General features: G+C 36.7%; 1 long non-coding RNA gene across 2 annotated transcripts; it reads right to left on the bottom strand.

The window, feature by feature from the left end:
• Positions 1-12977: 12977 nt before the first annotated feature.
• Positions 12978-59476, bottom strand: LOC149127413 (uncharacterized). Of its 2 annotated transcripts, none has more exons than XR_016231194.1 (4): positions 59375-59476; positions 23547-23662; positions 15487-15598; positions 12978-14242 (listed from the first exon to the last, which is right to left on the bottom strand). It is a non-coding gene; the product is annotated as an uncharacterized LOC149127413 (long non-coding RNA). The 2 variants fall into 2 exon arrangements; XR_016231193.1 differs by having other exon boundaries at positions 12980-14242; positions 15500-15598.
• Positions 59477-72089: the final 12613 nt, after the last annotated feature.

The following is a 72089-nucleotide window of genomic DNA, read 5'->3' as shown; positions in this document are numbered from 1 at the left end:
AGCAAGTGCGTCTAGAACTTTGAATCTGCTGGATTATAGCCTTCAACATATTTTCCTAGGCAAATTGTCAGGGAAGTACAGAATTCTTGTGTGTTTTATTTTAGGATGGAGTGTGCCAATGCAGGGTGCACACAACCTTCTTTCTGCACGGTGATGTTGACACACATCTGCTCAAATACATTAACGTTTCCATCCCAACTGACTGAGCTGGCAAGAACAAACTCATTCCTCATTATGCATATAGAACTATGGAGGGGCACTGAAAAGAGGACAGGCATTTTACAATTTGTCAAGATATGTATTCCAGCACTTGTTTAAAAAAATAAGTACTGTGTCCAACTCGAGCTAATAAGCTAATGACTGCTTATCTTTTACTATTAAGCTAGAAAGGAGCTCCTGACTAAATGAGCCAATTATTTTATCGCCATGTATTTTTTATTCCTTCCTGTTAAATCATGCATTTGGTGTTATAACGAAGTTTTATGCTTATTAAAAAATAACCAGTATGTATGAGCTTATGAAAGGAAACCTCACTCAGAGTTTAAAAAGCAAATGAAAACCTTCAAATCTAACTGGTGCCATATGGTACACTCAGAAACACTTGTAAAAAGAAAGTTAAACCTTGAATATATTAATGATTTTTTTACCAAAAGAAAAAAATTCCTCTTTCCATCTCTGCATCTGAAAAGACTTCTGAATAGGGTATTATGGAATAATTTTCTACACAAAAACTAAATTCAGTAACATAAATTTGTATTAGTTTTATTATTATAGTTATTATGCTTATCAGTAGTGCTTGGTTTTCCACAAAACAAAACATTAACATTGTATTTTAGTACTGCTTTAGAGACTTAAAAATATCAGTAGCTGATTTTCCACTTATATCTTTTTGTTGTCGATCTGTATTAAAGAGAGAAATTCTTTGAACTTGCCTTCTTGTAAAGACCCATGCATGACCAGTCTGCAGTGGGATGTGCTATTCTGCTTCTAGGGGAAGAGGTCTCTATTCTCCATCACGTCTGGTCTGCACAATAAATTTCTTACTCTTAATTTATATTAATATGGAAAACGTTGACTGAAAAGCCTGGTTTGATTTTTTTCTTCTCTCAAAATTCAGTTTTGAATTACAAAAAAGGCAATGGAAAGCAAAGAATTGTTAGGCTCATGGAGAACACTGATATCTCCACATTCTTTTCTCCCCATCAGATTGTCAATGATTACTCATCTAATTTAAGAAAATCAAGAGATTGCTTTCATCTCTGTTGTATTGAGGAATGAACTTTCTGAATATCTTACCTAAATAACACAATCATTAAACACATAGTTTCTTATTTTTCATATATTGATCAACATCTCATTTGTTGAGTTGGGACTGTATTTTTCTATTTAAGTTAGGGAAGATGTTGGGGCAGGGTTGTTTTCTTGTCTTGCTGTGTAGAGTGTGAGGGCTGTGCTGCTGTGTGAGAGCTTGCACACTGGGATCAGATGAAACACTCTGGCAAAGGATCTCCACGTAAACAACAGCTCACCACTCCATTTCACCTTGAGTTGTGTGCACTAAAATTATACTTTCTTCAGTTTTCCTTAGGAAATTCTTTCTCACTCCTGACTCATGTAATGTGAGTTTTTCAAGACTCCTGGGAATTTTCCCAAGTCCTTTAGGTAGGAATCATAATTCACAAGGAAGAGGTGATCAACAGGTTGAGGATACATGGTTTACCTCTGAACGTCTCAGTGGGTTTCCACTTATCCTTACATTAGTAGTCAAATACCATTGCCAAGCATTTTTTTTTGTTTTATTTAACAATAGGATTGGATATTCAATGAGTTTTTTTGGTTTAAAATAAAACCAAAACTTATTTTCAGGATACCAAGATCTGCATTTTTTTTTTTTTTTTGACAGGCAGAGTGGACAGTGAGAGAGACAGAGAGAGAAAGGTCTTCCTTTGCCGTTGGTTCACCCTCCAATGGCCGCCGCTGCAGCTGGCGCACTGCGCTGATCCGATGGCAGGAGCCAGGATCCAGGTGCTTTTCCTGGTCTCCCATGGGGTGCAGGGCCCAAGCACCTGGGCCATCCTCCACTGCACTCCCTGGCCATAGCAGAGAGCTGGCCTGGAAGAGGGGCAACCGGGACAGAATCCGGCGCCCCGACCGGGACTAGAACCCGGTGTGCCGGCGCCGCAAGGTGGAGGATTAGCCTATTGAGCCACGGCGCCGACCTCAAGATCTGCATTTTACAAATGATAAGGAGCTGGCACTGTGGCATAGTGGGTAAAGCCATTGCCAGCAGTGCTGGCATCCCATGAGCTGTGTTCATCCCATATGGACACCAGTTTTAGTCCCGGCTGCTCTACTTCAGATCCAGCTCTCTGCTGAGGCCTGGGAAAGTAGTAGAAGATGACCAAGTCCTTGTGTCCCTGCACCCGCATGGGACACCCAGAATGAGCTCCTGGCTCCTGGCTTTAGATGGGCACAGCTCTGGCCTTTGCAGCCATTTGGGGGGTAAACTGGCAGATGGAAGATCTCCCTCTTCCCCCTCCTTTCTCGCTCCCTCTTCTTCTCTGTAACTCTGCTTTTCCAATAAAATAAATAAGTCTTTAAAAAATTAGTGATAATGAGGATTGCATTGAAGAATATGTTTAATTTTTATATTTAAATACTTATTATTTATCAAGCAGTAGAAGTTAAGTATTTTAGTTAATTTATTTTATCGTCTATGTACCTACCAGAGCTGAGCTTTATTATTTTAATGTATATATGGTTTAATGCACTTTAAGATACAATAAAAATTAACAATCAAGAAAAGAAAATTGAGAAACAATGCAGAAGTGCAACAGCTGGTGCCAGAGCGGACAGCAGCTTAGAAATGGAGACAGGACTACAGCATCCTGTTGTGATATAGCAGGAGGGAGAGCATGGCATGAGTCAAGACTGGAGCCCTGGTGCAGTAGAGGGGGCATGTTTATCTCACCCCAACTTCCCCACAACAGTGCCTGCTGCCTGGCTGAGAAAGGATGGGTGTCATTTTGCATTTGGGCAGGAGCTGCGGGAGACCATGTGTGCACACACAGCAACTGGCTGAGACAGGATGCCATCCTTCTAGCAGTACTGGTGACAGTGGTGAGAATAGAGCAACATTCAGCCAGTGGCTCTTGATTATAACTGTGATCCAGAGATTCTAGTGGAGGGAACAATCCACAGTCCCCACTGACTTTGAGCCAGGCTGGAAGGTAGCTGGGCAATCACATAGGATGGTAAAGCGCCCACAGCATCCCAGGATCAAGACAAGTAGGTGAAGCTGTCCCAGGGAATATCTGCCTCTCTGCAGCCTGGACAGCCTGGCAAGGCAGAGAGAAATTTCTGTACGCAGTGACTGTGGGAGCCTTGTGTGCTGAGGCCATGGGGACTAGGTAATTTACATGATAAGCTACAAAGTGGAGATGGGTCTCTGGTCAATCACTGGGTATGGCTTCACATGCTCTAAGCTCCCAGGTTACCTAGAGCAGATATTGCAGGGGAAACTGCTCACAGTGAACACTGTGCAGATCATTTGTGCAGTTCATAAGGTGGTAAGGAACACACTGGAGGCTAACATATGGACATTGAGATCTACTACGCCCAACCTGGGTATTACCCTGGATATTCACCCCACCCTGGAGCACTGACTAGAGCTCTTTGGTCACAACTACCACATACTTTTTGGTATTCATTAAAATGCAGAAATTCCACTAAGCCACAGAGGTCTGGGTCAAAAAGAAAAGCCATCAGATGAAAAAACAAAAATCAACTCCAACAAATCCCTAAAAATAAATGAAGAAATTCAAGAAACAAGAAATAAGGAAGACACCATTACCCTTCAAAAGAAGCAGAGCAACATTTTAATATTAGAATGTGAGGATGAAGAGATTGAGGAAATGCCAGAAATGGAATTCAAAAAATTAAAAATTCATCAGGATTACTCAAAAGCAATCAGAACCAAATTCATGAACTAAAGAAAATCATATATGACATTAATGAAAATTGTTCCTATGAAATTGAGATTTTAAAGAGAAATGAACACAAAATAATAGGAATGAAAAATATAATAGAGCAAATAAAAATGCAGTGAAAAACTGTAACAGCAGACTTGGTAAGACAAAAGAAAAATATTCTAAAAAGAAGATAAATCTTTTGAAATCTTGCAGTCAGACCAAAAAACAAAAAAAAAAAAACACTTAAAAACCATGTTGGAGATTTATGGGTTACTATCAACTGACCAACCATACAGGTCTTAAGAGTTCCTGAAGGCATGGAAAAAGAGAATGGACTAGACAGCCTATTTAGTGAAATAATTATAAAAAACTTCCCCAATTTGCAGAGAAAGGGGTGTTCAAGTAGAGGAAGCACATAGAACACCTAACAGACATGACCAGAAAAGCTCTTCACCATGAGACGTTGTAAGTTAAACATTCCAAAGCAAAACATAAGATTCTAAAATGTTCACAAGAGAAACGCCAGATTACTTTCAGAGGATCTCCAATTAGAGCCATAGCTGATTTCTCATTGGAAACCCTACAGGCTTGAAGGGAATAGAGAGATATAGTCCAGGTCTTAAAAGAAAAAAAAAAAAAAACCTGTCAAGCAAGAATATAGTACCCTGCAAAGCTCTCATTTATGAATAAAAGTGAAATAAAGACCTTCCATAGCAAACCAAAATTGAAAAAATTGTGGCCACTCATCCAGTCTTATAAAACATTCTTAAGGATGTACTACACAAAGAAACACATGAAGTTAGCCATCTTTATAAAAGAATGTGAAGCCAGAAAATGCCCCCAGTAAAAGTGCAATAGAAATCCAAAGTAAACAATGGGGATATTTATGAAAACCAGCAGGGCCAAGTCGTTACTTATCAGTAGCTACCTTGAATGTAAATGGCTTCAACTCTCCAGTTAAAATATGCAGACTGGTTGGAGGAGTTAATAAACATGATCCATCTATTTGCTGCTTATAAGAAACATATTTCCCCCCAAAAGGTACATGCAGACTTAAAGTGAAAGAATGGAAAAAGAGATTCCATGCTAACAGAAACCAAAAAATATATAATTCTAATTATAATATCAGCCAAATAGATATTAACATAAAAACTGTAAAAAGAAGCAAAGAAGGGCACCATGTAATGATTAAGGGATCAATTCAACAGGAAGATGTTACTAAAATAAGTGCATATGCACCAAATTACAAAGTACCTGGCTATTTAAATGTTAATTGATCTAAAGGGAGACATAGACTCCAATACAATGGTAACAGGGGCCTCCAATATCACACTTTCATCAATGGACAGATCAACTAGACAGCAAATCAACAAAGAGACAACAGAGCTAATCGACATTATGGAAACAATAGACCTAACTGACATCTACAGAACTTTTCACACCACAATTCCAGAATACATATTCTACTCATCAGTGCCTGGAGCTTTTGCTAGGATAGACCATATGCTAGGCCATAACGCAAGTCTCAGAAAATTCAAAACAAAACAAAACAAAAATCTTACTGTGAATCTTCTCTGACCACAATGGAAGGAAGCTAGATATCAACAAGTCAAGAATTGCTAGATCACATGCAAACACATGGAGACTGAACAACATGCTCCTGAATGAACAGTGGGTCACAGAGTAAATCAGAAGAAAAATCAAAAAATTCTGTAAACAAATGAAGATGACAATACATGATATCAAAATTTGTGGGATACCGCAATAGCAGTGCTAAGAGGGAAGTTTATAGCAATGGTTGCCTACATGAAGAAACTAAAAGGTACCAAATAAATGAACTATCAATACATCTCAAGGACTTATAAAAACAACAACAAACCAAGCCCCAAATCAATAGGAGGAAAGAAATAATTATAATTCAGAGAAGAAATAAACAAAATTGAGGCCAAAAAATACAAAAGATCAGTTAAATGAAGAGCTGGCTTTTTGAAAAATTAAACAAAATTTATACACCAATGGCCCAACTAAAGGAAAAAAGCAAAGGGAAACCAAATCATTAAAATTGGAGATCAAAAAGCAAATGTAACAACAGATAGCACAGAAATAAATAGAATTATCAGGAATTACTAGAAAAACTGTATGCCAACAAATTGGGAAACTTAGAAGAAATGGATAGATTCCTAGACATAATCAATCAACCAAAATTGAATCACAAAGATGTAGAAAACCTACATGGACCAATAACCAAGACAGAAATTAAATCAGTAATGAAGACCCTGCAAGCAAAGAAAAGCCCAGTACCAGATGGCTTCACTGCAAAATTCTACCATTTAAAGAAGGATTAACTCCAATTCTTCTCAAGCCATTCAAAATAATCAAAAGGGAAGGAATATTCCCCAGCTCCTTCTATGAAGCCAGCATCACCTTAATTTCTAAACCTGAAAAAGATACAAAAGAGAAAGAGAATTACAGACTAATTTCTCTGATGAACATAATTGCAAAAATCCTCACTGAAATACTAGCCAATTGATTCCAGCAACCCATCAGAAATATTATTCACCTGGACTAAGTAGTATTTATCCCTGGTATGCACGGATGTTCCAATATTCACAAATCAATCAACCTGATACATCACATTAACAAATTGAAGAACAAAGCCTATATGATTATTAGGATTATTGCTATAGATTCAGAGGAAGCATTTGATAAAATACAACACCCTTTCATGATGAAAACATTTAACAAATTGGGGATAGAGGGAATATCCCTCAACACAATCAAGGTAACTTATTACAAACCCACAGCCAGTATCCTATTGATTGGGGAAAACTTGGAAGCATTCCCACTGAGATCTGGAACCAGATAAGGATACCCACTCTCACCATTGCTATTCAATGTATTCCTGGAAGTTTTAGCCAGAGACATTAGGCAAGAAAAAGAAATCAAACTGATACAAATTGGAAAACAGGAAGTTAAATGACTTAAATAGATAACATAAATATATATATAGGGGATTCAAAAAACTCCACTAGGAAACTATTGGAACTCACAGAAGAGTTTGGTAAAGTGGCAGAATATAAAATCAACATGGGAAAATCAACAGCCTTTGCATACACAGATAATGCCATGGCTGAGAAACAACTTCTAAGATCAATTTCATTCATAGTAGCTACAAAGAAAAATCAAATACCTTGGAATAAATTCAGACAAGGATGTCAAAGACCTCTACAATGAGAATTATAAAAAAATAAGTAAAGAATAGAGTAAGACATTAAAAAATGGAAAAATCCTTCATGTTCATGTATTGGAAGAATCAACATCCTCAAAATGTCCATACTACCAAAAGCAATTTACAGATTCAAATGTACTGTCAATCAAACTACCAAAGTCATTCCTCACATTTCTAGAAAAAATGATGCTAAATTTTATATAGAAACACAAGAGACCATAATAGCTAGAGCAATCATATACAATGAAAACAAAGCTGAAGGCATCACAATACCTGATTTCAAGTCATAGTACAAGTCCTTATAATCAAAACTGCCTGGTATTGGCACAAAACAGACTTATAAACAATGGAACAGAACAGAAATGCCATAAATTAATCCACATATGTACAACTAACTTCTCTTTGACAAAGGAGCTGGGGTCATTCTCTGGAGGAAGGACAGTCTCCTCATGGATGGTACTGAGGAAACTGGATCTCCATGTGCAGAAGTATGAAATTAGGCCCCTACCTTACACCTCACACAAGCATCCACTGAAAATGGATCAAAGACCTGCATCTGTGAACTGTTACCATCAAATAACCAGAGAACATTGGAGAAACTCTGGAAGACATTGGCATAGGCAAAGGCTTCTGGGAAAAGACCCCAGAAGCATAGGCAATCAAATCCAAAGTTGAAAAATGGATTTACATCAAGCTGTGAAGCTTCTGCACTGCAAAAGAAGCACTCAGCAAAGTGAAGAGGCAGCTGACAAAATGGGAGAGAATATTTGAAAACTATGCAATTGATAAAGGGTTAAGATCCCTTATCTATAAAGAGCTCAAGAAATTCAATTTCAACAAAATAAACAATTCAGTTGACAAATTAGCAAAGTACTTGAACAGATATTTTTCAAGATAAGAAATTCCAATGGCCAACAGACACTTGAAAAAATATTCAGGATCACTAGCCACCAGGGAAATGCAAATCAAAACCACAACAAGGTTTTACCTCACGGCAGTTAGAACGGCCTTTGTACAGAAGTCAACAAATGACAGACGCTGCTGAGGATGTGGAGTAAAAGATACCCTGGAGCACTGCTGGTGGGAATGTGAACTGGTGTGCCACTGTGAGAGACAGTGTGGAGACACCTCAGAAATCTGAATATAGACCTACCATAGGATCCAGCCATCCCACTCCTGGGAATTCACACAAACCAGAAAAGTTCAGTATATTAAAGAGTTATCTGTACCCCCAGGTTCATTGCAGCACAATTCACAATAGGTAAGTTATGGAATCAACCCAGATGTGCATCAACTTAGACTGGATAAAGGAATTATGGTATATACACACTATGGAGTACTACAACTATAAAAACAAAGGTGTAATTCTGTCTTTTGCAATAAGATGGACACAACTGGAAACCATTATACTTAGTGAAATACACCAATTGCAATAATATGGATAGCATATGTTTTCTGCAATCAGAGCTTACTAATCAATTATCTGAGATGTAATGTGTTGGAGTGTAATAGATGCTTTGAGATTCAATGATTTTTATAGCCCTTGTCTCTTCCATTGAGGAAAAATGTTCCTTTTTTATCTTCATAGTACTTGGTGAACTCTTTGACTCTGTGTAGGGTTAACTATGCAATCATTAAGTAAACTAAAAATAAATATTTGTAAAAATTAACAGTGGGAATGTGAGAGAGAGGAGGAAAAACGGTCAGAGCATAGGTGTGTGGGAGGTTATAAGGGGAATTATCACTATGTTCCTAAATCTGTATATATGAAATACATAACAATTGTACAACTAAAGAAAAGTTAAAATTTTTTTAAAAAGCTAAACTTAAGAAATTTTAAAAAGGACTTTAAAATTTTAAAAAATCTACTCCAATGAAAAGCTTTTTATAAATTTTTTTAAAAATTTGTTTTATTTATTTTAAGGCACTGTCAGAAATAGGGAGAGCCACAGAGACAAAAAGATATTCCATTCTCTGTTTCACTTCCCAAATATCTACAACGGCTAGGGCTGGGTCAGGCTAAAGCCAGGGGTTAGGTGCTTCATCTGGGTCTCCTATGAATGTGACAGAAGCCCAAGTACTTGCACTATCTTCTGCCTCCTTCCCAGCTACATTAGCTGGGTGCTGGATCAGAGGTGGAGCAGTAGGAACTCTAATTGGTGTTCTGATATGGGATGCTGGCATTGCAGGTGATGGCTTAAGCTTCAGCACCACAGTGCCAGAAACTACAATGATAAACTTCTACACAATATATAAGTTTACATTTGCCAATTATATTAATAATATAATCTACTATAAGTACATTTCATCATTCTTCATTTATTTTTGAATATTCATGACTTACTAGATGGTTCTAGACTCTGGGAATATAACAGCAAACCAAATAGATAGGATTTTGGAAGGAAGTGAGTGAATAAATAGGATGCCTTCAAAAAGAAGTAAATTCCATAACAAAAATGAAAGAGATCTGTAGACTACAGAATGGTTGAAGAGGTGAGAAGATTAGAGTAGTCTTACCTGTGGAGATGACATTTGAACAAAACCTTGTACCACAGAATGATACATTTGATATAGAATCACCAGAAAGTACAAGATGTATGAGGCAAAATTAAGTTTTTATTTTCAATAAAGCCAACTGAGAGCACAGCAGAGGGAAAATATTTTAGCAACCAGATTATGGAGAACTCAGTAAGCATTGTAAGCAAAGGAAGCCATTGCATTTCAGGAAGAGGATCATTAGTGTCTGCTTTAAATTTTTAGAAGATATCACTGGATGCTATTTGGAGAAAACTAGAAGATGATACAGATGGAACCAAAGCGATCATTTAGTAGGGAACTGCAATAGTTCAGGTCCTAAACCATAGCATCATAGACTGGGATATAGCTATAAAAATGCTGAAAAAAGGATCAGATTATTGGAAACACAATGTATAGCATTATTGTTGGATTGTGTATGACAGAAGAGGGAAACACCATCTAAGCAACTCAATAGTCAGTAAGATTATTAATTAAGATGTATCAGTTTTGTGCAGACCAGAGGATTTCAGGTAAAGGAGATAAAATTAACTTTGTGATTTTGATGCAATTTCTCTTTCATTCTGAATAATCTTTTGTAATTCATTTTTTGAAATTTGTCTTGTCAATTTTTAAACTTCTACTTGGAGATAATCTCATAAATACCATTTTTTAAAGATTTTATTTAATTATTTGGCAGGCAGAATTACAGACAGTGTGAGAGAGAGAGACAGAGAGAAAGGTCTTCCTTCCATTGGTTCACTCTCCAAATGGCTGCAACATCTGAAGCTGTGTGGATCAGAAGCCAGGAACCAGGTGCTTCTTCCTGGGACTAGAACCAGCACCCATATGGGATCCCGGCACCAAAGACAGAGGATTAACCTAGTGCACCGTGGCGCCAGCCCCTCATAAATACTTTTTTTTAAGTGAAGTTTAACTACAACATATTTTTGGTATATACATGATTTTAAAATTTTTATAGTTTGCTTCTGTTCTTTTCAAAATAGTTTTAGTTGTTTTCCTTCATGGTGTCTTATTTCCTTGTGCCTAAGCTATTAATAATATATTGATAACCGTAATTTGAGACTTAAAATGAATATAATTGTATCCAGAATTTATGATTTATTTTCTCAGGCCTCTAAAGGTAATACCAACTGGGGATCAACTTCACCTACATCTTAAACCATAATTTCCCTGCAGACAATCTAGTCAATTCAAAACCATGCTGGGATCCCATGTAAGAGTTGTCTATGTTTTAACCTCTCCCGAAGAAGGAATGTTTTTGGCATCTCATTGTTGAGGGAGTCCCTCACTAGGCTTCCAAACTTTTACGAATATTTGAGTTTTTATTTCTGCTCTTTTTATATTTCTTTCTTTATTTATTTGACAGGTAGAATTATAGACAGTGAGAGAGAGACAGAGAGAAAGGTCCTCCCTCCATTGGTTCACTCCTCAAATGGCTGCCATGGCCAGTGCTGGGCCGATCCGAAGCCAGGAGCCAGGTGCTTCCTCCTGGTCTCCCATGCGGGTGCAGGGGCTCAAGAACCTGGGCCATCCTCCACTGCCCTTCCGGGCCACAGCAGAGAGCTGGACTGGAAGAGGAGCAACTGGGACTAGAACCGGCACCCATATGGGATGCCGGTGCCACAGGCGGAGGATTAACCAAGTGAGCCATGGCGCTGGCCCCTGCTCTTTTTATTTTTTAAGATTTTATTTATTTATTTGAGAGGTAGAGTTACAGACAGTGAGAGGGATAGAAAGAAAGGTCTTCCTTCCATTAGTTCACTCCCCAGGTGGCCACAACAGCCAGAGCTGCGCCAATCTGAAGCCAGGAGTCATGTGTTTCTTCCCGGTCTCCCATGCGGGTGCAGGGGCCCAAGCACTTGGGCCATCTTCTACTGCTATCCCAGGCCACAGCAGAGAGCTGGACTGGAAGAGGGGCAGCTGGAACTAGAACCGGAGCCTATATGGGATGCCAGCACTGCAGGCGGAGTATTAACCCACTGTGCCACAGAGCCGGCCCCTGATTTCTGCTCTTTTTATACAACAGTTATGAAGTTTATTTGCCACTCTCAATTTCAATTTTGTATCTATTTTTGATAATCTCTTATAGTTTGTCATACTTTTGTTACTTTTCAGAGGACTTAAAATGTGTTTTCTCTCTTTCTTTTACATAGCTGGGGTTGAACAAATGAAGATATTGGATCAATTATTTTACCAATCAATAAAGTCCAAGTTTCATTTTGGGCATATAAAGGATTGCATGCCTGTTATAAAATAAGTGGAAATATTGACTTGAAAAGTAGTTATGTGAGTCTAAATCTCTCAGAGGAGTTCAGTATGGAAGATATAACTTAGGGAGATATTGACATACAGGTATCACTTGAAGTCATGGGATCACTTATGATCACTTAGGATGTGAATATAGATAAAGAAGAAGGTCAAAGGCCAAGAACCAGGAACTTCAGAATATACAGAATGGAATGAGGACGGGAAGCTGGCAAAAAACACTAGGAAGAAATAGCCAGTGATGTTTGAGGTAAATCAGGACGTCATGGTTTAACTGAAGTCGGGAAGAGAAAGTGTTTCAAGAATGGAAAATAGCAGCTCTGTCCAATGTTCCCGAGAGACTAAGTAAATGAGACACAGAACAAGAAGAAATAATTGATTGTCCCAGTGTGGTGATGTGGAAGTCAATGACAAAATCCCTTTTAGGAAGCAATGTGATTAAAAAAAAAAAACTTAATAGATGGGGCCAGCATTATGGTGCAGTGGTTAAGCTACAGCTTGAAATGCTGGCATTCCATAAAAGAGTGATGGTTCAAGTCCCCTGACAAATTGGATGTTGTCTGACAATTTCTCTCTCTCTCTCTCTCTCTCTCTCTCTCTCCCCCCCTCTTTCTCTCTACCTCAACCCTCCGTCCCTCCATTTCAAATAAATACACAAATAAATAGATCTTTTAAGATACCTAAATGGGACAGTATGGGGACTAACAGAACAAGAAGTGGAGGCATTGAGTGATGAAAATGTTACAGTAACTTTCCATGAAAAAATAGAAAATGAGGGCAGTAGAGAAAAATTTATGATCCAAGGCAGAAATCAAATTTTTTTGTTAAACTAATCTTACAATTTGGAAGAACTTGGTAAGAAGAAATGAGTGCATGTGTGAAGTTGTCGGAAAGGCAAGATGGGAGAGAATCAGGAGTCCACAGGTTCAAGGATACTTCTTTCACTGGTTAGGAAGTAAAGCAGCAGAAATAAGTTGAGATTCATGTAGGTTGGTACAACTGGTGGTGATGAGAAGTTTTGTGTTGGTTAGATTTATTGGTCTTCATGGAGGGAAGACTTACTTCCCAAGTATTTCTTATCTCTGACAAGAAATTGTGCCTGTAGAAGAGCAATGAGAAACATAGACAGGAGAAACTCACTGGGATTATAAAAGGATTTCAATAATTTAATACTCATAGAAAGAGCATATTGCAAGTAACAGAAGTTTACTCATACAACAGATAGTCATGCTTGTGAATGTGTGTGTGTGTGTGTGTGTGTATCCAGAACCAGTAGACAGACAATTCATAATAAAGATGAACTTTGTAATGATCACAACATTGCATTTGTGAGGTTGCAAAGTTCCCTTCAAAGAAAATATTCAGAGAGCTGGCTGAACTCCATGAGGACTTTATGGAGATAACTCTTTCACTGAAACGGGAAATTATGTTAGACATTTCAATCTGTACCAAAAGTGAGCTTCTTGTATTCTGCACCTAGTTCCTTTATTCATATCTTTTTCCATCCATGTTTTTTCTTTCTTAAGCTTTGGTCTCTATTGTAGTATTATAGCATCTGAATTGTAATGAAGAATTCCAAAATATTTGTGGTAAGAGGTGAAATATATCTGAGATTGCTTTTTATGGTTGTATTTTGCAAGCATTACAGACAAAACTTGTGTCGTGATAGAATTTCTCTGACCCAAACCTGAGGAATCACACAACTGAAGTCTGCTTCCTCCTCGTTGTAGTGCTTTTGAACACTGTGCAGTGAGGTTATTGCTTAATTAATTAGAGGCAAGTGAAGAAAAAAAATTTAAACAGAATTGCAGATTAGAGTCGCCTGTTCAGGAATGACATGGACTACTTCAACAATTGAAGGGTCAGTACCTGCAAAAGTAAGGACACTGCTTACAAGCATTAGCATCCAACTAGTAACAATGTGCATGCCAGGATAATGAACTTAAAACAATAGTAATTAGCAGGCTAAGACAAAGGATTAAAATTAAAAATGAATGGTGCAGAGCTTTCCGCATGCTTGTAAAACAGCATTAAGCCAACTTAATCCATTTTAATTCATTGTGAAACCTGCAGTGCAAATGAGATGGATTCAAGGGTCAGGTTCAGCTCCTGAGAAAGTGCGATACATTCACCTGTGACAATTCTTTCTGGAATGATAAAGTAAAAGAAGTCTCTTAAGAACTCCAAGTGACTCCGTAAGGTCCCCAGAGATCAGGTGTCAAAGTTGTCTATCAGATGCCTGAAAAGAAAAAAGGGAAGCATTACTCAATGCTATTGTGAGACAGTTGTCATTGACTGATCAGGCCTTTGAAGCACGCTTTCACAGTCAATGAAACCACCTGAATAGATGAAAGCCAGACAGCTTCTGACAAACAAGAGTCTATGGAATATTCATTGTGCATCTGGGAGGGAAAGATTAATGTATTAGAAATTAAAATGGGACCAGAATGTATGATCTTGCTCTAACACTTGGCCAGACCTGTGTCACCCACTGCTGGTGCCTGAAGTCGACAGACAATTCTGCCAAGGTAACTGAGGATCATTAAGCATCCTCCTATTGTGCATGGTGAATAATAAAACTTTCCCCCTATTCTTTGCCTGGAGCTGACAATGAATAATTCTGGGGCTATTTGCAATGTTAACAGCACCTATCTTGCCCATCCATTCCTTTATGATAAGGATGGAAATATGCATTTCAACAGTCTGTACAGATACTGATTCACAGGCATTTCAAAGGACACCTGTCACTCAAATGAAGGACCTGTCAGTCTCCAATGTACTACGGTGCCAAGAAAATGGCCAAAAAGATTATCTGTATTTTATTTCTCCCATTTTTTCAGATTAAAACACTGTTACATTTGCCCTAGACTGACAAGTGATTTACACTGGCAACTGTAATGTGTTTAAGACTAGAAAGAAAGCTATTCTCTTAGGCGGGCATATTCTTCCAAGGTTTACAACTGTATCAAATATACTATCTGAAATGTGATCTAGATCATGCAGAATGTCATTACGTTGGATATTAGAAGCATCTAATCTGTTTGCTGACATAAAGGTGACAGTGATAGAGCTGTATTTTTGATGTCAGTATCAGTGTAAATTTACTTTTAGGAAATTACCAGTCAACTCAAGTCCTTATGGTGTGACCAACTTATATGGGCATTTTCATTAAAATTATGTGTTAGCAACTGAAGGTTTTTCTTCATCAATATATCATTGAAGGTGAGGAGCAGCCCTTATAATCAGTAGAAATTCATGTCACATATTCCCAAGGTTAAAACACAATATACTAAAGAGAGTCTTAATGCTTTGTTCTGGACAAAAATGATTAACGCTTTATAGATCTTCTGAGATCTTTGAAATTCTAGTCCCCTGAACAAATTCCATAATTCTCATTAGCATCTCAGTTGTTTTAATGTAAAAAAATTCTACCTCTTTAATTACAGAAGCTTATTAATAAAATTAAATCATTAATTAATGTACTTCAGAGATCCACCTTCCTCACTTCTGCTGAATGTCATGGTAGTTCCTCTTCTTATCAAGGTGGCCTGGGTCTTCCCTCCTTTGCCTGAGAATGTTGGCTTCATGATACTTCCTGTTGAGAAAAAGGCAATTATTGGAAGATGCTTTAATGGTGCTCATGTACAAAGAAGGCTTGTGTTTGGTCTGTTGAGTGCTGGAATGTGTTCTCTGTCTTCTGGCTGGTGAGTGATCCCTCAGTTCATTTCTGTAATGTGGTTATTTTAAATGACAGTCTATTTTTTTAAAAAAGTTATAAGTCCATGATATATAAGAGAATATAATTTAAAGAATGCACTGTTCTGTCAAGAAATTGATCCAAATCTCCATGGCACAAAGGAGTACTTTGAAGCAAACTGGAAACAACTTTATTTCCTTGGGATAGATGATAGATAGATAAATAGATAGACAGATAGATCGATTGATTAATCTTGAAAAGAAGCTAAATGCAGTATTTTTTAAAAAAAGATTTATTTACTTATTTAAAGAGTTACAGAGACAGGAAGCGGGAGAGATAGAGAGAGAGAAAGATCTGCCATTTGCTGGTTCTCTCCCCATATGGCTGCAATGGCAAGGCTGGGGGCCAGGCCAAAGCCGGGAGCCTAGAACTCCATCCAGATCTCCCATGTGAGTGGCAGGGGCCCAACCACTTGAACCATGTTCTTCTGCTTTCCCAGGAGCATTAGCAAGGAGGTGGATTGGAAGTGGAGGAGCTGGGACTTGACTTGGTGCCCATATAGGATGCCAGCATTGTAAGTGAACTACTTTAACCTGCTTCACCATAACACTAGTCACTAAATATGAACTTTTAATTTGAGGCTCTCAAACCCATACAACTCTTATAAAATAGAAAAAAATCATTAAAAATCATTGACAGAGATATATACATTTTTAAAAAGATTTACTTTATTTATTTGAAAGACAGAGTTACAGAGAGAGGTAGAGACAGAGAGAGAGGTCCTCCATTCTCTGGCCCACTCCCTAGATGGCCGCAACAGCCAGAGCTGTGTCGATCCGATGCCAGGAGCCAGGAGATTCTTCTGGGTTTCCCACGTGGGTGCAGGTGTCCAAGGACTTGGGCCATCTTCCACTGCTAACCCAGGCCATAGCAGAGAGCTGGATCGGAAGAGGATCAGCGGGGACTAGAACCAGAGCCCATATGGGATGCTGGTGCTTCAGGCCAGGGCTTTAACCCGCTGCGCCACAAAGCCGGCCCCAGGGATATAATACATTTAAAATTATCATAGCAAAACATTCTCACATGAAGTTCTGTTAAAATGAAAGTAGATGAGGCAAAGAGAGAAAATAGGAATTATCTTGGGTAGAGAATATAAAGGATTACTTTTAATTAGATTCACAGTCCCTTCATCTGCAAGCATTTACATGAGGATTCCATAAACTAATTCTTTTCTTTCTTGATGGTAAATTCATTATAACTAAAGTTTACAATACAGACATTGTAAGTATTTTTCCAAAGGCATTTTACAAAAAAGAAAGATTTGTGTTGCCTCTAAATATTGACCAGACATTTGAAATGGCTTCTTCAGCATTCTACCTGTAATACATTACAAAGCAAATGTGTTAAATCCCATGAAACTATCAAGGTTCTTAGTTGCTTTGTAGGGCACTAAAATATATGTTACCACATGATATTCTCTAAAAATACCAGTTTTGGGTAGTTTCTCTACACACTGGTCTTCTACTCCAACTAAACATATATGTATTTTAATTTAAATATTTCAATACCAAAAGTTGATTTCCTCTTTCCCATTAACTAATACAAAATTAATATACTCTTTAAGTTTTTACAACACTTCTTTGAGATGCCTTTATTACTCCATTTGATAGACATGGAAATAGTCTAAGATCTTACAGTTAGCAATTAGTATAATCAGATTTAAACTCAATCACTTTGACTCAAGAATCCATGATCTAAGCCATGGTTCCAGACTTATTAGTGAGAGATATATTTTCCTAATATTAACTTAAAATCAGTGGGTAACCAAATCACTAAGATGCGTAAACATTTATTGTACTTTTGACTATAACATTCTTGAGAAAAGAAATAATTGTCTTGCAACATTTAATCGCATAACACATATATTATCTAACTGGGCTCTTAATAAAGCTAGGCCAATTTAATAATGTCAAGTAAAGTGTATATTAAAATAATAATAAAAGAATAAAAAACACTTATTTTCTCAATCCTATGTATTACTATGTAACTCTCACTCATTATATTCTGGGTTTTCTCCAGCAATATCTATTTTCATTAATTCCAGTAGAGAACTAACCAAAAAAAAGGAATGTTGACATTGTAATTGCAGTGTTTAATTAATGCTGCACAATCAGCATTACAATTCACTTCTACTTGGATGTAAAACAACCAAATACTATTTCAGATAAAGAAAATAGTGCAAAACAGTATATCTGAGATTTTCAGTATGAGAAACAAAGTCTGTCTGGACCAAAGCATGGTGACTTTACCCCTCTAACAATCTACCTATTTATGAACTTCTATTTTATCAATATGAAAATTGATTGCTTTTTTAAATCAATACCCATTAACTTTCATATATAAAAATATATTATGTATTCCACTACTGAGACACTAACTAGGATGCTACTTGCAGCTAAATGGAATAAATTAACTCTGTATAAGATAATAAATGACTGCATTTGAAATGAAAAATATGGCACCAAAATGAGAGAGTTTTCTGAACCAAAATTAAAATGTTAAATAGATATTAGCATTTTTATGTTCATTGCAGCAGTATTCGCAATGACCAAGATGTGCAAGCAACTCAGATCTGGTGTTTCCCCTAGTGGTAAAGATGCCTGCAGCCTGCATTGAGTCCCTGGGTTCGGTTACTGCTTCTGGCTTCTGACTCCAGTGTCTTGCTAACGTAGAACCTAGGAGGCACTGTTGGTGGCACATGTAACAGAATTGTGTCTTGTAAATGGGGGACCAGATTGAGTTCCCAGCTCCTGCTTTCAGCCGCAGTCCAGACCCTGCTGTTGCAGGAATTTGGAGAGTGAACCCATGCATGAGAGGTCTCACACTCTCTTTCTTTCTCTGTCTGTGTCCCTGTCTTTCCCTCTGTCTCTCTGCTCTCAAAGAAATACAATTTTTAAAACAGCAAATGAACAGTAACTAACAAGATGAATGTATAAAAAGTGTGAAAACTCCATCCAATTCTCTCATGTGGGTGACAGGGGCCCAAGCATTGGGGCCATCTTTGGTTGCTTTCCTAGGCACACTAGCAAGGAGCTAGATTGGAAATGGAGCAGCTAGGACACTGGTGCTCTGGTGTGGGATGCTGGTGCTAGAACTAGAAGTTTAACGCACTGCACCATAACATTGACCACCATCACTTACATTCTATGGGGAACAGATTAGCAGAGAAGGGAGTGTTATCTATTGCATTTCCATTGCTCAGATGATTACATCTGTGCCTACCCCCGGTTCAAGTCCAGTACCATGAAAATGTAACCCAACTAAATATTGGCATTCTATTAAGAAAATTAAAGAGCATCTTAAGTAAATATAAGTGGTAATATAAAACTGAGAGTTAAAACAATCTATTTTATTATTTAGTTCAAAATGCCCATTTTTTCTATAGATCTACTTGTGTCTCAAAACTACTCATGGATTCGAATACTCAAAAGTCATGCTGAGGTTCTTGTCTCTTTCCCTTGTTGTACTCTTTTGCTCTGAAATATTAACATTTAATCCTGTTTATCTTTGTCATTGATGTTTTCAGCATTAATGATTTCCAACTGATAGAACATCCTATCCACTAGAGTATATTTCTAAAATCCCCACCTTTTTCAGTGACTGGAGAACAACAAGCAGGCTGACAACAAAAGATGCCTAAGTACATGCAGAATACATAGCAGAATGACAGATATCCTTTGTCAAGTGAAATTAGGTTTCGCAAAATTTCACCCTGATGGTTTAGGGAGAAAAATAAATCATAATTTTTAACAAAAGAACTTGGAAGAGTCTGCTTTTTGCACTGCCTTTCTCTGCAGGTTGTGGGTTTGTCTTCAATATCATCTGGAGATATCAAGTATCTTGCAAATATAAAAATAATTCCTCTGAAGAATTTCCCTTTTTTCTTCCAATTCTTAATTTCATGGAAAGATTCCCTTGAAGTCATTTCCTTTAACATAATGCAAACTAGAATTGATTAAGAAACATTATAAAAGCATTACATATGTGGATAAAGTGTAACTCAAATTTAAGAGATTGTTGTATTTTTTTCTCTCTAAAGAAACTGAATGTTTATTTGAAAGCTAAATTTTTTTCTAGAATAATAATAATGTTTCAACTGAAATACAGGTAGAAATGAGCAGCTTAAATGAGAGATTTACTATGTTGATTTGATGACTCAAAAATCTGCATAATGAAAATATTGATTGTTTTATGTCAAGGTTGTAAAAATAGGCAACTTTCAGCCTTCTGTGTGGCCAACTTAAAATAGTTAAGTAGAGTCATTCTGTTAGTCAACTTTTAGTTGCTTTAAACAAAATACCCAAGCAAAGCTACTTATTACAGAAGAAGGTTTATTTTGGCTCACAAGTTTTGGAGTCCACAGTCCAAGATCAGGCAGCTCCATTATTCTGGTGATGGTTGAGGGTGGCAGAATGTATGTGTAGGAGAAGCCCCTGGTGAGCCAGGACAGAGGGAGACAGCACGCATGCTCAGCCTATACAACCAATCCTCTCATGATAAATATTTTTTAAGGGGAAGTACTCAATTATATAAAGACTTCTCACTAAGCCTACTTATGAGACAACATAGTAAGATCAAGCTTTCACTTTCAATCATCAACAATTAACATAAAACCTTGGGTTTAAACATCTGAATGAGTTGGAGGGCCATGTCATGTTTAAACTGGAGCCATTGTGTATTTGAAAGCAAAAATAGCAAAGCATTTGCAATTGGTATGTACAAATGTAGAGAATACTCAGTTTCTATGATTGTGCATCATGAACCAGGTCTGTCCTAGCCCTAATGTATCTTCATTCCCTATGACATCTTAAGCACTATAGGGTAGGCACTGTGACCTTCCCATTACTCTTTGCTAGAGCCTAGCCATATGCCTGGAACCTGGTAAATGCTCAAAAGTCATGAATAAATGAATAAATGAAAGAGTAAGTGTGTTGATGAATGAAATAGGAAGGGGGTAACAGTAAATAAACAATGGTTATGCTGCTCCATTTCCCTGTGAAACTCTCTAACCTCTCTTGGCTCTAGGAATCCTTTGTTATTCATGCAAGTTTCTGGCCCTACTCCAGACCTAATGAATAAAATCTTCAGGGGTTCATATTCAGACAGAAAATTTTTATTTTCAATCAACAAAATGACTTTTACTGAGTTTAGGGATACTTCACACACTGATTTGACTACTAACTCCTAAAATTCTTTTAAGATAAACTAATTGACTGATTATTCCTTGTAATAAATCTGTTTTATCTGGTCAGTCAGGAATTTTGTTAGAACAGGCAGCATACCCCAATCCTACAACTGGGTATTAAGAAAAACAAAAATAGTATCTAAACTGACTTGGTGAACTGGTTACCAGGACAACTTCTTGGGTTGGATGCTTGTGACATTAGTTTATAGAATTCTTCTACTAACATTTTAATTTTAATTCACACTTGAATCAAGCAAAGCAAAGAGTACTTAATAGCAACACAATATATTCTCATAAACCTGTGCTGTATGAAGCCTCTCTCCACCTTTGTATCAATGTCTAAGACTTAATGAATTTGTGGGATGGAAGTTTTCTGCTTACGTTACAGGCAAAGCCATCTATGTCAACCCAGAAAGTTTGAATATACCAGCAGTGAAATAATGTCTTTCATGCCTATATGAAAAGTTTTTTTTTTTTAAACTTTACTGTGAAGCATCTTGGCAAATCAAATTTGAAAGAACTCTTTTTCAGTAAGTTTCTTGCTCAAGTTGTAGATAAGAAACCAAACTGTATTTTCAAACCCAGGAATATGGGGACTGGCATTTGGTGCAGTGGTTAAGATGCTGCTTGGAAAAAAATTGATGCTGGTCAGGACTCCTGCATTCCATATGAAAGCGCCTGGCCTGGGGTGGAGTCCTTGCCTTCTGATTCCACCTTCATGTGCATATGCCCCCCTGGGAGGCAGCAGGTGATGGCTCAAGTTCTTGGGACTCTCACTCACATGGGAAACCTACATTGGGCATTATAGATGTTTGGGGAATGAACTTGTAGATAAAAGATTCTCTCTGTGCCCTATCTGTATCTCTGTCTCTCTTCTCTTTCTGTTTCCGTGCCTTTCAAATTGTTAAAAATATGTAAATTTTGGCTGGCACTGTGGCTCACTTGGTTAATCCTCCACCTGTGGCACCGGCATCCCATATGGGTGCCGGATTCTAGTCTCGGTTGCTCCTTTTCCAGTCCAGCTCTCTGCTGTGGCCGGGAAGGCAGTGGAGGATGGCCCAAGTGCTTGGGCCCCTGCACCCACATGGGAGACCAGGAGGAAGCACCTGGCTGCTGGCTTTGGATAGGCACAGTTCTGTCTCCCTCTCTCTCACTGTCTAACTCTGTCAAACAAATAAAAAAAAATGTAAATCATAATTAACAAGATAGCTTAGAAGCAGGAAGAAAACTTAGCATCAGCAGGTCATGCTATTAAAAATGTATAAGAACTATGTAGATGGGTTATTATAAGAATTCACAACATCCGGTATTTTGATATTGATTATTCAGTTGTCAGCAGCACTGAGAGGATGTACTATATGCAGAAGGTATACCCTGAGATATTATAGCACTTATAATGGTGTTCATAAATGACTCGAAACCTGAATTATTCAGCAATTTCATAATATGCATAACTGGTAAGAATGCTTAGTAATATTTTGTCTAAGTGACAGAAATACAAAGCCATCAGCCTCACTTCAAGAACTGGTGCTTTGAAAATAAACTATACTGAAATCTGGAGCATGGGAGCATAAGTGTCTGGAAAAGTTTCAGTGTATCTATTTAGAGATTGTAAAATATCTCCAGAACTGTTAACATTGAAAGGGAAATCAAAAGTGTAACTTCAAATTATTTAGAAAAAAATTATAAAATGTAATTGTTAACGCCAAAACTTTAGCTGCAGAGACATTTTCTCCTTTAAGCTTTCATTTTCAGGTAAGAATTTTAAAGGACAAACCAATTGATCTAATGATGAACTGAAAAATGAAAGCCACCTTCAAATTCCTGACCCAATGAAATTATGAATACTAATAAATGATTATCATGGTTTTAAGCCATTATATCTTGAGGTAATATGTTGTATAGCATTAGGTAATTCAGCAAAATTGCAAATAATGTATGCATTAGGACATGTATGTGCTTAGAAGAATATATATGCTAGAAAAATATAAATGAAAAGACTAGTGATTTTTTTTCATTTTAGCATTATTGGTTTCTTTTGTGTTTTCCTTTATATTTTTCTGCAATATGCTGATAAAGTAATAAAGAGATATGTCACATTATTTGCTTTTATCAGGAGCTGTCCAATGCTATTTTTTAAATCCACAAAACAAACATAAAAAATCATAATAAATGTGTCCCAATTGCATGTGACATGACTGATTACTCCTGGACTATGACTGGCTGCTCTCAGACCCTCAGTTTGTTTGGATGGGTTATGACTTTTATATTGCTTGCTAAACTCTTTAAGTGAATATAAATTTATGTAATAATAGTGACAAAAATAATTGTTTAGCTTCAGGAATTTTCACTAAATGATCATACCTAAACAAGATAATTCCCAAAAGTTCTGCAAAATGTATCTTATGAAAATACTATGTATGAGTTTCAATTTTTTGGACCAATGTAAACATATGTTTTAATCTCATTTTTCTCTTAACTTTTAAAATTAATTAATTCACTAGTTAATTAAGTGATCTATTTGAGAAGTAGAGTGACAGTCAACCAGAGAAACAGAAAGAGTGAGAAAAATTGTGTTCTGCCATGAGCAGGTTTACTCACCAAATGTCTACAACAGTGAGGACTGGGCCAGTCCAAAGCCCGGAGGCCGAAACACAACTTAGGTCTCCCAAATGTCTGACAGGGACCCAAATGGTGGTGTCATCTCTTACTGCTTCCTGTAGTACATAAAAGCAAAAAGCTAGAATTAGAATTGTAGCCAGAACTCAAACCCAGGCTTTCTGATATGTGATATGGACGTCTCAAAATGCGTCTTATCTGGCATACAAATACTATCTTTACTTTTCCACGAACTTTAAAATACTCTCATATAAACAGCATGCACAACGAAGAGAACATTGCTAATAACGCTGAAGAACCTATCACACTTGTTACCTGTCCCTATTACCCAGAAATAAAGAACAGCTATTCCATATGTAATAACCACTCTTTAATTTTGCCATCTCATTTATTTGCACAAAAGTTTTTATTATATATGTTTATTTTTAATATCCATAGGATTTTTAAAAATATAATCACTTTTCCACTTCAGATATGCATAATTTCTAGCTTTGTTCTTTTTTTCTGATCAGTTATACTGTGTATTTATCAATTTTGATATCATATTCAAAGAATAGGCTGTATTAAGTTCCTGGAGTTGCCATTATAAAGTATCACAAACTGAGTTGCTTAAAACAACAAAATTTAAGATCTTATATTTCTGGAGGCTGTAAGTACAAATCAAGGTGGTGGCTGGGCTGTACTCCCTCAGAAACCTGTTGGAGCAACTCCTTTCTTGATTCTGCTAGCCCACATGCTGACTGTTAACTTTAGTGCTCTGTGTCCTATAGATGCATCTTTCCAGTCTCCGCTTCTGTCATCACATGGCCATCTTCCCCCCTGTTCACATCATCTCTTATGGGGACCCTTTGTATACTGAATTAAGGGCCCACTCTACTCCAGGATTGCTTCATCTTGACCAATCACATCTGCAATGCATTTATTGTCAATTATGCATGCATTCTGAGGTATTGGAGTTGAGGAAAACATCATATATTTTTGGTCAACTAAACTTATCCCATCACATTAAGTTCTGGCTTTGTTGTTTTACTTTGTCTGTGATTTCCAAATCATAAATTTCTGCACTTGTATTTATTGCCTCATGCCTAATTTTTTTGAGCTTTATTTTCTGATCTTGTTTCTTCTTGAGATACGCATTAGAACATTGAATTTCAATCTCCCTTCTTACTTAATATTAAAGGGGATTTTTTGCTCTCTTGTTTTTAAAATTTAATGTGATTTTAAAATTTTAATTAGCTTTTAACAGACTCAGTATGGTTTACAGATAAAATTTTAAGAACATAAAGATAGGCCCTTTCTTATTCCTTCTCTCCCTCTTTTTCTCCTTTCCACTCTCCTTTCTTCTCATTTTGTTTTTTTCAGTATTTAAGATAACATTTTTAATTTATATTACAGTAAAACATTTAATATTTCATTATATAATAAGTAAAAAGCAAAAAGACCCTGCTTTAGTGGAAATATAGACAGTGGTTATAAACAATAATTGAATGGAAAAATGACCATTTCACTGATATTTAGTAAATTTTAAAGTAATCACAGATCATTAAAACTATAGTAGTATAACATTTCTAACCACTGTTTTGGCAAAGGTATCAAGCACAGTTTCACCAATCCATATTTGCAGCAATATTGATGCACACAGGTATTTCTTTTCCTTCCTTCCTTCCTTCCTTCCTTCCTTCCTTCCTTCCTTCCTTCCTTCCTTCCTTCCTTCCTTCCTTCCTTCCTTCTTTTTCAAATTTATATCCCAGGGCCTCTACTGTGGCGTAGTGAGTAAAGCCACCGCCTGCAGTGCCAGCATCCCATATGGGCGCAGGTTCGAGTCCTGGCTGCTCCTCTTCTGATCCAGCTCTCTGCTATGACCTGGGAAAGCAGTGGAAGATGGCCCAATTTCCTGGGCACATGCACCCGGAAGAAGCTCCTGGGTCCTGGCTTCAGATCTGCACAGCTCCACAGTTGTGGCCACCTGGAGAGTGAATCAGTGGATGGAAGACCTCTCTCTCTCTCTGTGTCTCTCTCTTTTTGCTTTTCTGTAACTCTCCCTTTCTAATAAATAAATAAAACTTTAAAAAAACTTTATTTCCCACATATAAAGGAGACCATGTGGAATTTGTCCTTCTGTGTCAGGCTTATTTCAGTCAACATAATGTCCTCCGGTTACATTCATTTTGCTGCAAATGGTAGAATTTCATTTTTTTAATAGTTGAATAATATTCCACTGTGTATATATGCCATATTTTCTTTATCCATTCATTTGATGATGGACACATCCATTGTTTCCAGGTTTTGGCTATTGTGAACAGTGCCGCTATAAACATGGAGGTGCAGGTAATTCTTTGATACAATGTGTTCAAGTCTTTTGGGTATATACTCAGCAATGAGACTGCTAGATCATATGGCAAGTCTATTTCTAGGTTTTTAGGCAGTCTGCACACTTTTCCACAGTGGCTGCACTAATTTACATTCGTAGAAATAGTGTATAAATGTCCCCTTCTGTCCATATCCTCCTCAGCATTTGTCACCCTCAGGATTTTGGGTTTTAGCCATTCTGACAGGGATGAGGTGATATCTCACTGTGGTTTTGATTTGCATTTCCCTGATGAGTAGTGATATTGAGTGTTTTTTTCATGTATGTTTTGGCCATTTGTATTTCTTCTTCTGAGAACTATCTATTGAGGTCCTTTGCCAATTTCTTCACTGGATTGATTATTTGTCTCTTGTTGAGTTTTTTTTTTTTTAAGTTGCTGATATGTTCATGATATTAATCCTTCATCAGAGGGGTAGCATGCAGATATTTTTTCCCATTCTGTTGGATGTCTCTTCACTCTATTGCTTGTTTCCTTTGCTGTGCCCCATTTGTTTAGCCCCATGTGTTTAATTTTGCTTTTGTTGCCTTTGCTTTGGGGTTCTTGTCTAAGAAGTCGTTCCCTACACCATTATCTTTGAGTGTTTCCCCTACATTCTCTTCTAACAACTACAGTTTCAGGTCTTAAATTTAGGATTTTGATCTATCCTGAATTGATTTTTGTATTTGTGAGAGGTATGGATCTAATTTAATTCTTCTATATATATCAAACTGGTTTTGCCGTACATTTTTATTTATTTATTTGAGAGGTAGAGTTACAGACAGGGAGAGGGAGAGATAGAGAGAAAGGTCTTTCTTCTGTTGGTTTTCTTCTTCAATGTATTAATATGATTTATGATGCTTATTGATTTGCGAACGTTAAGCCTCCCTTGCTTTTCTGTGATAAATCCCACTTGTATGTGATGTATGATGCTCTAGATGTGGTTTTGGATAAAATTTGCTGGTATTTTGTTGAGAATTTTTGCATCTATGTTCACGAAGGACATAGGTCTGTAGTGTGTGTGTGTGTGTGTGTGTGTGATGTCTTTGGTTTTGGTATCAAAGAGATGCTGGCATCATAAAAAGAGTTTGACAGAGTACCATATATTCAGTATTTTAGAATAATTTTAAAATTATTGGAGTTACTGCCTCTTTGGATGTTTTGTATGGTTCAGCAGTAAAACCATTAGGTCTTGGATTTTTCCTTGATGGAAGACTTTTGATTACTGCTTCAATCTCATTGCTTGTTATGGGTCTGTTTATATTGTCTATATCTTCTTGATTTGATCTTGGTAGGTTATATGAATCTAGGAAGTTATCCATTTCATAGAGGTTTTGATTTAAGGCTTTTAAATCAATACTGTGTAAGTTTTAGTACAACTTATTTGTGTCTATCAATTCAATATACATAATTTTTATTCAAATAGAATATAAAATGATGCTGACTTATTTTACTGTTTAATTTTTGTTTGATCACAAATGCAAAATATTTTATGTAAATATGACTCATCCAGCATCAAGCCTTACTAGTAATTGGAAATGGATACAAGATAGTTATAGCAAATGTCATAAATAGCCAGAAGACCCCAAGTCCATTAAACACAGTTCTTTGGAACACCTTTTTCAAAACAGTATATAGTGTAGAATCTAAATGACAAGTATTAACTCCATGTGCTCAATTAGTTAATTGAGGTGGCTTAGTTTTGAGATCTCTTAGCTTTTTTTATCTTGCTGTTCACATAACCAGAAAAAATATATGAATAATTTTTACTCTCCAGAGTAGCAGCAGTTCACAAATCCAAAAATTTCAGGCTTATTGCTATTTCATGTATTTTCTGTTGCTTATGTTTCTTGGATTGATAAAAACACATAAAAATGTTCAGAAAAATCATCATTTATAGTCTAAATAATAAGTTCTGTCAGTCAAGAAATATAAATGCAGGTGCCGCGGCTCAATAGGCTAATCCTCTGCCTGCATCACTGGCACACTGGGTTCTAGTACCAGTCGGGGTGCCAGATTCTGTCCCGGTTGCCCCTCTTCCAGTCCAGCTCTCTGCTGTGGCCGGGGAGTGTAGTGGAGGATGGCCCAAGTCCTTGGGCCCTGAACCTGCATGGGAGACCAGGAGAATCACCTGGCTCCTGGCTTCAGACCAGTGCAGTGCGCCGGCTGCAGCATGCTGGCTGCAGCGGCCATTGGAGGGTGAACCAACGGACAAGGAAGACCTTTCTCTCTATCTCTCTCTCTCTCACTGTCCACTCTGCCTGTCAAAAATAAATAAATAAAAAGAAATATAAATGAGTAGGCTTTCAGTCTAGAGGTTTGAACTCTCACTTCCCATATCAGAGTGCTTAGCCTGTTATCTATCATTGGCTCCTGACTCCAGCTTCCCGCTAGTGTAGATTCTGAGAAGCAGGAGGAATGGCTTAAGTGACCGGGTCCTTGCCACCCACGTGGAAGAACTGGATTGAGTTTGCAGATCCTGACTTTGGCCCTAACTCAGCCCCAACCATTACAGATATTTAGAAGTGAACGAGTAGTGATCTCTCTTCCTCTCTGTCTACTTGCTTTTCAAACAAATAAATAAACAAATGGAATTAGAGAATCACTGGTCAAATTTAGCCCCTAGTTTCCTGAAGTTATTGAACTTTTGCTTATGGACCAGGATATGGCCAATTTGTGTAACTATTCTCTGTACTCTTAAATGTATATTCTGTCATGACTGTGTTCAGAGCTATAGCTATATAAATAGGTTAAATATTCTGGAGATGTTGCCTAGATTTTCTATAGCTCTACTAATTATTTTTCTGCTTGTCCCATCTGGTATTAGCAGCAATGTGGTAAAATATTCCTTTATGTTTATATATTTGTCTACTTCAAATATCAATTCTGATATTTTCACTGTGTTAATTTTGAAGCTTATTAGAAATATAAAAAGTTAAGACTGTTTGAGCTTACTTGATTACTTACCTTTTATTATGTTAAAAGTCTCTGTGTTGGGCCAGCATTGTGGCATAACAGGCAAAGCCACCTCCTGCAATGCCAGCATCCATATAGGTGCTGTTATAGCAATCTGGGGAGTGAAGAAGCAGGTGACAAATTCTCCTTCTCTCTCTCTCTCTTTCTCTCTTTGTATCTCTGACTTCCAAATAAATAAATAAATCTTTTTAAAAATGTTTATATTTCTAATGATGCTTATTTTCAGCTTCTCTGTGTCCTTGAATTTAAGGGACATTAGTTGTGGGTTATGTTTTATTGTTTTAATCTATATTAAAAACTCCCCCCTCTTTTTTTTATTTGACAGGTAGAGTTATAGACAGTGAGAGAGAGAGACAGAAAGGACTTCCTTCCGTTGGGTCACTCCCCAAATGGCCGCTATGGCCAGCACTGTGCCGATCTGAAGCCAGAAGTCAGGTGCTCATTCTGGTCTCCTATGCAGGTGCAGGGGCCCAAGCACTTGGGCCATCTTCCACTGCCTTCCCTGGACACAGCAGAGAGCTGGACTGGAAAAGGAGCAACCGGGACTAGAACCCGGCACCTATATGTGATGCTTGTGCCGCAAGATGGAGGATTAACCAAGTGAGCCATGGTGCTGGCCCCTGAAAACTCCCCCTTTTTGAATATTTAGATTCAGTATGTTTAATATAATTAATCATTTTTGGAGTTTACACATGTTATTTAGTTATCATTTTTAAAATGTATTGCGTCGCTTCTTCAAAAGGGGCTTTTTCCCATGTCTTTTCTTCTATCTGGCATGTTCACTCTCCTTTTCCTACATTAATTTAAATAATTATTACTAATGCTTCAGTCTTGTTTCTCAAGATCCTGCCTGGGTCCATGTCTAGGTATGATTCCTTTTTATAGTCATTCTCATGCTTCTTCTTCTTCTGTTTTTACTTCTGGATCACAACTTGATAATGGTAGGATAATTTTTTCTTATAAGTAAATATTTACATCATTAATGAACTAGTATGCAGGTTCTTTAACCAACCCTTCTTTCTTCACAAAGGTGAAACAGATTAAAACAATACTTAAAGAAATGATCGGGTTGGCACCGGGTCGGCACCGTGGCTCACTTGGCGAATCCTCTGCCTGAGGTGCAAGCATCCCATATAGGCACTGGTTCTAGTTTCGGTCACTCCTCCTCCAGTCCAGCTCTCTGCTTGGCCCAGGAGGGCAGTGGAGGATGGCCTAAGTGCTTGGGCCCCTGCACCAGCATGGGAGACCAGGAAGAAGCACCTGGCTCCTGGCTTTGGATCAGAACAGTGCTGGCCATAGTGGCCATTTGAGGAGTGAACCAATGGAAGGAAGACCTTTCTCTCTGTGTCTCTCTCACTGTCTATAACTGTACCTGTCAAATAAATAAAAAAAGATCAATACATATCTGTTATATAGAAGAAAATCATCTCATTGAGCGACCTTTATAGTTTTAAATCTAACTTGTCCTATCTTTGACCATGTCTGTCCCCCTTCTTAAGGGCTTATGGGATGATTTGTAGCTTCCTATACTAGTGGACCCTTCCCATATAAGAGCATATTTCCTGAGACAATCCCATTTCTTGTACACCCACAAGATGGGAGAATTTGACTGACCAAGTGCTGGTTTATTTCAAACATTTTCCAGATTATTTGATGCAAATTCCTTTCCAACAATATTCTATTGTCACTTTTAAATGAACTCGGCAAAGTTAAGGGCTGTGACTCATGAATGTTCACTTTCTTCCTGGATTAAGTAGGCAGTAAGAGGCAAAAATGTCTGATGACTCAAAGTTTCTATGCGTGTATTCAAGTTCTTTCTTCCCTTTTGTGAAATCACTCTTAGCGTAAGTGGAAGAAATAGTTATGTGTTACATGTCCTTCCTGTCATTCCTGTGCAATAAGTACACTCTTCAGGCCTTTGTCCTTCAGCTATATTCCAGCCTTGCAAGGTTTGATCCATTCATTTATTAAAGAAAAATATTATTTCTCTCTGTACATTTCTTTAAGAAATGTTTATAACAAACCATTCAAACTAAACAGAGAAATACCAAGGAAATTTGAAGAATGTGGTGGATAATCCTATATGACAAATTACCTGGGAGCTTGAACTGTTCTTGAGATGATTGCTTGTAGTAGGTAAATTATAATTTGCTGAGTGTCTATGGCAACTCAGGGAATAGCTTAGCCTTATGTAAACAACAATAGACAGCTTGCTTTGCTCGCTAGAAGAAGCAGATTAAGGGAATACATTTTCCTTTCTCTTCATGTCACCAAGGAGAAAATTTTGCTATCTAGCTTTCCAATAAAGCTTTTCTGCTTTTGGTTCCATGCAAATAATCAGTAATACTTTAAATCATGTAACTTCCATTTTAATTTTTTTTACTATCTGCTATAGATTGGAGGTTTATGTTCCCCCAAATTAATAGGTTAAAGTCTTAACCCCATTAAAATGGTATCACAAAATGAGGTCATCTGGAGCTGCTCAAGTCCTGAGGGTGGAGCCACATGTATTAATTTAATATCTTTTTAATAAAGACCTAGAGAACTCTTTGTTTCTTCTAACATGTGAGGAGTAAGAAAACAACAGTCTGTGACCCAGAAAGTGGTTCCTCACAGGATATGTCAGTGTTTTGACCTTGGACCTCCCAGTCCCTAGAAGAGTGAGAAATAAACTTCTGTAGTGTATCTGGTATTCTTTCATAGCAATGCAAAGAGATTTAAGACATCTCTATATACCAACAATTCAGATGGGTTGAAACGTGAAGTGCACATTGTATTTCCAGGTAGAAAGGTGACCTTCTACCATTTGTGTGATATTAAAATTACTTTGCTTTTAATAAATATTGTCACAAACAAAGTTTAAAATCTTAATTGCAGAATACAAAATATGCCCCAAAGGATAACTCAGGTATATACTTGACTAAAGCATAAGTGAAGAAATTGAAAAACATTAGTATATGTCACCTTGAAATTTATAGACTTAAAAACTTAATTATAAAAGAGGAAAATCATGCCATATCTTTTTAGCAATAAAAAATTTTCTTAATTTGTGTCAAGAAAATTCATTTTTAGATTAAGGTTTTCAGTTACCTATATTCTCATTGTTAGAGAACTAAGGATATTTTTGAAGAAATCTCTTCATTTGTTATCATTTTTTCTTAAAAATTTTTATCAAATAGAGCTAGCAGTCTAACTTTTGGAGATAAATATCCAATTAATGCCCCATAAACACTGATTCTTCACTTTTTCTTCTGTTAATACCACAGGGCTTTTACTGGGTTATTCTCCCTTAACATGCTGTTAATCCATGCAGATGCATTTATTTTCCACTAAATCAGCCTTTTCGTCTTTGTCTTTCGTGTGTTAGTCATTGCCCTCTAATGTTATGCTCCACGCCTAGTGGGTGACATACTACCACAACCATCTGCCTAGGTGCAGTTGGAATTCTGAATCACCTGACCGCAAGTTGAACATAAAGAATGAGTATAAAGCAGGTAAAAATAGACTATGACATTTAAGAAAAAATGTAACAGAATCTTGGGGATCAGGAAAATTTGTTGGCAAAAAGAAATTCAAACAGACACTGGGCATCACAATTTCTGGAATCTATATGACTTCTCCATATCCAAAATAGTTATAGCCTACTTCCCCCTGCCACAATCTTATTGAAATATTTTTGTGAGCCAGGCTTCTCAGACCTTCCAAATTTCGGTAGAATCTGCAATAAGAAAATCAATGGTACACTTCCCACGTATTGCTCAAGCCAACATTGGATTGCACTTATTAACTATCAATCGTAACTTTGTTCTTAGGATAACAAGTCCTGACGTTAACACACAGAAGAGTTTTTTTTCTCATCATCACAAAACTCTCCATTTCCATTATTAGAATAATTATAATGATTTTGATTTTTACATAAATATAAGGAAGAGAGATAGAGAAAATCGTTGTTTTATTCTGATCATGACAGAACAACTCTAATAGATTGCTCTCCCATTGTAACCAACTGGGAAAACAGACTATACAAAACAGTTGTTTCCAGAAATTACAAACAGGCAGCACAAGTATATACTGAGACAAGGAGAATATGTGAGATGAGCCCAACAATAATCTTCATGTTGCACCTGGAAATATTTTCCAAATCAAAATGCAGGGAAGGGAACCTGAGCAGAGCATAGTAATATATCAGAATTAAGAAAACAATTTATGAGTTTGAGGAATATGAGACAACTAGAATTTGTGGGGCAGAGTATCAAAAAAGCTCGTGTTACACAGAATAAAAAGCCCCATAAGTTTGCACCAGGCTGCTTTTTGGTTTTCATGGATTTATAGGGTAGAACTCTATAAGGAGATAAGCAGGAAACATCTGTCAGGAAAGAATCACTAATACAGAGGCCTGCATGCCATCAAATATTACGAGACGCGAGAAAACAGAAAATTTAACCCATAACCAGAGAAAATCAGCCAGTATAAAGAAAACTAGAAAAGATAGAGATGATGCAATTAGAAGATACCAGCTTTGAAACAGCTAATGTAGATTTCTTAAAGGATTTAACAGAAAGTCTGAATACAATAAGATTAATAAATACTGAAATGAAAATAATAAAAATATTTAATATCAGTGTAGGAAAATCCATTGAGAAATAAAGATTTAGAGAATGAATAGACATAACAAAGTAAAAAATAAAAAATGGACATGGCTGAGTAAGACAAACAAAAATAACAAATCTTCAGGTGGTTGTGAGAAAATGTCTATTAGGCTAATATGTATAATTGGAGTTCATGAAAAGAAGATAAAAATAGAAGACATTAAGGCCATATTTTTGTTGACAAACTCAACAAAACTCAAGCTGGGTAAACAAAAAAATACCAACATGTATCACAATACCAATAACTAAAAGGTAAAGAGGACATCTTGAAGGTAAGCAGAGTAAAAGTAAATATGACAAGAAAAGAAACATTGGAATGGCCACTAGCTTCTCATCAGAAATAGTGAATACCCCAAACACCTATTAGGCAACACCTAATAGCTGAAATAAAAAACTGTCAAGGAAAAATGAAATATCCAACAATAATACTCTTCAAAATTATGACATTTAATTTAGGTTGAGAGGCATATATACACATACATATTTTTATTTGTATATATACATCATTTTGAAAGGGTTTAAAGGAGAGTATTAATATATTTATAAACAAATGCATGCATTAATAGTTATGTAATATCATATGCACATGCACACACATACGTCATGTATACTAAGAGAGAAAATGCATTATGAAACAAATATTGAGAAATTATATTATTTGTGGATTTGGTGTCAAGTATATAGATAGGGTTCTTTTTTTTTTTTTCTTTTTTGACTGGCAGAGTTAGACAGTGAGAGAGAGAGAGAGAAAGGTCTTCCTTCTGTTGGTTCACCCCCCAAATGGCTGCTACCGCCAGCTCTCTGCAGCTGATGCACTGCACTGATCTGAAGCCAGGAGCCAGGTGCTTCCTCCTGGTCTCCCATGCGGGTGCAGGACCCAAGCACTTGGGCCATCCTCCACTGCCTTCCCGGGCCACAGCAGAGAGCTGGACTTGAAGAGGATTAACTGGGACAGAATCCATTGCCCCAACCAGGACTAGAACCTGAGGTGCAGTGCTATAGGAGGAGGATTAGCCTAGTGAGCTACGGTGCTGGATTTTATTTATACCATTTTTGAAATTTTTGATAAGTTCAAAGTTGTTTCAAAACCAAAGTTAAGAAATGGAGGGGCCAGTGCTGTGGCTCACTTGGTTAATCTTCCACCTGCGGCGCTGGCATCCCATATGAGCACCGGGATTTAGTCCTTGTTGGGGCGCCGGATTCTGTCCTGGTCGCGGTGCTGGATTCTGTCCCGGTTGCTCCTCTTCCAGTCCAGCTCTCTGCAGTGGCCCGGGAGTGTAGTGGAGGATGGCCCAAGTGCTTGGGCGCCTGCACCCATGTGGGAGACCTGGAAGAAGCTCCTGGTTCCTGGCTTTGGTTCAGCGTAGCTCCAACCGTAGAGGTCATTTGGGGGTGAACCAACAGAAGGAAGACCTTTCTCTCTGTCTCTCCTCTCTCACTGTCTAACTCTGTCAAAAAAAAAAAAAAAAAAAAAAGAAAGAAAGAAAGAAAGAAAGAAAGAAAAGAAATGGAGACAAAGACAAATTTCAGCAAAACAAAAGCTTAATGAATCTTAGCTATTACAGATTTACTGCATGGAATGGTAGATACTTCTATGGGCTGAACGGAAATTATACAGAGGGCAACTTGGATATACACAAAAAATGAAGCAAATCATAAACAGCAATGATGAAATGAATAACAGCTGAACAATTCAGAAGTCCATGACACAAAATCACAAATCTCTGAAAAGGTCAATGAAGTTTGTAAATTTCTAGTTAATTTGAAAAATAAAAAACAGAAAAGGCAAACATTACCAATATCAGGAATTGAAGGTGGGAGACTACTACACAGTCTGCTAACTCTTAAAAGATGATACAATAAAAACCTTTGCCAATAAATTCAATAACTTGTATGAAATTGACAGATTCTATGACATCAGAAATTATGAAAACCAATGAGATGAAACGAAGATCCACATATCCTTATATGCCTTATATTAAGAAATTAAATCCATAGCCTAAAATTTCTACCAAGAAATCTCTTTTAACTAAGAAACCCAGATGGATTAATTAGTTTTCAACATTTGAAAAAGAAAAATAAATTTCTTTCAGAAAACAGGAAATGTGAATATTTCCAAGCAATTTTTAAGGGCAGGGCCATCACAAGATACAAGAAAACACAAAAGCCTGCTGATATTCCTAGTATTCATGGTACAAAATACTTCTGAAGAATATTTTAAGAACTGAACAATGGAATGTATAAAAAGAATTTGTGACAAGATCAAGTAGAATCTTTTTAAGAGTATAAGATTGTTTTTAACATATGGACACCGGTTGGAGGCCAGGCTGCTTCACTTCCAATCCAGCTCTCTACTATGGCCTGGGAAAGGAAGATGGCCCAAGGTCTTGGGCCCCTGCATCTGCATGGGAGACCTGGAGGAAGCTCCTGGGCTCTTGGCTTCAGATAGGTGCAGCTTCGGCCATTGCGGCCAATTTGGGAGTGAACCATTGGAGGGAAGACCTTTCTCTCTCTCTCTCTCTTTCTCCCTCTGCTTCTCCTCTGTGTAACTTTGACTTTCAAAAAAATAAATAAATAAATACATCTTATTTAAAAAATCAAACAATGAAATTCAACATATTAGCAAAATTTAATAAAAAAGTAACTTAAAGTATCGTAATACTTGAAGAAAAAATATTTTATGAAATTCAGTCATATTCATTATAAGCATTCTCAGCAATTGAGGAATAGAAGGGAGGTTTTTCTTAATAGTAAAGTACATATGTGAAATATCCACAGCTAAACACTGTCCAAGGAAAGATTCAAAATTAGGATGAAACAAAAATATCAGCTTTTGCCAAATCTATTGAATATATTACTGGAATTCATAGTCCCAGTAGAATAAGGCAGAAAATATAAAGTATGTTGATTGAAAGAAAAAGTCTTAATTTCCGTCAATCAAGCATATTTATAGAATATCCTAAGTTGTCTACATAAAGCTACTGGAATGAAAAGTTTATTACACTTGTAGAATTAAGAGTCAAACTACAAAAAAATAAGTCTATATACAATGCAGCATTAAAAGAAAATTAGAGACCAATATCCCTGATGAACATAGATACAAAAATCCTCAATGAAATTCTGGCCAATAGAATGCAACAACACATCAGAAAGATCATCCACCCAGACCAAGTGGGATTTATCCCTGGTATTCAGGGATGGTTCAATGTTTGCAAAACAATCACCATGATACACCACATTAACAAACTGCAGAAAAAAACCATATGATTATCTCAATAGATGCAAAGAAAGCATTCGACAAAATACAACAACCTTTCATGATGAAAACTCTAAGCAAATTGGGTATAGAAGGAACATTCCTCAATACAATCAAAGCAATTTACGAAAAACCCATGGCCAGCATCCTATTGAATGGGGAAATGTTGGAAGCATTTCCACTGAGATCTGGTACCAGACAGGGATACCCACTCTCACCACTGCTATTCAATATAGTTCTGGAAGTTTTAGCCAGAGCCATTAGGTAAGAAAAAGAAATTAAAGGGATACAAATTGAGAAGGAAGAAGTCAAACTATCCCTCTTTGCAGATGATATGATTCTATATTTAGGGGATCCAAAAAACTCTACTAAGAGACTTTGGGCCAGCGCCACGGCTCACTAGGCTAATCCTCCACCTTGTGGCGCTGGCACACCAGGTTCTAGTCCCGGTCAGGGTGCCGGATTCTGTCCCGGTTGCCCCTCCTCCAGGCCAGCTCTCTGCTGTGGCCAGGGAGTGCAGTGGAGGATGGCCTAAGTCCTTGGGCCCTGCACCCCATGGGAGACCGGGATAAGTACCTGGCTCCTTAGGATCGGATCAGTGCGGTGCGCTGGCCACAGTGTGCCAGCTGCGGCAGCCATTGGAGGGTGAACCAACGGCAAAGGAAGACCTTGCTCTCTCACTCTCTCTCTCTCACTGTCCACTGTGCCTGTCCAAAAAAAAAAAAAAAAAAAAAGAGAGAGAGAGAGAGAGAGAGACTATTGGAACTCATAGAAGAGTTTGGCAAAGTAGCAGGATATAAAATCAAAGCACAAAAATCCACAGCCTTGGTATACACAAGCAATGCCACAGCTGAGAAAGAACTTCTAAGATCAATCCCATTCACAATAGCCACAAAACAATCAAATACCTTGGAATAAACTTAACCAAAGATGTAAAAGTTCTCTACGATGAGAATTACAAAATCCTAAAGAAAGAAATAGAAGAGGATACCAAAAAATGGAGAAATCTTCCATGCTCATGGATTGGAAGAATCAACATCATCAAAATGTCCATTCTTGCAAAAGCAATTTATATATTCAATTCGATACCAATCAAAACACCAGACATTCTTCTCAGATCTGGAAAAAATGATGCTGAAATTCATATGGAGACACAGGAGACCTTGAATAGCTACATCAATCTTGTACAACAAAAACAAAGCCGGAGGCATCACATACCAGATTTCAGGTCATACTACAGGGCAGTTGTAATCAAAACAGCATGGTACTGGTACAGAAACAGATGGATAGACTAATGGAACAGAACAGAAACACCAGAAATCAATCCAAACATCTACAGCTAGCTTATATTTGATCAAGGATCTAAAACCAATTCCTAGAGTAAGTTCAGTCTGTTCAAGAAATGGTGCTGGGAAAACTGGATTTCCACATGTGGAAGCATGAAGAAAGACCCCTACCTTGCATCTTAACACAAAAATCTACTCAACATGGCTTAAAGATCTAAATGTATGACTTGACACCATCAAATTATCAGAGAACATTGGAAAAACCCTGCAAGATATAGGTACAGGCAAAGACTTCTTGGAAAAGACCCTGGAGGCGCAGGTAGTCAAAGCCAAAATTAATAACTAGGATTGCAGCAAATTGAGAAGCTTATATATGGCAAAAGAAACAGGAAAGTGAAGAAGCAACCGACAGAATGGGAAAAAAATATTTGCAAACTATGCAACAGATAAAGTGTTAATAACCAAAATGTACAAAGAGATCAATAAACTCCACAACAACAAAACAAGCAACCCACTTAAGAGATGGTCCAAGGACCTCAATAGACATTTTTCAAAAGAGGAAAACCAAATGGCCAACAGACACATGAAAAAATGTTCAGGATCACTAGCAATCAAGGAAATGCAAATCAAAACCACAATGAGGTTTCACCTCACCCCGGTTAGAATAGCTCACATACATAAATCTACCTACAACAGATGCTGGTGAGCATGTGGGGGAAAAGGGACACTAACCCACTGTTGGTGGGAATGCAAACTGGTAAAACCACTATGGAAGTCAATCTGGAGATTCCTCAGAAACCCAAATATAACCCTAACATACAACCCAGCCATCCCACTCCTTGGAATTTACCCAAAGGAAATTAAATTGGCAAACAAAAAAGCTGTCTGCACCTTAATGTTTATTGCAGCTCAATTCACAGTAGCTAAGACCTGGAATCAACCTAAATGCCCATCAACAGTAGACTGAATAAAGAAGTTATGGGACATGTATGCTATAGAATGTTACAGAGCAGTAAAAAACAATGAAATTTGGTCATTTGCAACAAAATGGAGGAATTTGGAAAACATCATGCTGAGTGAAATAAAAGCCAGTCCCAAAGGAACAAATATGATACGTTCTCCCTGATCGGTGACAACTTACTGAGCACCAAAAAGGAAACCTGTTGAAGTGAAATGGACACTATGAGAAACAGTGACTTGATCAGCCCTTGCCCTGACTGTTGATGGACAACTTAATACTTTATCCCTTTTAGTATTTTTTTGTTCTACTTAATACTATTGGTTGAACTCTGTAATTAACACACAATTATTCTTAAGTGTTTAAATTTAACTGGAAAGTGATCCCTGTTAAATATAAGAGTGGGAATGAGAGAGAGAAGTGATGTACAGTCCGGCACATGCTCAATTGGACTTGCCCCAAATGGTAGAGTTAAAAACGTGTCAGGGGGTTCCAATTCAATCCCATCAAGGTGGCATGTACCAATGCCATCTCACTAGTCCAAGTGATCAATTTCAGTTCACAATTGATCACACTGATAGGTCTTAGAGTCAAAGGGATTACATTAACAAGACTAGTGTCTGCAAATACTAACTGATAGAATCAAATAGGGAGAGAATGATCCATCATGGGAAGCAGGATACACAGCAGACTCATAGAATGACAGATGTCCTATACAGCACTCTGGCCTCAGAATCAGCACTTAAGGCATTTGGATCTGGATGAAGAGCCCATGGGGGTATTTTAGACATGGAAAGCCAAGACACTCTGGAAAAAAAAAGACCTAAATGAAACATCTCTGCGAGCGAGATCCCAGTAGAAAGAATGGGCCATCAAAGAAGGAGGTACCTTTCTTTGAAGGGAGGAGAGAACTTCCACTTTGACTATGACCTTGTCTAAATAAGATCAGAGTTGGCAAACTCAAAAGGCTTCCATAGCCTTGGCAACTCATGACAAGAGCCTAGGGTGATTACTGACGCCGTAAACAAGAGTGTCAAATTGTTACGGCAACAACAGGAGTCACTGTGTACTTACTCCCCATGTAGGATCTCTGTCCTTAATGTGTTGTACAATGTGAATTAATGCTATAACTAGTACTCAAACAGTACTTTACACTTTGTATTTCTGTGTGGGTGCAAACTGTTGAAATCTTTACTTAATATATATTAAATTGATCTTCTGTATATAAAGAGAATTGAAAATGAATCTTGATGTGAATGAAATGGGAGAGGGAGCAGGAGATGACAGGGTTGCGGGTGGGAGGGAAGTTATGGGGGGGAAAAGCCATTGTAATCCATAAGCTGTACTTTGAAAATTCATATTTATTAAATAAATGTTAAAAAATAATCATTGTAATGACATGTACAAGTCTAAAAACTACTGTTAATTAACCAACCTTGGTATGCCATTAACCTACCATTGGGATGTCAGAAGCCATTGTTTTGTCATAATCATTTGTAATGTCATAAACTACCTTTGTGAAGTCTATCAATTTTGATGTTACAAAAATATTTTGATATTATAGACCAATCATAATAATCACATTATGATTATAAAACAAACCATTATGATCTCATAAACAACCATTATTTTCACAATTTCAATGTGATAATCCACCTTCATGTAAAGAAAAATCTAACATTGTGATACATGATCAATTTTTACGTTGTAAAACACTTGTCATAATCAATTATATGTGATAAACCATCTTTGTAATGTCATAATCAATTGTGATATCCTAAAATCATTGTGATGTGTTAAACTAACATTAGTTTGCCATCAACCTACCATTGTGAGGTTATAAAGTAATTAGCATGATTTCATAATAAATTATGGTGTTATAAATATCTATGATGTCACAAGTATGATTGTGATATCAGAAACCTGTCATTGTGACATCATAATCAATTGTGATATCAAACCCATAATTGTGGTATCATAATCAATTGCAATTTAATTTACTTAAACTTATAGTATCATAAAATGTATTGTAGTTTTAAAAAATTTTGATGTCATAAAATCATTGATGTTATGTTGTAAACCTTCCATTCTCATGTTGTAATCAATTGTGATGTCACAAACTAACTTAATGATTAAAAGTGATTTTGTTGTCATAAAAATAGTGTGACACATAATCATTATGTAATAAAATTTCAATGTAATGAACAAGTAATGTGATACACTAGACATTTAATTGTGATGTTAGAAATAAATCATTGTACAGTCATAATAAATTTTGATGTCATAAAAGTACCATGATGAGGCCATAATTGTGATGCTATAAAAAAACTCATGATATTAAAATCAATTGTCAAATCATAAGCTCTAATAATGTAATATATTATGTTGTGATGTCACAATAAATTTTGGTCATAAAACCTAAAAAAAGTTTATATACAAGCAAAATGGAAATATGGAACAAACAACTGGAATATGAAATACTGAAATATCATTTTAAAAAGCTTAATGTTAATTTGGTATTGTTTTCAAAGTGTAATTTATTTGCATCAAAAACACAAAATATTTAAGTATAACATTTTTAAATGAAATATGCACGAACTATACACCAAAAACTACAAACTTATCTGAGAAAATAAGAATTCAAGAGATAAGCAATATTAATGGGTTGAAAATTCAACATTATTAAAATTTCAATTGTTCCTACAATAATCTCTAGATTAAAAAAGTCTTTATCAAATTCAAAACTACTGGAAGTTGAAGCTGTGACATATCCTCTACTGCTATTACAGTTCACTTTCTAGACAAAACGCTCCAAACTTTTGAAGCTTATTTTCAGAACAGACATAAACTGGGAATGATAAAAATAGTAGAACACTCAGTATCTAAGAAAACAGATATCACATACTCCAGAAATTTTAGACAGAAAGGAATTTTATACAGGGTTTTAGAACATACAAAACTGTTGACAAGACTGTGGTTCAGGGAAAACCACTACTGGATTTCAGGAAATTAGTAGTAGAGGAACTGTAAAAGGACACGGTTGTTGATCACAGTGAATCCAAATTGAGTGATCTTCAGTAGGCTGTTCAGAGACTTTATCACCTGCCAATGGCTGGCACTAGAGCAACGGTTGCTCCTAATTCTTTATTCCCTATTTTCCAGTATTGAATAGATGCCTTTCATTGGTGGAGTGTAGCCAAGAACTCCAACAGTATCAGAAGTGATAATGGAGATATGCTCTTAAGGCATCCAATTGCTGTGACACAGCACAGAAGAGAAATCTGCCACAGTAACACACAGTAGACATTCCTTCACTCAGGAAGTATTTTCTGAATGCGTACTTATAATATACAAGTCACTACACAAGCACAAGGCTGTGAGAGGTGGTGTGGATATATTGACACCTGCCATCAAGAAAATTACAACTTAAAGGCAATTATAAGACTTTCTAAAAAAAAGATTTACTTATTTGAAATGCGAGAGAGAGAGAGAGAGAGAGAGAGAGAGAGAGGTGCTCCATCCAAATGGTTGCTATAGTCGGGGTTGGGCTAGGCTGAAGCCAGGAGCCAGGAACTTCATCTGGGGGATCTCCATCTGGGTCTCCCACTAGGGTGGCAGGAGTCCAAGTATTTGGGCCATTATCTGCTGCCGTCCTAGATGTATTGGCAGGGAGCTGGATAGGAAACGGAACAGCTGGATCTTGAATCAATACTCTGATATGGGATGATGATATCCCAGGCAGCAGCTTAACCTGCTATCCCACAATATCTGCCCCAGTGATAAAACATACCTAAACATTATAGTTAAGAAAGGGAAGTATATAGTTGGTTCCAAACCTGTAATGTAAATAAAGTAATAAAAAAATGGAAAAAAGCTCTTACGGTACTCTAAATTTTGTGTTGTTCAATTACTTGCCTAATATTTAAAATTAGTAATGCTTTTTAATGTCCACATTACCAAAAGCATTTTCCATGAAGAAAATAAGTTCCTGTTTAATTAAGTATAATCCATTAGAAGGAGCATGTTTTCCTTAACATAGATGAACTGTTGTTAGATGTTGAATGTGTAAGATTTACTGTAAGCTGGTGGAGTCTCCCATTCTGGTATCCAGATTTCAGTTATATACATTGGGCCACTTAATGTCAATTTGCTTGGGGATTATGTCCCAGGGTCATGGATCCTGCTGTACAATTGCTAAGGTGGCAACTCTCTTTATGGGCCACATGTCCACTGAATTCACAGAGGAAGACACAAAGTCCATGCCAAAGAGCAGTACATTGGATTGTAATACTAACAAATTCTTATTCAAACACATGCTTCATCCACTTACACATAATGCTATACTCATATTTGTGTTTGTGATTGTCATAAGTAATCACTTTCAGGGTTTCAGTCTATTGCACTAATGTTTTATTTTTGATTAGCATCTGCCTAGCAATATTTGGTGGCACCCTGGTTTTGTTTATTAAACATTGTCTATTGTGAATTAACTCTGCAGATGGCTTATTGTATTAATTTTGTTTTGATACTTCCTTCCTAGCTGCAATTTCAGAGAGTATTATTTCCAACTGGTTTCCAAATGCTAGAGGTTTGCTTTATTTATCATTTGGAGATACTAATGCATTGACTACAGCTAACACAGTTAATAGAAGTAATTACAGCTATATACTAATTCTGAATATTTTGGAATTATTTTTAATAAGGGTTATAAAACATTGCAAAACTCCTTTGTTTTATTTTATAAATGGGATGCACACTGCTTTTTAATCATCTTGCAGATATCAAAAATTAATCTCATTATTCAAACAAAAAAAAGATGCCATATTGTAAAACATCATTTTTATATCAGAAAAGGTTTAAGAATGGTTTCATTCTGATCCCAAGCCTCTTATACTACTTAAGCTCTCCTTTCATATGTAGTGATGTAGATTTCTATTTTAAGTTACTAACAGTTTGAGATTTTTGTCCCTTTCTCTATTTGCAATGATAATTGGCTAATTAGGGAGTTGATCATTCATAAAAAAAAGCCCTGTTGAGAAGCTGGTTTTGGATGTGCAAATGTTCTTATGTATCAGAAGGAATTATTTTTAATATTTCCCCCAAAATCATGTGCTATTGCTTTTTCTTGTCTTCATAACAGAAAGATCATCAATTACATTTTTAAAACATACCAAAAAATTAAACTGTAGTTCATTTCTTTTATGAACTTTGTACTTTAATGTTTGTACACAGTTTTTAATGTGCCACCATCATTTATTTATGTGTAAAATCTTGGCTCGACCAACTATGGCATTAGCATTCAGTTTCATCTTTACATGTGGTCATTAGTACATTAAGTTTTTAAGAATTAGAGGATCGCCACAAGATGTTTTTATGGGAAAGGTCTATTTATGCAAGGAATGTAGATTTAGACTATAATTTTCGCAAACTAAATTGTGTACTAAAAAGAACCATGCCTTCCTCTCACCCTACAGTTCTAAGGTTACATAAAAGCAAATGTTTGCTTTGTTTGTTTTATAAGGCATAAACCACACCAAATATTTCGTCTTTGAACCAACCACTTTGCAAATAATTTTTCAATTTCTTTGTTAATTTTTGCCTAGTAACATTTGTACATAGTTTTGTATTTGTCTGAATATCAAAAGTGATATCAATTTATTTTTAAAGCCAGTGTGTCATGTTTTATGCTTAAATTTTACAGATAGTATTTCATTTGATCTTTATATGAACTCCTTTAAATATTGACAGCCATTCTACTGGTGGAAAAAGAGGCACAGATAAAATAGAATAATTTACTAAAGTTATTCAGATGGTAAGAATCTAAGGTAGGAATTGAGCTTATGGCTACCTGATTCCAAAATATGTTTTCTTAATCATTTTGCTATAATATAGCACCACCATGGACCAGTTACTGCAACTCAAGACAAAATGTAATGTATTCACAGGTAGTTAGCCTAAGAAATACATTCTCATTTTGGAAAGGATAGCACATCTTCAGATTTTCTTTGGGCATGTTGACTGCAAAACTGCATCAGTTTTAGTGCCTGAATTGGTAGTGTCTCAGCTTTCTCTCCCTATGTCTACATCAATTCCCTTCTAAGTGATTCCTTATTTAAAGAAGGAAATATCACCCAGATCACATGACTGAACCATGTTGCCACAGCTTTTTTGATCAAGATGGGCATTAGACCCATGATATTCTATATGCATCTTGATTTACACTATAGAAGAATTCTAGCCCAAGGTTCCATTCAACAGCAATGTTGATGGTGACTTGGCCCAATCACATAATGTCTTTTAGAGAGCGTGATCAGAGATATAGAGCAACAGATTGTCAGTTGCCTAAGCAGGAATATTTAGTTATGGTAGCAGAACTTAAAATGTGACTTGAGAGGAGAGAGAGTAACTAAGTCACACATTATGAGCATACTGTAGACATTAACAAATTTCTGCTGCTGAAGGGTCTGCAATGGTAACGTGGTAACCAGAGATGCCTCGAAGGGCAAGGACTTCAGAGAAGAGAGGGGGAGATCAAGGGATCTAGCAAGAAACAAGCCCATGAACACCTGCTCACCTCTTCCCAATGTTTATAGCTAGCATGCTCAGTGCTGTTCCGAGCTTGTTACCTACTAGTGTTGTCATAAGAAGTGTATTTATCCATCTCTGCTATAGACAGGACAGACATATGGGACAGGTCCGGGCGCACGGCAGGACTTTGAGAAACATTGTTTGAATTCATATGTAAAATAAGCAAGTCTGCCATCAGACTGTTCTCACTTATTCTATTCTCCCCTCTCCTCCCTCATATTTTCCCTCATTTCCTCTTGTGATGTGAGTAGAGAGGAACTCAGTAGAATTTTCTTCACCTCAATTACCCTCTACAATTTCCTATTAGGGTTCCGTATTTTCATTCTATTCTCTTTCAAATATAAACTCTAAATAGGAGAAAAAAATAGGAAAATGCCAGCGTACTTAACATACACCAAATCTCCTTACATCAAATTTTTAATCATTTAAAAAACCCATTTCCAAGAAGATTTTTTTTTAAATTTCTTCTACCAAGTTTATTCACCACATTCACTTTGCCCCTTTAACTGTAATTATCTGTGAGACTGGCTGGTCACTCTATAAAGGTGATATTCTCTTTGAAGGCAGCTATAGTATATTAGTTATTCTGTATCTCTAAAAGTCTATAACTCAGCTCTTGGCACACAGACATTTTTCAATAAATACTTGAATTGCGATGCAATGTGCTGAGCCATGGGGAAGGCTGCCTGAACAGAAGCACTTACTAACTCAAAAGGTCAGGGAAGTACTTGAGCTGGTTTTGCTGATACCAGGCCTCCTGTCCTTTCTGGAAGTGGAAGACCCAGACTTATTGTGCATGTGTGGCTGCTTCGCCACAACCCAGAAGTACAGGTGCAGATATTAGCATTGAGCAGATTTGCACAAGCAAGAACTCTTCAATTTGTCATGAAAAGCTAGGATTCCAAGAAGGGAGGTGATAAGTTGAAAAATTAGGGGGAAATATGTTGTAAAAAGAATCTGGCACACCCCTTCCCCACCTCCATATTAATGAAATGAAAAGGGTGGGGGAAGGAAATGTTATGCTCTGCATTGGCAGGAAAATTGTGCGTGTCCTGTGAGCAGATGAACATGGGACTGTGAACAGGAAGCTGATTATTCCAACACATTATATTTCTCACTGGAAATATCATCCTGGAGGAAAAGTCCAATATCTCTACTTTTGGAGCACCTACTACTCTAACTTTCTACATAATTTTGGACTGAAGATAATGATGAAGGTCACTTTAAAATGAGGTAGACAGGTATTTGTTACACGGTGTGTTTAGCTCAACACTGACCCCCACTTACCATCACTAACATTTCCAAGGAAATGTCTCTCTTTCACTTTCTCTGTCATCTAGCTGAAGTAACAGATTTTTATTCCTGTCGGACATGGAGTATTTTCCCTTTCCTTCTATACCCGACTTCCCCCATTCATGTCTGATTAGCCCCAAAGTAGGAAAGACACAGGAACTGAAGCAATCAATATCAGTAAGAATCTTGTTTTCTAAAATCTGGATTGAGATGGGAGAGAACTCAGTCTGTTAGGTAAAAACTGAAATTTTCTGCCCTATGATCAAGAGAAGTAGAGAAAGCTGTACTGCAATCAAAATATTAATAAGAATGAAATGGCTATGAAGAGAGAGATGGGGAGAGAGATAATATTCCGACACTTAACTCTAAATCATCCCAGAGGATCATCTGCCATGAGATACTCCCATGTTCTCAAAAACATCTCCATGCAGCCCCCAAGTCCCCACCCACCACTTAAGAGAGCTGGAATGCTTTCTCTTAAATACAATCAAATGAGTCTTGACTATCTCAGTTTCAGACAATATCAATAGAAGCCCCTCTGATAATGACCCAAACAGCTCCCTCTCATCTTTAAAATGAATCAGTTTCATGTCTACCTCAGAGTCAAAACATAATCAAAGTTACCATCACACACAGCCCTGTAAGATTCTCAGGGCCGAGGCATTAAAAAAAAGTCAAAGGTAACAGTTGTAAAGATATTTTAAATCAAAAATGATGTTTAATAAATCACAGAAGAAAAAAATAAGCATGCAGTAAGTAAAAACAGCCACCTCCATCAATCAATAAAACAAGTTTTTGTTGTTTTGGTTTAAAAAAATCCACAGCAGTAGCTTAAAAAAAAAAAAAAAGATTTGTGTTTAAATCTCTGCTGTGCAGAGGCTTCCCTAGTTCCCACATGGAGGCTGATATTTTGAAAAGGTAAGCCACAGTTGTGCATCGTTTGAGATGGAATTCGTTACCGGGTTGCATTATTTCACTCTGCCTCCGTGGCACATTACAATGGCCTGATATGCTGCCACACTTCAGGCAGACGGAAGCCCAGCAACAAAAGTTTTCAAATGAAAAAGCTGTGGGGCTAGGAACATACACAGTTCACCCCATGCCAGCTGATTGATGCAGCAGGATGAGAGGAGGGATGATCTTTTCTTAATTTCAGTGCATTTTTAGTGTGAGTGAGCACTGAATCCAGTCGCTAACCCCATTAAATTACTTGGCAAGTGCTGGACCCTATTTTTCTTGGGAAAAAAAGGTGCCAGGGCACTAAGATAATTTGTAGTTCTGGGTTTCTAATATACAATAATTCTGACTTTTTAAAACAGTTTTTGTAGGAAATATTTTATAGTTGGAGAAATAGTTTTTGACATTTTGGGGGGAAAAGAACAATGGGCCGTTTACAGGTCTACACAGCAGATTAATGAATCTAATTGAGTCTGTAGGGAAATGTTTCAGTTTAACTACTGGAACTAATTTATACATTCACTACATCGTAATAAGTCAATTTAAGTTTCTGGAAATAAAACTGGATATCCTGGGTATAGATTTGAACTATAAATTTCTGCAAGAAAGGAGTCTGTGTGTTCATTATACATTGTAAAATTACCATATGGACCTGTCAACACTTCTTAGCACAGCTTTGTAATAATGTCATTTAGTTTAACATTGTAATGTGCCAACTGAATTAATGTGTATGACACAAAGCATGCCTCCCTCCCAACCTCTGCTTCTGGGGAGCTGTGCAACTTTTAAAGATTTTTCTCAAGGCAAGAGCCTCCTGCATTTGCATAGAGAACTTCAAGATGAAGATTGAGTGTAATCACATTTACTACGAGCTGCTGAAAAACAAGCTAGAGGGCTCTGATGCCGAAACTTCCCAGAAATATGAGAGCTGGAGAAATGGGCATCAATCTTTACTTGAGAAGTCTTATTTTACAACCACACCGACCTACAGTTAGCAATAGTTTTCTCTAATAATTTCTTTTTTTAAACTGTGTCAAGCTACACACAATCATACTTGCTATTACTATATTACTCAAAATACTTTCCTCAATCTGTGTATTTATAGCATGAGTATGATGACATATTCCAGACAGATATCATTAGACATGACAAAAGATATAATCTTATAAAAATTGTCAAGCAAAGTTGAAAATAAGAAAAATAATATTTTCCATGTATAGAGACATTTACAAGTATAATCTGACTTAGTTCTTGAAACCCACTTTGTAGAAGAGAAAACTGAGATGTAGAGAGATGGTGTAGTTTCTCCAGACTCACACAGATGTGTAACATCAGAGCTGGAGTCTTTAATCTATGTACCATACTCAGAGACTTCAAACACTTGATGGAAAAGGAAACTAAAAGATGTTTATTTTGTTGCAAATAATTTTGAAATCCATGCATATACTTTTTACTAAATGAATTTTCATGGACATTTTGAATATCTTTCATATGTGTGGATTTTAAATATTTTGGACCAAGATACAATTATTTTCTAAATACATTTTCCACAAACTTTTTGAGATTCCCTCATAAGATCTGTTCATAGTAATAATGATAAAGATAATAATCATAATTACTAACACATATAGAGCCAGCACTTTTCCAGACAATTAAATTGTGAGACCAATTTTTATCCTCACAACAATTATGAATGAATAAACTGAGACATAGATAGGGTGATTAGCCAGGTGAAAGTCACATAGCTAGTAGGTGACAGAGCAGGGACTTGAAACAAAACAGAGTTTAGAAACCTATTTGCTAAGCAGCGATCAAATAAATAAATAGCCTCCTCCCAGGCGTAACTTCCTTTGATCACAGTTATTTCATAAGTCTGCATTTGTTCAAAAATTTGCTCTAATGAATCTTTGAGATAAGGCACTTGTTTTGAAAATTCTTTTATGACAGCAATGCTATCATCTAAACACTTATGAACACACAACCATTGACAAGTTTATCTGATGAGCTAGCTGTGATTAGGCACAAAGTTAAACCCCAGATAAAGACACTTGAGTGCTTTTGTTAGAAAAGAGCTTTAATTGTCCAGACAAGTCAAACTTAATAGAGAGTGAAACTATGGAAGGTCACGAATTCATAAGCCACTTCTTTGTACCACGGCAGGAAAGGAAGGGCATCCAGAGTAGGAGAGGTGTGCTGTCTCACACTTGGGCCTTTAAGCCAATGGATGACAAGTAATGAATTTTGCAAAGGAATCTTGCGTGTCTCCAGACTAAGCTTTCTCTCAGTTTGTTATTGCACTTTCTTCTTTGTTCTTACCGTGTAGATACTTGAACCTTGGTGTTCCTTGATCTTCAGCAGCTGGGATGAGGCTCCCGATTGTTCTCCTGATTTGTGCAGCTAGTTGTCTCCATGACCTGTGGTTGTGCTGTAATTGAGGCTTCACACCCGAAAGGGACTAGCACAGGCCTTGTGACTGAAGCTGATTTCTCAAAGTCAGATGTGTGTTTTGCTGTTTTGAAGTCTTAGTTAGCATTGCTTACTATGGCAATGGCTACAGGTGCAAGAAAAGCAAAATGTGATAGCGCTCATTGCTCAAATCATTCTAGTTATTCAAATGTGTCATCTATACAAATGCCTTGGGGATTCTTTGTCATTCATTCAGTAGTGATAGGTATTTGTTTTCTTAAAGGAGAAACAGGAGATAGATGGATTGCACCTATTAGGCATCAAGTTGCACCAAAAGTTGGGAGTGCTTCTCAGTAGAAAACTGAAAATCCTGTAAATAGGTGTTTATTTGCCCCTAAATCTTGCTTAATAAATGATTCCTATTTCTGGAAAAGAACATAAAAAGAGACAGATCCATTAGTTTCAGATGATATAAGGAACATTGCATGATATCACTAAATCTGCCTCAAGTTACATGGAGAGAGAGATGATTGTATGCTATCAGACTGTCATTTATGTCCTAAAGACAGGTACAATTGCGTAGAGCACCTCCTACTGGTGAACAATTGCTTAGCAAAGCCCACAGTGGTGTTCTGTGTTGAGGGCAAATTCCTTTGCCCAAGTCAATGCTGTGATCAGAGAAAACGCAGGACTGGTGATCTGAAAACAACTAAAGAGTGGACAAAAGTAATGCCTTGTTTCATATGTTATGGAACAACTATCTCATTGGCTTTATAAGGAAGAGCAGCATGGAAAGATGATGAAATAACAAAATCCACCAAACGGAAACAAATATAATTCCTAGTAAGGTTGAATTTCTCATTGGATTCATGTTTGAAAATCACACAGGAAGGTCTGGATCAAATAAATTATCTGAGCACTTTGCCCAGGTTCAAGAATCACTAAATTAGAAAGCTCACATTAGAGCATTGATATTCAGGTTTGAGATTCTGCATCAATGACTTTGGGGCATTGGCTGTGATTCTTCTTTCTCTTGCCTATCCCAGGCGTTTGTGCATTCTTAGCCATGAAAAGCATGCTGAAGGAAAGAGTTGATAATTATTTCATGAATTTTGGCAGTGTAGGCCTACATCAAGATTCCAAATTATATGTTTTGGCCTTAGAATTAATTTCCAAGAACATTTTAAAATAATAACTTGCATCCAGAAGCTCTGAATTAATCCTATTAACAATTTTATACGTGTGAAAAAATTTAATATTATTCCATTTGAATAAGTTTATGCTGTTTTAGCAGTTAGATAAGAGTGTACATACCTCTTTTGTTTTGTGATGATAAAAGAGAAAAATCTAAAGGATGGTTCTTCTTCTCTTGATTCATTTGTACTTTTCCATTCCAACTTCTGCCTACCCCCTACCTTCAATATATGCCTTGCTTTTTCATTTAGATGAAGTATAATTTGTTCAAATTGTCCTTTCCAGACTTTAAAAAAGCATATCCAGTATATGCAGCAATACATGGCTTTAAAATACTTAGCATTTGTGTGACACTGCTGCTCATCTTCAATGCACTTTAGAAATATTAGCTAATTAATTAATTAGTTCCTGATTGCAAAGGGGTAGAAGTTCAAGGAGAAAATTGACAAACGTTTTCCACCTTTATAAAGAAAAACTCACTTATATTAGAGAACATTATTTCTCTTTTTGAGTAATATGTACTATCATAAAAAGTGTTATAAATGCCCTTTGCTGGAACTAGGTATAATAATCATTAAAAATGAAGAATAGCAGTAATAATACTAGTACAAATACAGCAATATTTTCTTAGGTAGATACAGATTTTTTAGCTCTGCTCCTTAAGAGTGGGAGATGTGTCTTGTTTTCCTTTGTGTTCTGGCACCTAAGAAAGTCCCTCACATGGAAAATATAAATATACTAGTTTATGAGTAATGAAGTCTAATTTATAAAGTTTATTTCAAACAATATGAGAGTCGATGCAAAACAGAATTGTTCTACGTAAAAAAGAAAGCCAAGAATCAACAGTATGGTAAATTTTCTGACCACAAGTCATGTTTACTTGCCACTAAACCCCAGGAAGAAAACTAACAGAAAGAAGAAAACATTACCAAAGATAAACTTAATTTGCCTGTGTGTAAATAGAGAATAGATTTAGCATTTGATGTTATTTCATTCAAATAACAATCTAATTCATTCTCACAGTCTCAAACTTTCCTAGAATAATTACCCTGATATTCTAAGAGTTGAATGGGGAGAGAGTATAGTGCTTCATAAACCATCTGATGACAAAAGCTGGACATTTCAAATGGGCCTTTTAGTTTCATACACGAGTTCTTGACATGAGATAAACATAAAACTAACCACTCCACACGTATGAACATTTTTGTACAGATTTTTGATATTAAAAACACATGTTTGGCAATGGAGACAAAATGATCAATATGCTTTTTAAATTTGTAGACCACATCATAATTTAGCCCACTAAGTCGTGATCTGAAATCTATACATTCTATGTGGGTAAATAAAGTTATGCTTAATCTCTGTTGTTGGAGAAAAATCAATTCAACAACTGATGAATAATGCTAGGATACAATAATGAAGAAATATTACAAAAATGACTGCAAAAGTACTCAAAATCTTGGATTTGTGAGCTCACTATAGACATTTTTTTAGAGATACACAGGGAGAAAAATAGATGTTACACCCAGATATTTTTCTTAGCTATTCTTGGATTTCCGACTCCTTTGGCAAGATGAAAAAACTTTCTAAAATGTTTCTTTTGGAAAGGTATTATTAAAATAATAAAAATGAAATCTTTTACATGTTACTTCACAAAAGTCACATACCTTCAGATGATTACACATGTCTGTAGAACTCAGGAAGCCCTCAAGTTCAATGGATGATTCAAGGATATAGTATAGTGACACTCCGGTACTCAAATTGCTCATAGTCTTACTGATACCAAGGATTTAAGAATTAAGCCTTTTTGCAAGTTGTCTGACTATCATTTTGCTATAATCAATAGCATCTGTAATCTTTGAAAGCTAAGGATTAAGCCATGTGAAATATGTAGTAAGAGTGAATAAGTGCTTGGTGATGCCATGGGTGCTAGGGTACATAGCAACTGTTACTTCTAAGAAATTATCTCTGTTTATTTTCAGATTCTAAACTGTGGTCCAATAAGGAGGACACTGAATAACTGAGTCTCACCAAAGAAGTAAAATCTAATTTAAACACAAAAACTGTAAACACGTGCAAAGTATGAAAGAAATCACTAACTCTCAGACAGTGATCCTAATACATCATTGATCACCTTGGCAAATTCTAATTCTATTTGTATACATGAGGAAAGTTGAAAAAATAATATGTCAATGAGGAATCAAAAATGGAGAAGAATATTTTATTTTCTACTAATGCTCTATTGTCTGTGCTCTTAAATTTAAAAACATGCATTAGCTCAGACAATACTTGACTCTGGGGTTCATTTGTTTTTGAAACAAGTCTCGGCATAGTCCTCTAAAAAGTAAGATAAAGCAAGCAGTACTTAGACAATTTTATGTTTGTCATTTTAGGACTGAATTCAGGAACTGCTAGGGAAGAGTAAGATAGTAAGCAGGCCACTCTCCCTCTAACCTTGCTTTTCCCATCCGATGGCTGTCTTGTGTATTCTTTTTCTGAAGCATCTGACTCTGCTGAAATAGGTAGAGAACATTTCACAAAGCCAGTTGGTTGCTTCTGTTTTAAATAGAGAGACATATGTCCATTCTAGTCATGATATTTGGACTCCAAATTACACAAAAAAAATCAACTATAAAGCAAAAATAAAAAGGCTCTCTAACTCTTTCTACCTGAAATAGAGGTACTTCCATATTCGTCAGAAAGCTTTTACCTGTCTGGAAAATGAAGCTGAATGGTGTGGGCTGACTGCTAATGTTTACAAGCTGATGAGATGCAGTGAGATTTCCCTGCGGATACAGTCTTGAGTACAGGACGAGCGAAATTACTACAATCCTGCCTCCTGAATTAGTTGAACAGGCTAATCCTCACAAATGGATAGGATTTACAATATGATTGTGAGGTTTTTATCCAATTGCATAAATCTATGTATAGATGTAGGTCCAAATTTATAGATGCTGGATATAATATAGCAGAAAAAGATATGGACGTTTTCATCTGGCAACTTTTATGTACATTTTAAATCACTGTTTAGTGTATCTTTCTCTCAATAAAAGTAGCATACTGAAATAGAGGAATTTGTTACAATAAAATATAAAGCCAGGCTATTACATTACTAGCCCAGTAACACAATGCCTTGAACGTTTAAAATTGTATAGAGGAAGTTATTTATAAAACCGTGTGGCCAAAGCCACCACCTATGCAGTTGGAAAGACACCAGCTAACGATAGCAAATAAAGATAATTGTTTTAAAAAATACATGTCTTGGCCAGCGCTGCGGCTCACTAGGCTAATCCTCTGCCTTGTGGCGCCGGCACACCGGGTTCTAGTCCCGGTCAGGGTGCTGGGTTCTGTCCCGGTTGCTCCTCTTCCAGGCCAGCTCTCTGCTGTGGCCAGGGAGTGCAGTGAAGGATGGCCCAAGTGCTTGGGCCTTGCACCCCATGGGAGACCAGGAGAAGTACCTGGCTCCTGCATCGGATCAGCGCGGTGCGCCGGCCACAGTGCGCCAGCCGCGGCGGCCATTGGAGGGTGAACCAACGGCAAAGGAAGACCTTTCTCTCTGTCTCTCTCTCTCACTGTCCACTCTGCCTGTCAAAAAAAATACATGTCTTTATAATATATGCACTAAAATTTTATGTATTCTTTCTATATAAATAAAGGTTTCAAAAAGGTATTGTGGTGCAATACCTTTCAAACACCCTTCAAACACCCTTGAAATAACTGTTTGCCAATCCCCTAATAGGGTTGTGTGACTTTTTTTTTTTTTTTTTTTTTTTGACAGGCAGAGTGGACAGTGAGAGAGAGAGACAGAGAGAAAGGTCTTCCTTTTGCCATTGGTTCACCCTCCAATGGCCGCCGCGGCCAGCGCGCTGCGGCCGGCGCACCACGCTGATCCAATGGCAGGAGCCAGGTACTTATCCTGGTCTCCCATGGGGTGCAGGGCCCAAGCACTTGGGCCATCCTCCACTGCACTCCCTGGCCACAGCAGAGAGCTGGCCTGGAAGAGGGGCAACCGGGATAGAACCCAGTGCCCTGACCGGGACTAGAACCCGGTGTGCCGGCGCCGCAAGGCAGAGGATTAGCCTAGTGAGCTGCGGCGCCGGCCGTGACCTTTGTTTTTATAAACTTTTATATTTAATTTCTAGTACAAGAGAGTTATTTTAGAATACACTCTCCCCACTCCCACCACACATACACATATGTACACACACACACACACACATGAACTGGTCAGAAAATCACAACATTCCAGAGCCTTGAGGAAATTTCAAGGATGGTAGTCTTACTCCATCCTCAAAGTGGCAAGCATGAAAATGGTCGCAGAAGGTGAGACCTAACTCTCAGGCCGTAGTGTACAAAGTTATAACAACTTCGATGTTCAGGTTCATTGTGAATCATCTTCTTCCCTATCAATTTCACAACTATTCTCTGTAAAAGTCTCACCTTTTCTTGCTTGGAACTATGCAAGTATGACTCCCTTTCCTGTACCTAAAGAGGAGCATAGTAATTTCCTACATTCCCTCAAACACAGCAAGTAAGCTAAATACATAGATGGTGTTTATTTTCTGTGATGATTCTCTTCCTGAATGGAGATAACTTCTAAGTTTCAAAGTCAATGTTGTGAAAGTAAACCAAAAAGCTGACTATAATATGAAGGTGCCTCAAAAAGTTTATGGAAAATAAATATTATGAATAAAACTATGTATGGATATAAAAAATTCTTATACCCAAATCAACATCTTTTATGTCCCCTTTCCATGAATGTTTGAGTCACCTGATATACTTGTCCCGGTGATGTGCCTGGTGGATTCATAAAATAACAAAGTGATTCTGTGTGCACAGACTTTTGTAGTTTGTAGGCAGTTTTTATTCTGAAACATTGTCAATCACACTGTCACAGGCATACAGAAATGCTGATGGAGTGTGTATGCAGTGAGTCATTTGAAAAATTTGCTGTCACTTCCAGGCATTCCTTTGGTATCCCATGGGAAATGCTCTCAAAGACTGGAGGGGTGAGGGAACAAGCAAGCCTCATCACTCACACTCTACCCAAGGGAGGAGATCCTAGCTAAGGCTCACCTCCACCCTTGATCTTGACCCAGAGTAAATACTGGGGTATAAGCCAGAGTTTCTTGACTCTTTCTAATTTGTCTTTTCCTAAGAGGGGAAGAAGAATATGGTGTCCCAGATACCTGGGATCTTGCCAGAGATAAAATCACAAACCAAATTAGGCTAATACAGTACAGCCCTTTGTAATTCCAAAATACTTTAAACACATCATTTTATTTAATGCATCTCTATTTTGCCACATATATTCCTATTCGATGCATTTTTTTGAAAGCCAGAGTTACAGAAAGAGAGGGAGAAACAGAGAGAGAGAGAGAGAAAGAGAGAATAATATTCCATCTGCTGGTTCACTCCCCAACTAGTCACAATGGCTAGAGCTAGCCTGGTCCAAAGCCAGGAGCCTGGAACTCTGTTCTGGTCTCCCACATGAGTAGAAGTACAAATGCTTGATCCATTATCCATTGTCTTCCCAGGCCCATTAGCAGGGAGGTAGACTGGAAGTGGAGCAGCTGGGATTCTAACCAGCTCCCATATGGAATACCGGTGTTGCAGGTGGTGACTCTACTTGCTACAACACAGTGCCGGCCCCTATTTTCAGTCTTTAACCTCCCAGCACTATATAGTTCTAACCATTTTTCACTTATGTGTGTAACATGATATATACAGTTAGACTGTCATGGCCCCAGTGAAAGGGCATGTACATTAAAAAAAATTAAAAGAGTCAAACCCTCATGAGAGTTCTTTGTCTTCTGCATGCCACCATCATGTGTTGGTGTTCTTTGTTCTAGTTAGCCTCTGGAATAGTAAGGGTTTAACATATCCCCCAGTCACAATAATCTCTCGATAATCTATTGAATGAATGATTTACAGACCTCAATAAGAATATTTTGTGAGATCATTTCCTGAAGAAAGTTATATTTTCCTTTTCTATTAATGAGCCGTTTGAATTGGAAGTCTTCCTTCACTGATGTCATCTGGGTTATCACAAGTCAAACATTTAACAATTCCATCTGCATCCATGGTTACCTACAAACATGGGAAGCTGCCACCCATCTGCATACCAATCCTTTTGCTTTGTTCTTGAAGTCATCATCTTGTCCTCTTGTAGCCAAAGTGGCATTAAAATTCTCCTTCCTCCAAGCAAGGAGAGTGGATTCTAGGCTAGCCTGTGTTGGTGAGAGAGAGATGCTACAGATGGCTGATACCCATGCCCCACTCTGCACCTAGGTTCTACAAGTTCTCTAACATCATCCTCACATGTCGATGAACATGTTGCTTAATCTCCTGACCTGGAACTCAAGTCATTTCCATTTAAGCATGGCTTTTCAGTTATTCTGTACATTTCCCACATAGACTATTTTCTCAATAATAAGAAATGTTGCTATTTGGGGGGATATATTTTAGACTCACTTATGTTCTATTCTATTGCCTACATTATATGATGTTTTTACTAATGTTATCAAGAATCAAATATTCGTATTAGTTCTCTTTTTTTTATTCCGAGGAAAATAATTCAATTTTTGGTTAAACAGCATCAGGACGATTTAAATTAGCAGAAGTACAAATAAGAAATTTAAAGATGTGGAGTAACACCAAATGTTTTCTTTATTCCAGGGTATTTCTATATGAAATTCCAATAGCAACTAACGATCCTAAAAATATTGTGATTCAAGTAATTTTGTAAATATGATAAGGATTCATAATAGCTATCAAAACTCAAATCAAATAAATATGCCAGTGAATTTAAAAAGGATTATTTGGGTCCATTTCAATCATTTCAGTAATATTATTTGAAATATATATTTATAGATCAGAGCTCAGTGTGCATATGTACAACCATGTCATATGAATTTAAAATATTTTAACATACACCTATCCACCATTGTCATTCAGCTTTGAAGTAAGACAAAGAATAAATTTAGTATTTATTTACCATTGCCTCTGTTTCATTACATCATAGGGAATATATTCATACCTGTAAGAATATGTGTAAAGCACTAGATATGACAGTGTGAAATAATTTTTCCTAGGTAAATATTTTATTTGTACTTTCAAAACCTGCAGCTTTTCCTCAAAGATTGATTTCACAGTGTGATTTATTTCTCACTGCTCAAAAACTTTACAGGTTTTTAAAGCTTCAAATGTATTTATGAACATACAATCAATTTGATGTCCATGACTAATGTAAAATTCATTTTGCTCAAATTAAGTTTCCTGTAAATAGTATCTGAAATGGCTTGGTAATCTTTTCCATTCTTTTATTAGGTAACTGATCTCTGGGTAAAAAAAAAACTGGTTTGTTTTATGAGATAAGCGTCAGTTAATATTTTAGAAGATATTATTATCATTCTTATTGATTTTTTCATTATTTTTTGTGAAAATTAATAAGAAATGCTCAAAATTCTCATTTTTTTTATTTCAGGGAAATATGTGCATAATTGTTTCTGTGTAAATGCAATAGCACCCTCTGGAGGCCTAGAACACTTTGCATTTCCATAAATCAATGTCTTCTTTTGTTAACCCTACATATTTTTAACTTAGACATTCAATATTTTACATTCTGATAATCATATTTGTCTCTTAAGAGAGATTAAAATAGATTAATTATATTTAATATATTATTACTTTCTAACCTGCGTTCATTATGATTTGTGTGCCATCTAATTTGTAATGCTACAATGTAATGACAAAACATACAGCTCAGCTGATCTTGGTGATGTTTTGAAAACTTTCAAACTTTTTAGCATGTGAAAATGTTTTCCAAACAAGAAATGACAACTCTTGTGTCCAAAATCTCTTAATATCTGGTTCTATGTAGGCAACAGGGAAATCATTTACCTCCTTTGAAGTTTCCTCATGGAAAAAGTTGATTTCATTCTTCAAGTCGCTGGTCAACAAACACAGCTGTGGTTTTTCTGTGGTTTTGAAGCTAGCTTATCAGAGATGGGAGAATATGGAAAGGAGCAGAGGTCAAAAAACATCGGAAAAAATATCATGAGTCAACTGGAACACATTCAAGGTCCAAAGTGACTGCTATTGTGACATAATAATATAAATAAATGATCCCACAGTCATCGGCCTCTCTGTCAAAGCTCTGCATACAAAGGTCTTTTTGAAATTTGGGGAGTTGTAAGCCGAGTTGTTCATCCCTCTAAAAAAGAGGATGAGAATATGACTAATACTGAGAGAGAGGAAATAATGTCATTCAGTTCTAAATGACGCCCAGGCGTGCTTCTTCTTGAAGCCTGTTCAAGAGGCCACATCTTAACCAGCTGAGGGATAGAGGAGTGGGACTGAATCCTCAGTGAAACATGACACTCAGTGGGAAGGTAGGTTCCCCTTGGAGCTAGTGTGAAGATGTCCCAAGCAGAATTCTAAATTTTTCATGCAAAGCTAAAAAACAAATGAAATTAAAATTCTAATCCAAAGCACCTGAATGCATTCAAGTATAAGTAAACAATTATAGACTGTATATGCAAAGTCATAGCAAAATGCATAGGAAATATTAATACCATAATAAACGTATATCTAATAAAGACCAGAAAAAAGAAAATTAGATGACCTAGAATTGCCTAGATCTTTCTCTCCACAGTATTATCCTTTTTGTCTCCATGTTTGAGTTTCCCCATCTTAAAGATATCTAATCATATACAAGTGTCAGCTCAGAACTCTGCCAGTAAAATTTAACCACATAAATCACTATAAAACATAAAAATTTCCATACCACGTCATTTAGATTTTGCTACTGGCTTTCCCAAGTTTATCCAGCTGTAGGGTTATTGGGTAAGTTTCACAAGCTCTCCATGCTTTGGTTTACAAAAAATGGTGAGGAGAGTTAGTAAAATGATGAGATGCTTGCAAAGCATTAGATGATATCTCGCACATAGAAACAAAGTCTGATTTCCATACACTTTTAACTGTCTTTCAGACACTTGCCTAGGCACTGTCCCAAACACCTTGTAAATATTAACTAATTTACTATTGCTAACAATGTTATGAGGCACCTAATATATTATCATCATCATTGTCATCGTCCTTGTTGTCATCATAATCACCATCATCATATTAACAGGTAAATCTGAGACACAGGTTAAGTAAGATTCCCAGAGTAACAGCATTAATAAATCCTGGAGACAGAATCCAATTCATTCACATAGAATATATTCATTTAACTACCAGTTGGTTCTGCAGTGGTGCTACTCATGTTATTTTGCTGTTCTTGGACAAAATTGTCTTACAACATTCTACTTCCATATTCATCAAATAAAACTACATCACAAGACAGTAATTACAGCTGAGTGTAAACTGAGAATAAAGTGAGAAAACTAAACACAAGGAGCACCAGCCAGCCCCTGGGTCCCCTGTGCAACCAGGTTTGGATTCAGTACACTCCGGTGATTTTCCCATCAGAATCACTTCCCCAGTGGTTCTCATAGGCAAAGGCTGGAATCCTCAAGAGACTTATCCGTCAGAGAGCAGTGGGCTTTAGTATGATGAGATTTGTGCTTTTTGAGTTTTAAAAGGGAAATGGCAAGTGTATTGCCTGTGAATTTTGATGTTGTGTGTTTGGTTCCTGATAGAAGACCAGATTTTTCTTGTAAAGGAGTGATTGTTTAGTCTAGTGCAGACTGCATAGGGACATCTTTCTGTATTCCTCTAAATATAGGATCTCAAACTTAGTTGTGCATGAGAATTTCCCAAGAGATTCTTATCCAGAAGGTCTAGAACATTTCAGGACTAGAGTGGTTCTAGGGAGCCAGAGGGAAGATTTTTTCAGAATCTCCTAAGAGCTGTTTCAAAGCCATAAGCCTGGATGCTTTTGGGATTGGAGGTAGATAGAGTTTTCAGGAAAAATTAAGGAAAGTTAATTCAAAATTACACTTCTAGAATTAATATCAGGGGTTTCACTGAAGCTGGATAGTTAATCCCGATATATTTGAATCAACTTTGTATACAGTTCCACAAAAGGTGTAATATTGAGGAAGTGACTTAACCCTTAGAAATCTCTAAATTCAGGTGTTAATTGCAAGTGATATTAAGGAAGTATTAATGATATTTTAATTCCATGCCCAAAAATGCACAAAGACATACTTTTCATTCTATTATGACCTAAAGATAACTCAGTAGAAATAATCACAAAATCAACAATTGACAGCTAAATCCATGTAACTTATAACTGATTTTTCACAAGCTTTCCACTTCCACTCAGCTATTAGCATCAAGGAAAGAGTTGATTTATTCTCTCTAAGCTTCATAATGAGCACATAGACTGAATTGAGTGTTCTATTTATTCTTGGTTGAAAACTGGCAAGGTTGCCATTGGACCAAGAAAAATGTTTTTAGTGTTATTATTAATATCTGTTAAGAACACAGGGTCTGGATTGTGACCATAACATTTATAATACAAAATTTATAGTCTGTCAAACACTGAAAGTCAAAACTAAAAACAGTAAACAAACCAAATGCAAAAGCATAGATGGATTGAAGAACTACAGTTAGCTAATTTCTGAACAAATTAATTTTTATTTGTAATGATATTTTGGGTCTAGTAGGACTATCTTGAGATTCAAAATCAACTAATTACAATAATTTGAACAGAAAATGCTTACATTATCATGTTTGACTTTGCTGCTTATTGAAGCAAGTGATAATCAATGAAATCTCTAAAGAATCCCAAAACTCATTGTACCACAAGTTCTACCCTCTACTCATCAGCTCTGCCCTCTTAACAGGGCCTCCAAATCACGAATATAACCCATCTAAGGTTTATTCTTTTATTTCTTCTCTTAAATAACCAAAAAATGGAGATAGCACCAAGTGAATTTCAAAATAATTAAGAAATAGAACATGTATTATAGCAGAGGAAAAGTTTAACACCCATTTTCAAAACAAATACTGATGTGTATTCCATATATGTGGTAAGCATTGGAGATAAAAAAAGTGAGGCAATCATTCATAATGTAAGAGTGGGCTTTGCCAAGTAGGAAGTAGTGGACACTATTGAACTGGGAAATTAGTACAATGAGTTGTTAGCAGCATATTTTTTTTTTTCAAAAACAGATGAGAGTAAGTGAATATATTATTTCATGGAAGTTGTATGTCAGTATCTGTGTGAGTTTAGAAATTAAATAGATAATTAAAACAACCAATGAAAAGTGCTCTTGTAAATGTGTAGAAAATTAAACCTCAATTCTAAAGGGCTAATGGAGTGATTGTCCCATCCTAGACAGCTGGAATTGATCACTGAGGGAGTTTTCATATTTAAATTGGTCAAAAGTGATGGACTTGGAGGTAGAAAGGGAGGCCCGAAAAAAGGAATTCCAGGCAGAAGGAACTATCTGTGTCATGGGTTCTCAAAGGAGTTCTGATGGGAATGGGTCTGCAGGGAAAGCACACAGTTTATGGAGGCAATGGGAGGAGAACAGCCATTAGACCCAAGAAGCAAGTACATGCAATGGACTGATAAATCAGGGGAGGAGTGAGGGGGGCTGTCCAATTTGCTTTGCTTTGCTTACTTGTTTTAAAGAAGGTAATATTGTCACTCATGTGGACTGGAGAGAAAGGGAGGTACCTGACAGAGATACTTGTAGTCACTCAGACCAATGCTGATGGGGATCCGAGTACAGGAAAGGTAGAAAGGAGAAGGGCCAAGTTTGGGGTGTGATGATAACAGGAAGTCTTATGACCTCATAACTGCTCGTGCATATGTGCTGTGAAATAGATGATTTAAGAATGACCTTATTATTACAGAACTGCAAATATGAAAGTGTCAGAATGTATGAGAGACAGATATTTTCCCCTTTATGTATATCATTTTCTCTTCAACGGTGAAAAATTCTATAATTTTTTGAACCTTCATTTTTTTGACCTGCTAAATGAAAATGCATTTAAAAGCCTTCAATAAGAGGCATATAATTGTGTAGTCTTTTGAGGACAGACCATGTTTTGTCATTATAATGGCATAATTCTGTATTGTGAAACCAATTGGTTTCTGGCATCATCCTCAGTTGATTCAAATAGCTCTTTTTAAACCAAAAGCTTAAAGATATCAGAGAAAGAGCATGATTATTTTTCTTTTACTTAAAAATAGGCTAACAAGATGAATACAATTAAGATTATACATATCACAAATTATTCTTATAAGAGAGAAATTAATCTGTCCTGGTCATATTGTGAAAATTATAGGGAAGTTTTATTTCCAAGGTTTTCTAACCTTGTTTACACCAGGGCTTATAAACCTGTGTACATCATCTCCATATCCCATCATAATGAAAAACAGTTTTTAAGACACATGTCAAACCTTCCATCTGGGTGTCACAGAATCCCTAGCTCCACAAAGGAAGTCATCTAGTTCATAATAAGGTACTAATAAAAGTAGCTCAACCCAAGCTTTAGGATTCCCAGCAGGAATGGGGGTGGAGAACCTTTTTTCCTCCAAGAGCCATTTGGATATTTATAACATAACTTGAGGACAATACAAAATCATTGAATTGAAAATTGACCTGCAAGAGATTTATTGAATTTCAGGTCCCTCCTGTAGTTGCTTTGGCAGGGCCGGACCAAATGATTTTATGGGCCTTATACAACCTGTGGGCAGGATGTTCCCCACTGCCCTAAAAGCTTGTAGCTCAAACATCTATTTATGGGCATTTAAATAGACTTAACGGTCTTCCACCATTCCCCTCCCATATGTAAATAATGATAACCACTCTTAGAAATAAATATATAATTTTTTAAGATATTTTATTTATTTATTTGACAGGTAGAGTTATAGAGAGTGAGAAGTGAGAGAGAAAGGTCTTCCTTCTGTTGGTTCACTCCCCAAATGGCTGCTACAGCCAGAGCTATGCCAATTAGAAGCCAGGAGCCAGGTGCTTCTTCCTGGTCTCCCATGTGGGTGCAGCGGCCCAAGTACTTGAGCCTTTCCAGGCCACAGCAGAGAGCTGGATCAGAAGAGGAGCAACAGGGACTAGAACCGGTGCCCATATGTGATGCCGGTGCCGCAGGTGGAGGATTAACCTAGTGCGGCACGGCACTGGCCCCTAGAAATGAATACATAATTTAAGAATTTTAACAGCCCACATTAAAATAAGTCCCATTACTTAAAATGAACTGAACACTTTATAACCAAATCATGTAATATGTGATGTGTAATGCCCTGTGTTTCTAACAAAGTGAGTCACTCATCTGCTGGCTCATTCTCCAATTGTCCACAATAGTGAGGCCTGGGCTGGAGCTGAAGCTAGGAATTCAAAATACAATCCAAGTCTCCCATGTGATGGCAAGGCCCCAATCACTCCAGTCAAGACCACAAGACCACCACAACCTAGGGTCTGCATTAGGAGGAAATAGGAGTCAGGAGATAAAGCAAAGCTGGAAATTGAACCTAGACACTCATATGGCATCCAGGCATCTTCTCTGGCTGAATGCACACTCCTCTGAGTCTTATGATAGCACTTTACTGTGGGAGTGTAATTTGAGGAAATTTGAAGAGCACTGACAGAAAATTTGAAGACTTGCATTGTAGACGATTTTCTCCTTTCTCAAGATAACTGACAGATGACCGTTCTTTATTCTTCCCTAAAGTTCACTCTCCGATAAAAGGAGGAATTAAGATGAAATGTATGTAAAGAAACTTTTGAGGTTTAATATTATTTGATTTTATTAACAGCTTACAGAATGAAAGAGAAGGTGAAGAACCCTCTCAGCCTGCTCTCCTGGGGACTGAGTATATCTGAATCAGAAATAAAATCAACAGAAGTCACAAAGAACTTCAGCTTAGCCAACATCCTGAGTTCCCAGGTGAGAGAAGCAGTGGGAGTTATGAAGCTCCATGTCTGGCAAATAATTTGTGTGTAAAACCTTCTAAGAATGGTAGATTTTGTCCTGTTATTTATAAAAAAAATTCTTCTCTTGTTTTCCCTAAAGTGCAGATTCTATAATTTCTGATGAGTAGCCTCAGAATTATTAATAAAACATATTTGTCCACTATTCTGCATGTAGGTGGGGAATAAAGAATATATAAAGACTTGTTCTTTCCTATTTTTTATGTCTAAGATTTCTTAAACATTTGAAAACCATTTGCCCATGTAAAGGAACATTGTCTTTAAGTACATTTATGGCCTTTGTCTTCATAAAAGAATGTAAAACGTCGTGTGATTGTATTTACCAACATTCTCCTAGAGAGTAAATCCACGCTCATTGAAGTGGAAGACTAAATTCTTCTACTGAAATACTTTGAATTTGGTGAGTGTATCATTCTCCTGGGTTTTCAGTTCTGGAGAAATCTATGCAAAAAAAAATAGAAGTGACCAATTTTACTAAGACACCATAGAAAAATGTCTTACTGAAGAATTCTCAAGAATCCTCCAAGGGTGCCCCCATCTGAAAGGACCACAGCTATCTTTTGACGTTAACTAGACAAGTTCTGGTAATAGGCCCATGTCAACTCTTTTACGCAAAATGCACTGGTAATGTCAGTATAAAATCAAAGAACTATTTTTATGGATTCCTCCATCCTAGATTAATTCTGGCACAATACACCATTTTGAATTCAAGGTGGCCCTGGCCGTTTTATCAATTATCATCTTTGCTTTGCTAGAGGGTGAAGCACATTCCCCTGATGAGTGGGGTGAGGCTGGTTGGAGCACACTTGCCTAAAAGTGAGTGTGATAAACTGATTTTAAATGTGTGCTCTTCTTCAGTTGATCTTTGTGCTAATGAGGTCCTCAGGGTTCATGGAGTTTCTATTGAATATGAAAGCTTAGAAGCAATGCATTTATCTTCAATTTACATTATTATTATTTATATGTCTTCTAAACATATAAATAATAATATAGTAAGGCTTCTGGCAACTAATATATACTACTTGGTATATATTTCATGTTTATAAGATGCTAGGAGTTTAGTTTCAGGGAGTTTACTCCTTTTATCTAACTCTGTCCCTACCAGTGTTGGCAGTTACCAGCATTGTTAAGTAACCACATGTTATTTGTGGCTATTGTTTTAGACAGGATAAATCTAAACTATGACTTTCAGAGCAGCCCCAGACTTTGGTTAGTGGCCACCCAGATCCTGAAATCCAAGAGAATTGATCCTGACTATTTGCCACTCTTTGGCTTCTGAAAGTGTGTTTTGTCTTATGAAGTATAACTCAATGTCAAAGGGGTTTATGTAATATTTAGACTTGTATTACATGAAATTAATCTTAACATGAAAAATCTTTTGATTACAGAGTCTCTTTTGTCAATGATTGATTGACTTATTTATTCATATAATAATGCCACCATTTACTTCTATTTGTATTCCTGAGCTGTAACAGAAAAGTTTCTATTTGTGTTATGTTAGTAGGTGGATTACATGGTTATCAAAATCTTTCCACCTGTTTTACTATGCTCTCTGAAAACAACAGCTTCTTCTTTATATATTTTTTTGGTTAGTGACTCTCCTTCAAAAATCATTCTTCATAAAGAACAAAAATTTTGAGAAGGTAATGAGGATAATGGTATTATCTTTAGAGAATTCTCCTCTTCCACCCTCAACCTCATTTATAAGGAAGAATAAAATCCTCACATTCATCATATGCTGTTTATGAATATTTGGAAAAGAAGTGTCATATGTAGTTCAGTTATAGGAATATTATTGTAGACTCTACATAGGTGAGATAATCATTATTAGAAAAGAGTTACACCTCATCCCAAGCTACTTTGACCTTTATTTTTACTCAGAGGCAATCTTTATTTGCTTGTGACCAGAAATGGAGACAGTAGGAATATATAATTCTGAAGAACTGCCTGCCTCCTGGACTACATTTTTTTTAAAGAGGATTCATACACAGTTGATAGTGAAAGTCCACATCCATCATTAGGAGAGGAGGATAACTTAACATAATACGAGGTGAAATAACTTAATATAATCTTTCATTCCTTTGCACAACATCCTTTGTCATTATATGGGGGAAAATAAAAGGCTGTCCTTCAGAATCAACACTTGCGCCCTTGGCTTGTTTACATTGTTTTTTTCTACCTCTTTCTCTCAATAAATAAAATGAATTGATGGAAGTAACTATGATCTTCTAATCTATTTTATTTTTACACTTTAGCTGTGTGATAGACGCACAGTAGAGTCTTGTTTGCCTTAAATAATGATATAAATAAGAACCTAAATGTTGATTTCTTCATTGACAAAGATACCCATAGTAATAGAAGATGAGATCAAGCTCATTAATAAACCAATTTTCAACATTTATTTATTGCAATGTACTATGAATTAAAACATATATAAAATAAGAAATAAAACAGTATTACAGCTCTTTGAAAACTGCATATGGTTTCGAGAAACCTAGAGTAATGCCAAGAGGCTAGTTTGGATTATAACAATATGGAATTGCTTGCTCCATGTATGTAGATAGCCTATAAGGATGTTGTGATTTAATGTTGCAGAATTTCAGAAATGACAGAGCTTGGTGAAGACAGGAGTAAATAAGCGAATATTCATGGAGGAGGTGGTACTTCAGCTGTGCCTTGATTAACAAAATTTGATGAGACCTCTGGGAAAGCAGATGACATTCCACTGAGAGTTACTCAGACATAAGCTGGAAAGTTTCTGGTAAAAGACAGAGATAGAATGGACAGGTTGGTAACAATGAAAGAGAATTGTAAAAGGAAAAATAGAAAGGTAGCTCTAGCAACACACATAGCACATATACAATAGATTATTTTTGTTCCATTTCAATAATAACATATTTTTAATGAAAATTATTAAGTCCTAAGATTAGGGTTAATCTTATGAGTATACTATATACTGAAAATAGATCATTGTAAAAATTAAGAGAGAATAAGAGAGGAAGAAGGAAAAAGGGTGGGAAGGAAGGTTGAGTGGGAAATACACCATGTTTCTAAATCTGTGTATGTGAAATACATGAAATTTATTTACCTTAAATAAAAAAATTTAAAGATTTTCTTTCGATCGTCAAAGCTTCAAAGAGAGGACAAGTTGTGATCACTACTTTTCCTCCTTGCCTTGCTTTCCTCTTCTGCTCTCTCTTTCTCTCCATGTTCTGAATGCCATGAGCCCATTTGATACCAGTGCAGTTTCAGTCACATTTGTATAGCACTTTCCTCACAGGAATGATTATGGAATAAGTAGGTGATGAGGAAGGAGACGCAGCATGATACCACTGTGGTGGGAAGTTTCAGAAGCTGGATTCTGGGCATTCAGCATCTCTTCAAGTATTCAACTGCCCTGTCCAAAGGGAATGTTCTACCACAGCGGTACCAAAATTGTCAGATCCAGGCCAGCGCTGCGGCTCACTAGGCTAATCCTCCGCCTTGCGGCGCCAGCACACCAGGTTCTAGTCCCGGTTGGGGCACCGGATTCTGTCCCGGTTGCCCCTCTTCTGGGCCAGCTCTCTGCTGTGGCCCGGGAGTGCAGTGAAGGATGGCCCAGGTGCTTGGGCCCTGCACCCCAGGAGAAGCACCTGGCTCCTGCCTTCGGATAATAGAAAAAAAAATGTCAGATCCAAAATGTGAACACTAGCCAGACTATTCTCGATATTAACTTATGGTTACATATTGTCTTGCACATTTTATCTAATTAGGGTAGTCTTTTATCATAAGTTGACTAATATAATAAAAATAAGCCTTTTTAGAGACAGAGTATGCCTTCCAAAGCAATTAAATACTATTCAAGAACTAGAGATCCTAAGAGGAACAATAAAAATGTTGAGTGGTTCTTGTATTTTGTTCTTTACGTAAGGGAGTTGCTATTTCAATCCACTGATGTTTCAGCACTTGATGTTTTGTTGATCTTGAGTCACATATGAAAAAAAATATAATCTAAAGTCCTTACCACAAACACGGTGTTCATATAGAAAGATATATGACAGACACAAATAGAATATAGGATAAATACATGCCCAGAAGCCAATGATATGCAAATTGTGCTGCGAATTGTCTATTACTGTCACCACTTGTCAGCATGTCACCAAAACAGTAGCTATCTTAGACCATCACTCTCTCTAATGAGTAAATTAGAGGACTGAGGAATTACAAGAATGCATATTTTTACAGCAACACTCATAATAGAGTTATGATAACAATTGTAATAGTACAGAGTTCCTGTTTCCTGCTTAAAAAATTATTGCAAAGGAAATCCACTAAAAGGATGTCTTGGGATAAAATCGTTGTTACTATTAGAAATAACTGAGTATAAAACTAAACCTGTAAAGAAGGAAAGTGGATTTATCCTTGACAATATATTATATGCATGTCACATTTGAAAGTGTGGTGTAGGAATATAGGGGAGGTATAACTTCACAGCAGAAATAAGATACAGCTTCTGATTTTATTGTTTTTGCCAATCTGTGCACCAAAATTGGAACCTTCTTTTCTCTGTCCTCATTGTATAATCATCCCAGGCTAATTTTTTTCATCTGTGTATGCATTTATCAGAGTATCTTATGAGGAAACCTCAAATTTCAAGAGATATGCACCCGTGTAGATAATTCCAGTACATGGCAGCTTAGGTATGTAATGGGTGTAAAAGCATGTAATTGTCTTCCCTTGTTATAATGAATAATGTTGTAGAAACCTATGAAGATTCATCCTTCCTAACGGGCCTTTTACAAGTTTTCTGTCAGTCTCTACACCATCCATGGCTAAGAAATGAAAAAGGGATGTATATCAATTTAGTAAAGAAGTTTGAGCTTCTATATTCAGTTAAGAAATTTTTGTAATTCAAAGTTTAAAACTACTACTCTCTCTATTAGCAATATTACACTTAAGTTTGTTAATTATTATTTTAGTTAGCCAGAACTCTGCCAAGGATTGTTCCAGGTCAATGATGGGGATTTAGAAGTATCAACCACAAAGGATCATTTTAGCAAAAATAAAAATCTTAGGAAATATTAGTCATCTACAGTGTTGTATGTTGCAAAATCCTTTATGGGCTGAATTTTCATATCAGTGATTGTACTATGGTATAAAAATATTAGAAATATACCTGGAAAAGAGAGGGGATAAAGGAAAAAGGTTAATTTGAACAAGATATATTCCTGGCACCAATATTAATATGATTGAGCCCTGACCTTTGGAATATTGCATGCATTATTAATCCTTTGAAGACATAGATAATATGACTTTATATGCTTTTTAGGTTATAATTTGAATAACTGAGAATATAGTTTATTTTCTCAGTACCTTGCATGCTGTGAGTGGTCAATAAATACTAAACAATAATAGTATGGTATGCAGTGCATTTCTGAGCCTTCATTTGCACGGCCATCTGGAAAACTCTTGTGTTGTAAACACTAGTGTTATTTTGAGTAAGAATGAAATTACTGCAGAAGTTGTTTAGCATTCTTGGTTCATTTTTTCCCCTTGCTTTTTCACCCTTTCATTTGGTAGAAAATGTGAAATAACCCATGGAGCCTAAGGTTTGTCAATGTAAGGAGTGGAAGATTTGGATAGATTATATTTGCATAGTGGCATATATGCTATAACTTTAGGTTTGTCTAACTATTTTATGAATCTGTGTCCTTTTTGCTTTCATAAATCCTTGGTTATTTTTATGAAGTGATTTGTGTTTATGGGTATATAAAAAATAAAAACATATAGGAGCAATCTAAGGCAATATCATAAAAATGACTTAAGTGCCTGACAGGGGAACCAGGAGAATCATGGTCTTTAAAATTGTTTTCTAATGCTGTGTTTCCTACCTCTTTTCTTCCCCCTCCGTCTTCCTCCCTGCCTCCTTCCCTGCCTTCTTTCCCTCTCTCCCTCCCATTCTTTTTCCTTCAACCCATCTTTACTTCATTTGAATTTATGTTTCCTCTTCTCAGATCACAGTTTTCTCTCCCTAGCATGGCCATTGTCCTCACCAGTCATGTAAGTAGTAAGGCAATTAAGCAATAAGGCCATTTTTTCTACTAATCCCTTTTATATATTTATCTAGTTTTATAATTGACATATAATTAAAATAACATAAAATTCACTCTTAAAGTGTACAGTTTAAGATATGCATTCGGCTTAATGGTTAAGATGTTACTAGAGATGCCTGTATCCCATATTGGAGTGCATAGGTTAGAGTTAGTTAGTGCATGGCTCCACTCCTGATTTCCAGTTTCCAGCTTCTATGTGCCTGGAGGCAGCAAGTGATAACTCCTTGCTTCTCACATTGGAGACCTGAACTTAGTTACAGGCTCCCAGTTTTGGCCTGGCCTAGCCACAGGCATTTGGGGAGTAAACCCAAACGTTGTTGAAAAGGGTGGCCAATTTGTGTAAGAAGCACACAACTTAATTAAGAGACAAAAGAGACCCCCCAAATACAAACACACACACACATACACATACACTTGCAACTTGCATTAGATTCAATATTGTTGAGAATAGTCAGGATAGCCCTGGAAATCCACAACCAAAGTTCAGGGGAAAGCAACAGATTTCTGAAATAAGTCCCTATGAGAGTAAAAAAAAATATTAGAGGATTGGTTCTTAGATGGATTCATGATTAAGCTGGAAGACAAATTTTCAGTCTCAACTATGAATATTTCAAT

Source organism: Oryctolagus cuniculus, chromosome 3, assembly GCF_051225735.1.
Source record: "Oryctolagus cuniculus isolate XC-2025 breed Fujian yellow rabbit chromosome 3, ASM5122573v1, whole genome shotgun sequence".
Lineage (NCBI taxonomy): Eukaryota > Metazoa > Chordata > Mammalia > Lagomorpha > Leporidae > Oryctolagus > Oryctolagus cuniculus.
The sequence above is the reverse complement of the archived record's forward strand: the minus strand, read 5'-3'. Positions and strand labels throughout refer to the sequence as shown.